Raw genomic sequence first — 66,628 nt, 5'->3', positions numbered from 1 at the left:
ATATATGTTAATTAAAATATAATAAATCAATAAAATATTCAGAAATCAAAGCCAAATTCAATAAAAAAAAATCTGACACAAATAATTTATTTTTTAATGCATTTGTGTTCAAAAATATTGCCCCAAAAAATAAATAAAAAACTATTGATTCTACACATTTGGAAAAACCTTGCTTTCAAAAATATATTTCTCAGCTACATTTAAAAGTTTGTTTTAATACCTAGAAAGATATATATTTAGATTAAATTATAATTGTTTAAACTCTACCTCAGTATTTGGACACTTTGTACCCATACTTGAGTACATTCTTTCAAATTTAGGGAAATAAATTAAAAAAATAAACCAATTATTTAAAAAAAATGCTGCTTTTCATAATATTTGAATATGTTTTTATGAGTAATCAATAGTAGAACATCGAGATTTGTAGTTTATTAGAGTACATTTCACCCTCCTACGAATACAAATGCAGAAAAAGCGAGCACTCCTTAAGATCTTACGTCACAGGTGGCACACCTAACCGCACAGTCACAGGTGGACTTTATTATGGGTCTAAACAGGTGTGGGCGGGGCTTCGCTTCCGTCGCCGTATTTCCGCAGGTGCCGTGAGGAGCGAGACGCCACAAAAACAAAACACCGACAGAAGCTTTTAAACGGAGAAAAGGAGAAAAGAAAAGATGCGGTTCGTGTTCTCGGGGTGGTTATTCGTAGTTGCGGGTTTGGTTTCTACCGTCGCTTCCTCGGTAAGTCAAAGTCCGGCTGTTGTTGCGTCTTAAACGTCATTCGGACTCACTTCCTGTTATCTCACTCAGGAACTTTGATTTTTTTTTTTATGTTTACCTTTAAGGTGTTTAAAACCCTTTAAAAGTACGATTTTTGTTGAAATATAAATATTTTATGGTTATAAATTCGCTTTTGTAATAGTATGTTCCTCATTATTATTCATTTTTATGTCACTTTTTACATTTCAACTAGTAAATATAATTTAAACCACGAGCATTGATTAAATTGGGGATTTAAATACATTTTTTTAAATATATTTTTACTTTTAAATCACTTTGACAATAATGTGGCAACTTTTGTTGCTTTAAAGTTTAAGGTATTGGAGTTTTATAGTTTTAAAAAGTATTTTATGACTTTAAAAGACTGACGTTGAGAACTTACTACTGTTGTCTTTCGGGGAAACCAGCAGCACAACATTTGTCAGTCAAAGAGGAAGTGTGTGGCTTTGTTTTGTGGCAGGACTTTGTATCTTCTCTTTATGGCTCTGTGACTGTAAGCTGCACATCTTCATTTATTTTTATTTTTTTCTGCAGTCTCCTGGCTTTAAGGAGGATTCGGAAGGATCTGGACTTGATTTGGAGAGTTCCGGGTCAGGAGATTGGTCAGATCTGGGTAATTCAAAGCATGGTGCCGATCATTCTGTTGTAGGATCGTCGTCGTGTTCTCACGGGTCATTGGTTCTCCTCCAGTTTCTCCTGTTGACGGTGAAAACGTCGATGAGGAGCCAGAAGGAGATGAAGGAAGAACGGTACTGATGGATTCTGAGGAGGTGAAGCAGCCAAAGGATAATCTGAAGGTATCGGGATCGGTTGTAATTCAGAATCAGATTTTTATTAAGATGTCAACTTATTTATTGTGTTTTTACATTTTTATATTTGTTTTGAAAGGCGCTTTCAAATAAAAAGCATTATTATTAATTGATTTATCAAACCAGATCGATCTTTCTGAGGCAAATTGTTCATCAAATCGACCTTTACAGCTATTATATTGTTTCAAAACCAAATAAATTGAGTTGATATTGATAAATACCATTTGGATAGAGACACCGTAGGTTTATTTCACTATTATGTAAAAAATGTGTCACACATTTTTGCAAAATTCAAAGTATTTTGCAAAGATGTGACCATGCAATGTGAAAAAAACATTGTTTTTACTCATATTTAATGTACACTTGCAAGAAATTTGTAAAACTTCACCTGCACCGTTCATCATGGAGTCAAACTGGTTAAATTTTGGCCAAAAGATCCATTTTATTATTATTATTTTTTTTTAATAAATGTCAATTAATCCAATAATTCAAACTGACCCAATACTAACAATGAATCTGAATTATTTTGTACCGTAAAGCCATTTTTAGAGGTCAGCAAGCTAAATATTTGTGCTTATTTACCAACTTTCCTTTAAAATTTGCATAATTTTTATGCAAATTGTTATTTCGCAGGCTTCTTCTACCAGAATTTCCACATCCGGATTTGTCTTTTTGGATAACGGGAAGCGTTTTCTGGAAAAAGAAGAAGTCCTGGCCGGTACTAAATAATATTATTTTTTTTAAATGTGCATTTTTTTTTTATTTTTTTTTTCACAATCCACATAAAATGTTTGCTTTTTGTCTCAACAGGCTTGATTGCAGGAGTTTTAATGGGAGCGGCGATTGGAGCTGCGATATCAGCAATATTGATCTATAAGTGGAAGACGAGGGAGGATGAAGGGGGGCTTCTGAGCAAACGAGAATTCACATAAAAAGATATTTATTATTTTTTGCCATCAAAAGCTGCTTAACTTTGTTTGTTTTTGGGGAGCTGCTGTACATTTTTCCCATTTTTCTAGAGCCAAAATGTAATCAAACATTTTGGACAATTTTCCTCACGTTAATAACTTACAGTACTTAGTTTTACACATTTTAATGTATGTATAATTAAAAAAAAAGTTTTTTTTTTCTTTTAAAATGAGACTTTGTTCATCAACATGTGATGTTTGAGGGTTGGTGGATAAAAAGAGATTTTCATTATATTTTTCTATTTATTTATTTGATGGCTTCTGCTACTTTTTTTCTTGAGCATTTTATGTAGCATTGAAAATAAGTGATTAAAAACTACAACTATGCCCTTAAATTTATGTACTTTTCAAAGCTTGCCTTTTCTTTTTTTCTTTTCTTCCTGCAATCAAATTGAAATATGAAGTGGATTTGTTCATATTTGTGTCTAATTCATGTAAATGTTGAGTTGTTTTGAAGGAAAATTTGCAAAAATTGAAATCTACGACTTTTATTTTGGTAAATATACACCACATTAAGCTTCTACTAAACCACAAATTAAATATTTTTATATTGTCTGTAAATAAAGTACCTCATGAATACAACGTTTAGCATTGTAATTCTTTTTATAGGCAAATATGCCAATATTTACAATACAGCTTTAACCTTTCTCTTGGGTTTTTTTGTGCACAGTTGTCAAACTTGATGGTCGGTGTCCTGCATGAACGATTGAATAATCTTTATTTATAAAAACACTTTACTGCCCTAATGGTCTTGTAAAGTGATATACATTAAGATGAAAAAAGGACAAAATTTTAAGATATCAGCATCAAATAACAAAAAAAAAACATAAAATGGCAAACAAAATTAAATGAGCAATAGAAAATAAGATGTCACCTGCCAGTGCAGCTTATTGTTACCAAAGCACGTCTGATCCAGGTAATCAGCAGCAGGTAGGAGAGTGTTGGCCCTCGTTTTGATCCTAATTAGCTGGAAATTACTACAAAAACAGTTATTTACCACAAGTATCTTATTTTTTTTATATTGCTTTCTTGCTCATAAAAATATTGCTACATGTGAGTTTTTGGTCCTCTTTTTGTCACTAAAGTGGGGGTGTGCAAGAAAAATGCAAATGCTTTAAAAAATTATTTGGGACAGGATGTGTTTTATTTTGAAAGGAGCTTGTATTGCTGTCAGAAGTAAAAAAAATAAAATAAAATTGTTATACCTATAGAAAAAATATACTATCAATTACTGTAAATATTTTTAAGAAACACTTCAAAAATAAAAATAAAAGCTTAACACCTTCGAATTAAAAAAAGTGTATTTTTTTTAAATGTTGAAGTGTTTTTTTGCAGTTCTTGTTGGGTTTTAGGTCCGTAAAAAAATGGTTCCAAATGGCTCTTTTAGGGTCAAAGGTTGCGCACATCCGCACTAACGTAAATAAAAAATAAAGTTAATAAAATTAACTTCAATAAAGTATAAATACATTTTTAAAAAGTTGCTTACTTTTACTGAGAAACATTTGAAATTTTAACCTTATTTTGTTTGATTATTGGCCGCCTCCCTGACAAGTTCTCATTGCAGGGCCGTAGTTGTGTTTGTCACAACAAACCGCATGATTCCGTTTGTCATTTTGACGACATTTGCTCCATCAACTCATCCATTCCAGTAACCTCCTCATCAGTCATACATGAGTCTGAGTGTCCGTATGTCATCTTCCTCAGAAACTTGCTCCGTTTCCTTCTCCATTTTGACCAAAAATAGGATCCTTAACTTAACTGACTGAACATCTGCTTTTCAGTTTTTGATGCTGTGAATTTATTCACATGCCACGATGTTAATATTTGGTGCAGTAGCCTTTGTTTGCGATTACTCAGGTCAAACGTTTCCTTTAGTTTGCACAAACTCCAGGCGGGATTTTGGCCCACTCCTCCACACGGATCTTCTCTAGATCAGTTACTAGATGGCTGTCGCTAAAAAAACATGGAACACTGAGCTCCCTCCAAATATTTTCTATTGGGTTAAAGTTAGGCCACTCCAGAACCTTGATATGCTTCTTTTGGAGCCAGTCCTTGGTTCTCACGGCTGTGTGGTAGTGCTGCCACAAACGATTATTTTAATCGTCAATTAATCGCTGATTATTTTTCCGATTAGTCGACTAATCGGGTCATTCGCAAACTGGATGTAAAGCACACATCTTAACCATCATTAGCTTTAAACTAACTAAAAACTAGATATATAGCATTACCTGCGATAATTCTAGTGTGAATGCTGAAAGCTGAAGATGCTTAAATTGATAGCTAAAAACGCTGAAGCTGAAAGCCGGCTAAAATATTTGTTAAATGCCAAATTAGCCAAAAAAATTAAAAAGCCTGTTAGCCAAAACAGCTAGAATGCAGCATAAATTTGAGCTGAAATTAGGGTTTGTTTTAGCTGAAAAAACCTAAATTAGTTAAAATAGCTAGCATGCAGCTGAAATATTAGCTAAACTCCAAATTAGCCTTAAAAAAACTGGAAAAAATACTATATTAGCTAAAATAGCTTGCATGCAGCTGAAATAGAATAGAATGGCTGTTATATTGTCATTGTAAATTGTACAATGAAATTAAAATATTAGCTAAATATTAGCTAAACTCCAAATTAGCAAAAAGAAACTGAAAAAATCCCAAATTTGCCAACATAGCTAGCATGTAGCTGAAATATTAGCTAAATTCCAAATTACCTAAATTACCTAAAACCAAACAAATTCCAAATTAGCCTAAAAACTGAAAAAATCATGAATTAGCCAAAATAGCTAGCATGTACCTGAAATATTAGCTAAACTCCAAATTAGCCTAAAAAAAACTTAATAGTTGCCAAAATGGTCCAAAAAGCTAGCAGAATACCCTTATAACTTTCCATTTTACTACATTCTGACTTCATATAATATCAAGTAACAAATAATCGACTGTTAAATTAGTTGTCTACTATTGTAATGGCCGATTAGTCATTGATTATTTGACTAATTGTGGCAGCCCTACTGTGTGTCCCTAACCACTCATCCTCTCCTTTTCTGACCACATGACTTGTTTAGGGAAAAAAATTATACGATCTAAGCACAAGATACAGTATTATTTATGACCCAATCATCCATTCAGATGAAATGTATTTATTTAACCGAATTATAATATTGGAAAACATTATATATATATATTATATATTATTATTATTATTATTAATAATAATAATAATAATAATAATAATAATAATAATAATAATAATAATAATAATAATAATAATAATAATAATAATAATAATAACGGTTATTATTAATATTATTATTATATTATAAAATACTTTCTTCCTATTGGCTGAGACTCCTGTCACTCACGCGTGTGACTCCGCCCTCCCTTGGCGTTTGTTGTCATCCGCGGTGTGCGCAGGTCTTCGGGGCAGTGGGTGGGCGTTCCTCGTCGTTCTCTCCCTAACTGTTGACGCTGAGGACATTTTCGATCCCCCGGACTCGATCCGTGTTCCAGATGTTTCTTCCCACGCTCGTGGAGGACATGCATCATTTTAAACCAAGTCGAGATAGACTGTACACCACCCGGTGTTGCGGATGCTGCCATGTCCGAACGGGGACCATCATCCTGGGAACGTGGTACATGGTACGTAAAATGGTTCGCCAAAAAAGCGGTCATGCTACGTTAGCATATGCTGTCAAATCTTAGTACGGCGACAAATTACATAATACATTACGCGCGTTTATAAACAAGCAGTTTTGTGGTTTAAAATATTGTTTTTACGATTTAAAAATATTAAAATTATATATAGGTCGCATTTTTACCGCGGAAGGACACAGATATTCGCCAAAGTTATGCTAACGGAAAAGCTGTGGTTAGCGCTAGCTTGTTCGCTTGTGTTTTTTTCCGATGTCTCAGTCGTTTCTATTGGTTTAGGTAAAATACAAGGCCAAAGTGACTCAATAGAAACCCATATTTATATGTTACTTAATGTGCTTTTGATGTCTGGAATCGTGAACTTTGTTGACAGGCACCATTTGAACAGAAAATAGCTGCAGAATCTAGTGAAAGATCTCGCAGTGTCGTGACTTTCTTTCACTAGCATAATACGTGCGCTGGTTGAATAGTCCAGAACTAAACTGATATCAATCTCAGTCACATTTTGAATCGTAATGCTTTGAAAGCACCTAAAATGTTATTATATTTACGTAACACAAAGGGATTTTTAAAGCGAACTTTTATTAACATTTTCGTCACGGTGATATTTGGTTAATGAAATCAAACTAAATTCGCTCTTTTTATACAAACAGTATAAAAATAAAAATGATTGTTCTACTTATTTTTTCTCTTTTCTTTTTATTTTGGTGACTTATTTGTCTTTTAGCATCTATTTATTTTCTCATTTTAACTGTAGAAGAAGTGCATTATGGGTATTTTTGAGGAAATGTGCTTATCTGTCTCTTACTTAAAGTTTTCTGGCCTCATTTTGCGCCTGTCTGTGTGGATAGAAGCAAAAAGTGTTTAAATAACTAGTAAAAATAACATTTATTTTAATTTAAATTTCCCAAACACCATCAAATTCTTACATATTGTTTCCTTGTGCTATTACTTTGAGTGTTTAAAGTAGTTTTTATGCCATTTTCTGTACTCATGCAAACTGATTAAAAGTAGGAATTGTGGTAGAAACATAAAGTTAAATATATCTAATTTGAACCGAGTTGAAGCTGCATAGGACACCCAGAGAGTTTGGTATGTTTGTTTTTGTGTTCAGGATTATAAAATATAATTACCTTTAATCTTACACTTGAGTTTACTGCTTTAGAGATTAGTGAAGAGGAAACAAACAGGGAAAAAAAACCCAAGCTCAGATTGAACCAGTTTTTACGATCTTGATAAATGTGCCACACAAAGTTTTGATTTTTTTCAAGGAACAAATTGTTTTTTTTGTGTTGTTTATTCTTTGTTTTGTTTTTCTTCTTGTATTTATTCCCAAAGCAGAACCCTCTGTACCCACTGTCTCTATTTTTGAAAGATTTTAATACTAAAATAACATTTTATTAATTTTTTTTCCTGGATTCAGGTGGTTAACTTGCTGATGGGTATCCTGCTGACTGTCGCTGTGACCCACCCCGAGAACGTGCCCACCATTGACCTTCAGTATGAGGTCATTGACCACTACTTTGCCTCTGACAGGATGTCCGGTACGAAAAATTATTTGTTTTAACTTTCATTTAAATGTAATGAAACAAATACATGTTTCTGTCAAAAGTTGTTTCCCCACTGAAACAGATAAATGTACTTGTGATGGTTTTATCACAGCTGATATTTCTTGTATTCTGCCTTCTGATGATTAGCAAGAGTTTTTACACAACATCCAGAAGTCGTGTTTTCTAACCGGTGCTGCCACAAATGATTATTTTCATAGTCGAATAATCACAGAATATTTTTTACGATTAGTCGACTAATCAGGTCATGCGCAAACTGGATGTAAAGCACAAATTTTAACCAAACTAACTAAAAACTAGATATATAGCATTGCATGCGATAATGCTAGTGTGAATGCTGTAAGCTGAATTTGGCCACTGAAGATGCTAGTGCTAAAATATTAGTTAAATGTCAAATTATCCTAAAAAGCTTAAAAAAAACAAGTTAGCCAAAACAGCTGAAACATTAGCTAAACTTTAAAATCGCCCCAAAAACTAAAAAAGCCTAAATGAGCCAAAATAGCTAGCATGCAGCTGGAATATTAGCTTAATTATATTAGCCTAAAAAACAGAAAAATAGCTTAAGGTAGCCGAAACGGCTAACATGCAGCTGAAACACGAGCTAAACTTCAAAATAACCCAAATACTGAAAAAGTCTAAGTCAGCCAAAATAACTAACATGCAGCTGAAATATTAACTAGTCTCCAAATAAGCCTTAAAAACTGAAAAAATCTAAAATTAGCCAAAACAGCTAGCATGCAGCTGAAACAGCTAAACTTCAAAATAGCCAAAAAAAAATGAAAAAGTCATAAATTAGCCAAAATAGCTAACATGTAGCTGAAACATTAGCTAAACTTCAAAATAGCCCAAAACCGAAAAAGCCTAAGTTAGCCAAAATAGGTGACATGGAGCTGAAACATTAGCTTAACTCCAAAATAACCCAAAAAACTGAAAAAAGTCATAAATTAGCCAAAATCGCTAACATGTAGCTGAAACATTAGCTAAACTTCAAAATAGCCCAAAACTGAAAAAGCCTAAGCTAGCCAAAATAGGTGACATGGAGCTGAAACATTAGCTTAACTCCAAAATAGCCAAAAAAAACCTGAAAAAGCCTAAGTTAGCCAAAATAGCTAACATGTAGCTGAAACATTAGCTTAACTCCAAATTAGCCTGAAAAACCTTAATAAATGCCACAATAGTCCAAAAAGCTAGCATAATGCCATTATAACTTTCAACTTTACTACACTCTGACTCTATATAAAATAAAGTAACGACTAATCGACTGTTAAATTAGTCTTTGAATATTTTAATAGTCGATCAGTCGACCAATCGTGGCAGCCCTACTTATAACTTCTTAGGATTAAATATTTTCTTGTCCCTGACCTGCAGTACAGCTACATTCGTCTTCATGTAGTTTATTTTTTCTCTCTTGTTTCACAGAAAATTGTCTAAAAAACTAATTTGGCAAAAGTATTTGAATTCGAAAATCAACAAATACCTTGACTTTAGAAATAAAGTCAGTTTTCAGACAAGTTCATGCTGCCGCTCAGATCGTTCAGCTTGAATTCCCAAACGACAAAGGAATCTGTCTGATCTGCACCACTGCGGCAGCCGATGCAACAGGCAGAACCATCGAGGGAGCGAGTGATGGAGAGAAAAGAGGATATGAAAGGCAGACCATTTAATTATCACAGACTGACTCTCACTTTATCTTTACTGAGCGACTGAAAGGGGGCGGCTTAATGCTCCCCAGAGCTGGCCATTAAATCAGAGGCAGTTTGATGGAGCGAGCGCCTGGAGGCTGTCCGTCTCACAGCGGATTCAAACCACAGCTGCTTCCAGGCTGAACTGAAAAGAGGCCGCATGTATTTATTCAGCGCCTTTCCTTTGTTTATACAGAAAATGCCTGTGTTGGCTTCGCCATTTCTCTGCTGATGCTCACCATCAGTGCCATGATGGTGTATGGAGCTATCACTGTGAGTACGGTAGAAACATTCCACTTTTCACTGAAAACAAACAGATTTGTAGCAATAAGTAAAACTCTACGTTTTAAATAAAGTATTAATGATGTAGCTTGTTGTCATGTCATCTTTGCCTCCCAGACGTGCAGCGACACTCACAGGTTTGAACGCCTTTTGTGGCGACCTTTCATTGTAGAAAAATCCTCCTTTTCTAGTGTAGTGAAGAAGCAGGTTTAAGCATTTCAGTGTAGATTCCTGTCAAAGCTGGAGAGCAAAATAAAAACTGTTTTGCTGTTTCAACCATGTCTATTAATATTTGGTAGTATCTCCTTGTTTCTGTAAACAAATGTAATTTCTGGACGAAAACTGTACACATTTTTGTTGGAGACGTGGTTGAAACATGCAAATATAGTGCTTCCTGTTGGAGTAAACGTCTATATGTGTAACATTTGTTTATGTTTGTCGTCTCCAGCACCGCGATGGCTGGCTCATCCCGTTCTTCTGCTACCAGCTGTTTGACTTTGCTCTGAGCTGCCTGGTGGCCATCAGCTCTCTTACCTACCTGCCCCGGATCAGGGACTACCTGGACCAGCTGGTCAGTCGATGCTGAGCTCCATTTGAGTTTCTTTTTTGGGTGGATGGGAGGAGTCTAATCTGTAGTTCTTCCCTCCACAGCCGGATTTCCCCTACAAAGACAACCTGCTGTCCATGAACTCCAGCTGCCTGCTGCTGTTCGTGCTGGTGTTCTTTGCTTTCCTCATTATCCTCAAGGTGAGGTCATCGCTGTGTGGTTCATAGTCAATGTTGTAGCTGTGGAGAAAGTGAATAACATCCATAGAAGTGCATATTAATTGAGTTTAGTGCTGCCACAAATGATTATTCTAATAGTCGACTAATCACTGCTTATTTTTTTTGATTAGTCGACTAATCTGGTCATGCACAAAGTGGATAAAAAGTACAAATCTTAACCATTATTAGCTTTAAACTAACTAAAAACTAGATATATAGCATTATCTGGGATAATGCTAGTGTGAATGCTGTAAGCTGAATGAAATTGATAGCTAAAAATGCTGAAGCTGACAGCTAAAAACGCTGAAGTTGATGGCTAAAAACGCTGAAATTGATAGCTAAAATGCTGAAATTGATAGTTAAAAATGCTGAAGCTGACAGCTAAAAACGCTGAAGTTGATGGCTAAAAATGCTGAAACTGACAGCTAAAAGCGCTGAAGCTGACAGCTAAAAACGCTGAAATTGATAGCTAAAAACGCTTAAGTTGATAGCTAATGACGCTAAAATTGATAACTAAAAACGCTGATGTTGATGGCTAAAAACGCTAAAATTGATAGCTGAAAACGCTGAAGCTGACAGCTAAAAATGCTGAAATTGATAGCTAATAACGCTTAAATTGATATCTAAAATCGCTGAAATTGATAGCTAAAATGCTGAAATTGATGGCTAATAACGCTTAAATTGATAGCTAAAACGCTGAAATTGATAGCTAAAAACGCTGAAATTGCTAGGTAAAAACGCTGAAATTGATAGCTAAAACGCTGAAATTGATAGCTAAAAACGCTGAAATTGATAGCTAAAAACGCTGAAATTGATAGCTAAAATGCTGAAATTGATGGTTAATAACGCTAAAATTGATAGCTAAAAACGCTGAAATTGATAGCTAAAAACGCTGAAGTTTATAGCTGAAAACGCTGAAGCTGACAGCTGAAAACGCTGAAGCTGATAGCTAAAAATGCTGAAATTGAAAGCTAATAACGCTTAAATTGATAGCTAAAATGCTGAAATTGATAGTTAAAAATGCTGAAGCTGACAGCTAAAAACGCTGAAGTTGATAGCTAAAAATGCTGAAACTGACAGCTAAAAGCGCTGAAGCTGACAGCTAAAAACGCTGAAATTGATAGCTAAAAACGCTTAAGTTGATAGCTAATGACACTGAAATTGATAACTAAAAACGCTGATGTTGATGGCTATAAACGCTGAAATTGATAGCTGAAAACGCTGAAGCTGACAGCTAAAAATGCTGAAATTGATAGCTAATAACGCTTAAATTGATATCTAAAATCGCTGAAATTGATAGCTAAAATGCTGAAATTGATGGCTAATAACGCTTAAATTGATAGCTAATAATGCTAAAATTGATAGCTAAAAACGCTGAAATTGATAGGTAAAATGCTGAAATTGATAGGTAAAAACGCTGAAATTGATAGCTAAAAACGCTGAAGTTGATAGCTGAAAACGCTGAAGCTGACAGCTGAAAACGCTGAAGCTGATAGCTAAAAATGCTGAAATTGATATCTAAAATGCTGAAATTGAAAGCTAATAACGCTTAAATTGATATCTAAAATGCTGAAATTGATAGGTAAAAACGCTGAAATAGATAGGTAAAAACGCTGAAATTGATAGCTAAAATGCTGAAATTGATAGCTAAAAACGCTGAAATTGATAACTAAAAATGCTGATGTTGATAGCTAATAACTCTGAAACTAATAGCTGAAAACACTGAAGCTTATAGCCAGCCAAAATATTAGTTAAATGCCAAGCTAGCCTAAAAAAGTCTAAATTAGCCAAAACATCGAGGGTGTAGCTAAAATATTAGCTAAACTTCAAAACAGCCTAAAAAACTATTAAAAAAAAGCCTAAATTAGCCAAACAGCTAGCATGTAGCTGAAATATTAACTATTCTCCTAAATAGCCTGGAAAACCACAATAAATGCCAAAATTAGTCCAAGAAGTTAACATAATGCCATCATAACTTTTAACTTCACTACACTCTGACTCCATATAATAAAACGTAACGACTAATTGACTATTAAACTAGTCGTCGACTATTTTAATAGTCGATTAGTCGACTAATCGACTATTTTAATAGTCGATTAGTCGACTAATCGTGGCAGCCCTAATTGAGTTATTACCATGTATGTTCTCTACCTTCCAGGCTTATTTGATCAACTGTGTGTGGAACTGCTACAAGTACATCAACAACAGGAACATGCCCGAGATCGCCGTTTACCCGGCCTTCGAGACTCCTCCTCAGGTAATCTGCGACCTTTTTGAACTTGTTGAGGATTCCTACATTTACGTTTTAATATCACAATATTTAAAGGGTAACCAAACAGGGAAGTTGGACTCCGCCCACAGCCGAAATTTAAAAAATCATAGGGGCGGGGCGTGTGGAATGAACCGTTATCAATTCTGGAGCTGCAGATCATGACGTCAAACTTCTTAAACTTTCATGATTCGACAACAAAATTATACTGTAATACCTCGTTTCAACCTGTAGGGGGCAGCACACAGACAGATTTTGACTATATTTTCAAGAATTAAAATTAAAAAATAAAGCCCCATTTAAAGAGGTAAAAAAAATATAGAAAATATAGAAAAAATATAGAAAAAATAGAAAAAATATAGAAAATATGCTGGTTTACATAATGAACGTCTGATGCTCTGCAGGTTTTTTTATTTGAACTAAAAATCATAATTAAAAGTCCTCTAGGTATGATTTTAAATATCTACCAATAGGTGATCGAGTTGGTTTATAACTCGCTAATAATCTTACAACTAAACTCTTCGTTCCTGTTAGAATCCAGTGACTGAACCAGTCTGCTAAATTAGATTACAGTGTGACTTATTCTTTTGAAAAAATTAGTAAAAATTTCTCTCTTTTTTTTGTGCAATTTTTTCATAATTTCAGAACACTTTTTTAAATTGACTAGAAAGTTTTAACCACGCTAAAATAATTTTTTTAGAATAAAAAACTTTGTTTTGCTCTTAATTTAATTATTTAAATGATATATAATAATAATAATAAAAAATAAATAAATAAAAACAAAGTAAATATATATATATATATATATATTTTTAAATATTTATTTTAAATTATTGTTACATTTTATTTATTTATTTTTAGTTAAAGATATTTTTCTCCCTTTCTTTCTAGTACATCCTCCCCACCTACGAGATGGCGATGAAGATGCCGGAGAAGGACCCACCTCCTCCCTACATGCCCGCCTAAGACGCCGCCCCCGCTCCCGAACCCACATGGACACACAGCCATCATATGCATTCCTAGATTCCTTCACGATCCCGTTCTGAACACCGTTCCGCTCTCATCCCACCTCCGGCCCGCCGTGTCCGTGTGAAGCCTTCGAAAACGTTTCCGCTGTTGTTTTTCTTTTTCTTAAAGTCAGTTTTGAAGAATCCTGGAGATGTGAGGATTGAGAAATGTGCGATTTAAAAACGAGTGAATGCTGCGGTCTGAAAAGTGAAAGAGGGACCCCCCTAACCCCCTCCCCTCATATGCTCCAGCCTTTTTTAAGTCTTAGTAAAAAGGGATATGTGAAAATGAAATAGTTTGAAATGCTTTCATCAATCCAGCACCATCTATCAATAGATTCAAGTGTTAAAAACTTTTGACAATCCATTTGTTAGATCTTCTAGTTGTTAATATTTTCCCTAAAAAAAAATAAGAGCTTTGCTGTTCCACTTGAGAATTGAGTTTGTTGCACTTTTTGTTGGTTATTTATTTGATTTGTTGTGGTTTGATTCTTTGCCAGCCCCTCTGCTGCTCCGTCGTTCGAGCAGACGTAGCGATTGGTTTTCCCGAGAGAGCAGAGGGCGCCGCCCGTGGAGCGCCGCCTCTCTTGTTTTTCCTACTTTAACCTGTAAAACTAACAGCCGCTTTGTTCGCATTACTTGTTGCATGCTTATTGTCTCGGCTGGCTCGGCATTATGCGTCACAGTCACGAAGGCTTTAGTTGAAGGGTTTTTTTTTTCTTTTTTTAAAAAATCCCAGAATCTGGAGAACCGCTGCTGGAATTAAGAGTGAGAACTCGATGAAGGAGAAGCAGATGAACGCTCAGCCCAGATTCTGGGGGGTTTAGATGCTGATAGAGTTCCAGCAGAAAGAGTCAGCCAGCTGCATGCAAACATTACAACCACCCCTTTGCTCTCATGACTTTACTGATAATATTACTTTGTCCCAGTGGAATTAAATTTGACTTCAATAAATGTCTCTGATCAACTTTTGGTTCGTCTTTTCTTGAATTTTATGAAGGATAACAATATTAAATCAATTATAAAGCATTTTTAAATGGAGTTAAAGCATCAGAATGAAAGGAAAAATATTTTTTGACAACTTTAAACGATTCACTAACGGCATAAAATGATAGAAAAGTTCTTGTTTTAAGTCCTAAGTTGTCCCAGTTTTCTGCATGCTTAGGTTAAACCAGCAGGGGGCGCCAAATCACAAAGGAGAACTTCAGAGTACAAACTTCAATTTAGCTTTCAGAGAAAAAATACTGATTAAAAAAGGGAAATAAAACATTTTAATATAATAATCAAACTCTTTAATAGATGTTGATTAAGGTAAGACATTTTTTATTTTATTTTAGTAAATTATCATAAATTGAAATAAATCTTGCAGGAAATTATCCTTTTAATACCATTTGCATGGCTTCAAATGACAAAAAAAGGACACAAAAAGGTATGTCACTATATATATAGATATATATATCTATATATATAAAGGTACTTTTAATATGGAGTGCTTTTCTTTTTTTTCATTTCAATTTTAATAATACAATATATTTTTTATTTAAAACTTAGTATTTTTTTAAGTTCTCCAGTACAGATTTTGAAGAAAAATTGACATATTTAGTTTCTTTATAAATTAACTAATTGAGAAGTCCTGACACAAAACAAGTAAAAGTGAGTAAAAGTACAAATTATTGTAATAAAATAGAAAAAAAAATATTTATAATTACAAAAAGTCAAAATATTCGTTGAAATTTCGTTCTTTTTTCCATGTTAGTTGATACGTCCTGCAGGTCATGCTCCACCTTTGGGTGTTCCCTGGAATCTCCTCCCACCTGGAGACACTTGGACCCCTCAGAGGTGAGCAGGACCCTCCAGACCAGCAGACTGGAGGCATAGAGATCGGATCACCAGGAACCTGCTTATGCTGCTATGACGACGATGATGATGATGATGAAGCATTGCACCTGGAGCCTCCTGTACTGCACGGCCCTGCTTTTGTCTGACGTTGTGCAGGCCACATATCACCTCAGGCCTGGAGACTCTCAGCTTATAGCTGCCCAAAGTTACGCTCAGGCCAGAAATAACGGTCGACCACCATTCAGGACCCTGAATCCATCAAGTAAGTATCCTAAAAATTTTCTTTAATGTATAATTGCTTCTTGAGGAGGAAATAAAATGTAAAGTCGGCAGGAAATTTTTGCATTTTAACTTTATATGTAGGGAAAATTCATAAATTGTCATAACAGGTCAAATGTTAAAATTATTATTTATTATTATTTAAAATATTCAACTAAAAATGCTTTAATTTAGCAAAATTTAAATATATATATATATTAAATAAATATCCTGCACCAAATTAATTTTTTGTATCTAGTAAAACACAATCCAAGAATATGTGACTTGGGGAAAAAACAAAAAAATCAAGTGAAATGTGATTATTTTAAAAACAAAAATTGGCCATTTTAACATTAATATTGTTTTTTTTAAAGTGCTTCATGGTTTAATTTTTGCTTTTTCTGGATTTTTATGCTGTACTTAAGATAAATAAAAGTAATTTAATGTTAAGTTGCACAATATATAAGGGTAAAGAGCTTAAAAATAAGAAAAAATGATTAAAAAACAGCATAGATGACATCTAAAACTCTAATTTCAGACTTTACAATTTATTTCCAGCTAATCTGACATCACATACACAGCTGACCATGACCTCCTGCTTTCACTAATCACTTGCTCCTGCCATCATTTCACCAGTACTTACAGCACATTGTCATCTTAAACATCTTTACCTACTAATGTTTTCTATCACTTCTCCTTTCTGGTGGGTCTGTAGATCACAGAAGTGATTACACGTTTAGAGGAGGGTATCACTCCCGCTTCCAGCCACCGAGGATCCCTCCGCCGCTAGTGTATCGACCCCTTCCTCTGTCTCCGCCCGCGACTTACCAAAGACCCCTGGTTCCTGTTCCACCCTTTCAGCACAGGTTCAAAGGGCCGGTGGCACCAAACATGCACCACACACACAAAGGTCCGGTCCTTCACCCCCTTCATACAATCAAAGGCCCCTTCTATTACAAACTGAAAGCTCCGTGCCCAACTCCGTCCATCTCAGTGCCAAAACCAGTGGTACTAGTCCGTCCCACCATCTTACCCGCCACACCAGAGCCAACAATCGCACCAGTGACCTCCATTGTGACCACTGTCCCACCGCTGGAGACCCTCAATCCCTGGACTCTACCGGTCAGTACCCAAAGCGGCTTCACCACCACCGTCACTCCTGTGGAGACAGGTAGAATATTACCGGTCAGGCTTGCTTTCCATGCCAGCCACTGCTCCTGAATGCTTTCCACGTCCAATCTTTGTGTTTTTTTCTGTAGCCAGTCACAGGAAAAGATGGAAAGGAACCGCTAACATATAGAACTAAAACACTGCAAAAACAGGCCCCAAAGAAATCATTCTCAAAGTCTGAACATTTTTCTTTTAAATTGACAAACAAATGGGGTAAGAAAGCAAAAAATTATATTTTAAGAATACAAATTTTCATCACTAAGACATGTTTTTCTAAACTCTTACTGGAAAAATATTTTTTTCTTGAAACAAGGGTCTTAGGATACCGTTTTTGCAGTGAAAGCAGAAAGATCCCGAGTTCAAATTAGAAAGTTTGACATTCGTGCATATGAGTGGACAGGCAGGGGTCCTACTTGTCCATGTCTGGCTTCATCCGTTCCACAAAGGAAAGTGAGATGAACAGTCTAATCTCTGGAATGACTCACGGTATGTTTTAGAAAACATACACCATCATTTCAGCACAATCAAAACCTGCAGAGATGCATGACAGTTGCATTTATTTCACCTTTTTTGCATCTCAAAATGTTGTGTTTTGGACGACTAACCACATCTGTCTCACTGTGAAGCAGCAAACTGTGATGTTTTTGTGTGTGATGCATTAAACGGACTTGTTCCTGCCGTGGTTTGAGCAGAGGAAGACGGTCAGTGCCGGAGCCGCCCCCTGGACCTGGTCTTCATCATTGACAGCTCTCGCAGCGTCCGTCCGGCCGAGTTCGAGAAGGTCAGAATATTCCTGGCCAACATGGTGGACACTCTGGACGTGGGACCAGATGCCACCAGAGTGGCAATCGTCAACTACGCCAGCACAGTCAAGATCGAGTTCTTCCTCAAAAACTATTTCAACAAACTGGAGCTGAAGAAGGCCATCGCTCGCATTCAGCCCTTGGCAACAGGAACCATGACCGGCCTGGCCATCAAGACGGCGATGAACGAAGCCTTCACGGAGCAGTCTGGAGCCCGCCCTCGCTCCAGGAACATCTCCAAGGTGGCAATCATCGTGACGGACGGGAGACCCCAGGATCAGGTGGAGGAGGTCTCCGCTGAAGCCCGGGCCTCAGGCGTTGAGATTTACGCCGTTGGGGTGGACCGTGCGGACATGCGCTCCCTACAGCTGATGGCCAGCATCCCTCTGGAAGACCACGTCTTCTACGTGGAGACTTACGGCGTCATTGAGAAGCTCACCTCCAAGTTCAGGGAGACGCTGTGTGGTAGGACATAAAAGGGCACCGGAGACCTTTTCCTCCATTAACCCTGGTTCTAGTTCATCACTCGGGGCATCCACAGTCTACAAACGGGGGTTCTGGAGAATGTGGAATATTTGTAAACTTTAAGAAAGAAAGAAAAAAAAGAGCAGATGTTCTCAACCCCCACATGGGCTGCAGATGTCAAAGCTAGAACTTGTTTTTGTAGTCAAGCAAAGTTTTGGGTCCAGTCAGTCCTAAACTTGAAGCTTCTCAGAAACTATCAAAAAGGAGGGAAAACGGGATTTGTTGTTATTTGTTTTGACATCAAAGCATCAATGTTCCTTTTTAAAAAAGTACAGTAAAACCTCAATTCCTTTACAACTGTTAATCAGATGAATTTGTTCCAATAACTAAATATTTTTAAAGAATTACCATCTGATATGGAAGAAAATTCACGTAGGATCCCCCATAATCACTATACTGTGCATTCGCCACTCGGAATTTCCCAGAAGTCTTTGCGAAAAACTAGCGTCCACCGATGCACTAGATTAGCGGATATATACCACAATGCATTGCGGTCAAACAATTTCGAACAAAAAAAGTGTTTAAATGCAATATTTGAATAAACCATCCACATTTTCACCATCAGAACACAGTGAATTCATGAATAAACGTCGATAAATGTTCGTTTTTATTCGATTTTCACTCCGTGAAATCGATGACGTCATATCCGGTGTTTAGAAAAATTGAAGAAAAGTAGTGAGCATCATGTCCGAATTACCTTTAAAATCAAGCACACTATGTAGTTCCGCACTATATAGTTTTTTAGTAGTTAGGGGGGAAATTCCTTAGTGATCCTGAGGTTATACTGTGCAGTTGATGTTTTGCCTTTCAGCATTCTTTGTCTCGTCACTTCAGTCATGAATTGTCTCTGTCTCTTGTGGGTTCTGTGATTTTACCGGTGTTTTCCAACACACAACAGTTGTGATGAAGGTGTGTGAATGAATAGTATCCCTAAGAGATGATAACAGAAGTCACAAATTGGTCATAGCTATTAAGCAAAATAGAAGAAGTAACATCATCTATTACAAACCGCCCAAGGTACCGAAAGCCCAGTGAGTGTCAGTGCATACAACTGTGCTGTCGTCTTTAATCTCGGCTTATTCTAGGTGTGGACTCGTGTGCCATGGGACACGACTGCCAGCACACGTGTGTCAGCACCAACACCTCCTATCACTGCAAGTGCTGGAATGGTTATGTCTTGAATCCGGACAAGAAAACATGTTCCCTGCAAAGTAAGAACATAAAGTCTGGATTCCTGCCACTTTTTTGCTACTTTATTGTGTGTAATATGAAAAAGTGCAGCAAACTCTTCACTTCATAACATCACACTTAGGTTGTGGAGTTGATGTTTTACGTTTCAGCATTGCAGTTCTTTGTCTCGTCATCTCATCTGTCCTGTTAATGTTGTGCGCCTGGATTTTGTAATTGTACCCGTGTTGTCTAATGCACAGCAGTTGTTTTAGGGCCACAATGGGGCACAAATACCAAGACAGTAAAGTCACAATGTGGACATACAGTGGAGGAAATAAGTATCTAAACCCTCTTGCTCGAAAGACTTAATGCATTGTAGCCAAACCCTTATTATCAAGTACAAAGGTCAGACGTTTCTTGTAGCTGTTGAGCAAGTTAGATGGAATTTTGGTCCCCGCTTCTTTGCAAATGACATGAATCATTAAGATTTGATGGTTAGTGGTTTGCAACTCTGACCTTAACGACTGTCTAGACCAGAGGTAGGCAACCCTGGTCCTCGAGAACCACCTTCCTGTCTGTTTTCCAGCATACCCTTCTCTGGCATGTTCTTATTGGCTAGACACATCTGAACCAGGTAATAGTATGTTGGAAAACATGCAGGAAGGTAGAACTCGAGGACCAGGGTTGCCTACCCCTGGTTAGACCATTCCATGAACCTTGATATGCTTCTTCTTCAGCCATTCCTTGGCTGCCTTGACTGTATGTTTTCAGTCATTGTCTTGTAGGATAACCCATGCACAACCCATTTAAGTCTCCTAGTCTTGGGAGAAAGGTTCTCACTCATGATTTGACTATACATAACTCGGTCCATCCTCTCATTGACACGCTCAAGTAGCTCTGTGTAGAAAACACCCCCAAACATAATGTTTTCAACACTGTAGATGGTGTTCTTGGGGTCATAGACAGCATTTCTATTTCTCCAAGCATGACAGGTTGAGCTAATACCAAAGAGCTCCATTATGGTCTTATCTGACCATAGCATCTTCTCCCAATCAGTCTTTAAATCATGAAGGTGTTCATTGACAAACTTCAGGCGGACTTGCACAAGTTGCTTCTTAAACAGGGATACTCTGCAAGCACTGTAAGGTGTTAAACCATTGCAGCCTAAAGTATTACCAATAGTTTTACTGTTCTCATGGTCATGGAAACCCCACCAGAGAGATCTTGTTTAGAGCCCCAGAACTATAGGTGGATTGGTGATCATGTCCTTGTATTTCTTGCGTTTTGGCACCCTTGCACCAAGAGTTGCCATCTTAACTCCCAGCTTCTTGCTGATGGTTTTGTTGTCCACTTCGGTCTTGTGCAAACTTCTCCTTTTGATCCAACGAAAGCTCTTTAGTCTTTTCCTTGTTAGAAAGTTTTGAGTCCGACTGATTCTGTGGACAGGTGTTTTTTTCTACAGGTGATTAGCTCAAGCAGGTTTCTTAGATTGACGGATTGATTAAAAGAGTCTAATTTAGGGGTGTCCTCGATGGTCAGCCTCGATGGTCCGCCTCCTGCTGCTTTACCAGAAATTCTGCCTTATCTGCTGCTGATTACCTGGATTACATGTGTTTGCCTAATAAGAAGCTTCAATGGAGGGTTTGTTGGAAAACGCAGGACACCAGTCCTCGAGGACTGACTTTGGACACCGCCGGACTAACCTGGACTAATCTTAGTGTTCAAATGAACCTACCTATAAGATGGAAGACTGTCAATTACTTTTAAAGTAGGGAAAACTACTTAACAAACAAGGGATCAGATACTTATTTCCTTCACCACAACTACATCCAGCAATAGATGCTGGGAAAAAGAAGATAGAGGATGTAACCTTACCGATCGCAAGCTGCCCACAGTACTCATACCTCAGTAAGTGCCAGTGCATTAAACTGTACTGCCATCTTTAATCCCGGATTATTCTAGGTGTGGACCCGTGTGCCATGGGACACGACTGCCAACACACATGTGTCAGCACCAACACCTCCTATCACTGCAAGTGCTGGAATGGTTATGTCTTGAATCCGGACAAGAAAACATGTTCCCTGCAAAGTAAGAACATACAGTCTGGATTCCTGCCACTTTTTTGCTATAGTTTTATCGCGTCTAATATAAAAAAGGGCAGAACATTGGAAGTTCTTGACTTCATAACATCACACCCAACTGGTGGAGTTGATGTTTTACGTTTCAGCATTGCAGTTTGTTGTCTCAACACCTCAGTCATGAAAGGTCTTTGTCCTGTTACTGTTGTGTGTCTGTGATTTTACCTGTGTTGTCCAACACACAGCAGTTGTAGTGAACGTGTTTGAATGGATAGTTTCTCCCTGCCTTTGATACCCAAACACCAGTGAGTGTCAGTGAACTAAACCGAGCTGCCTTCTTTAATCCCGGCTTATTTTAGGTGTGGACCTGTGTGCCATGGGACACGACTGCCAACACACGTGCGTCAGCACCAACACCTCATATCACTGCAAGTGCTGGAATGGTTATGTCTTGAATCCGGACAAGAAAACATGTTCCCTGCAAAGTAAGAACATACAGTCTGGATTCTTGCCACTTTTTTCTGTGATTTTATGTGTGTTGAAAAAAAAGTGGAGGAAACTTTAAATTCTTGACTTCATAACATCACACCCAGCTGGTGGAGTTGATGTTTTGCTTTTCAGCATTGCAGTTCTTTGTCTTGTGTCTGTGTGTCTGTGTTCTGAGATTTTACTGTTGTTGTCCAACACATGAGTTGTGGTGAAAGTGCGTGAATGAACAACTTCCCTCTGTGAACACAGAAGAGACAGAAAAGTCACAAATTGGACATAGCCACATCTAGCAATGGATGTTGAGAAAAACACCTGCAAGTCTCTGTGCATTTCTGTGAATTGAAGTTATACAGTTGTGCTTATACGTTTACATACCCTGGAAGAAATTGTGTATTTTTTCGGGGATTTTTTTTTTTTTTAATAGAAAAAATTTCCCTACTCATAGTTAGTGGAGGGGTGAAGAAAATATGCATATAAAAGTGCCAGTTTGTTTTATCATTCATATTCTATGAAAAAAAGCTTAGAATTCAGAATTCCATCTTGGGTATGTAGACTGATAAGCTCAACAGAAACGTTACCTAGTTCAGGGGTCGGCAACCTTTAACAGTAAAAGAGCCGTTTGGGCTCGTTTTCTACTGATCAAAACCTAGAAGGAGCTGCATAGTCACTCTAGACTTTAGGAAATTTGGATTTGCATTCATGACCTTCTTTTTTTTTAAAATTAAAAATATGAATCAAATTTCTTTTTTTTGGCACGAATAGAAGCAAATATATTAAAAGAACCTTGCATCTCTCAAAATGTGATTTTTAAAAAAAAAAGTACCGGAAGTCTTAGACTGCTGGGTTTTTTTATTTTAGTTTGGGGTTGGACCTTGGTAGTCTTAGTTTGCGGGCTTTATTTATTTGTTTTCTTTAGGTAGTTTTGGTTAGGCAGCCATTAGCATGAAGGTGCTGACTTAGGCGGTTGACATGGCTGGGTCAGCAGTTTTTCACTGCTGGGTTTTGATATTTTAGTTTGGGGTTGGAAATTGGTAGTCTTAGTTTGTTGGCTTTGTTTATTTATTTATTTATTTTTTTGTAGTTTTGGTTAGGCAGCCATTATTAGGGAGCTTCTGACTATGAAGGTTGACATGGCTGGGTCAGCAGTCTCCATGACTTATTTTATGTTTGGCCAAGGAGCCACCATGGAGAGATAAAAGAGCCACATGTGGATCTGGACCCGCAGGTTGCAGACCCTTGACCTAGTACAAGCCGTTCATGGTACCCAATCCCAGTGAGGGCCAGTACATAAAACTGCGCTGCCATCTTTAATCCTGGTTTATTCTAGATGTGGACCCGTGTGCCATGGGACACGACTGCCAACACACGTGTGTCAACACCAACGCCTCCTATCTCTGCAAGTGCTGGAATGGTTATATCTTGAATCCGGACAAGAAAACATGTTCCTTGAAACGTAAGAACATACAGTCTGGATTCTTGCCACTTTTTGTTGTGATTTGTGTTTGTCAAAAAAAGAAAAAGTGGAGAAAAATATAAGTTCTTGACGTCATAACATCACATCCAGCTGGTGGAGAGGATGTTTTGCTTTTCAGCATTGCAGTTCTTTGTCTTGTTATCTCGAAAGGTCTTTGTCCTGTTACTGTCGTGTGTCAGTGTTCTGGTGAAAGAGTGAGAATGGACAGTTTCCATCTGAGAATGAAAAAAAATGATGGAAAGGTCATAAATTTGTCATAGCCATGTCCAGTAGCGGATCGTGGGAAATGCAAACTTCATCACAAGCCGCCCTCAGTACCTGTGAGTATAACTCTTCTCGTGCTGCCATCCCTAATCCCGGATTATTCTAGGTGTGGACCCGTGTGCCATGGGACACGACTGCCAACACACGTGCGTCAGCACCAACGCCTCCTATTACTGCAAGTGCTGGAATGGTTATGTCTTGAATCCGGACAAGAAAACATGTTCCTTGAAACGTAAGAACATACTGTCTGGATTTCTTTGATTTATGTTTTTAAAAAATGAAGAAACTTTTTGACTTGTCAACCCGCTGGTGCTAAGCTTCTGTCTTTATGGATACCTGTAGCATTTGTTGGACAATAACCGGGTAATATTATGTACTTATTAACCTCTTTGAAGATGTGTTTCCTGTCTTTGATGTCTGGGGAAGGTATTCTGTGTGCTCTCCACACACGCTGATGTGAAATTTCCTTTCTGTTGCTGAAGAGGCGAAGATGGAGGTGGTGGAGGATCCCTGCAAATGTGAGGCCAGGGTGGCCTTTCAGAAGCAGACTCAGGCGGCCATCCAGCAGCTCACGGCCAAGAATATCCTTTCAGATGTCAGATGAAGTTGATCAAAAAAAGCGTCAACTTTTTTTTCTTCTTTGACTGATTGAACTAGCTGACGTGTCCGGAAGAATAGAGCGTCTGGAGAACTCGCTGGCCTGAGTTTGACGCTTCACACGGCAGTGAGTGCTAACAGCTTTTTCTTTATCTGCCCCCAAGGAAAACATTCTCACCATCTGTGCACAGTCTCATCCACTGTTTATTTTTCTTCTGCAGGCGTCCATAGACTGCTTCCTGTCTGTGCCCCCCCATGACCACCAGCATCTCACTGTACAGTTTGGAGCAGCAGCTGATTACCCCAGCAAATTCCTCCTCAAAAAATTATATTAATTAGAATAGGATGTATTAAACCTCATGAAATGTATAACTGTGACTAACACTTATTTACTTTGTGAATCTAATTTGATATAAATGAAAATAACATTATTTTTGCATCGTTTTTGTACAAAAATGGTTATAAACTGTATATAGGACATTATGTTATTACATGTCCACTGAAAAAAGTGCCTTTAAGTGAAGTATTTTTGCTTATATAAGTAACATATTATATGCAATATTCTAATGCTTGATAAAAATTAGAAATAATTACAATCTGTATCCTTGAAATCTGACACTCCGCAAACTTTAAAAAATAAAGTGTATTATCTTGACATTTGGTGTATATTTTAATAAACTTGGTAAAAATATTATCTTAGTTTGATCAACAAATGTATGTAAATTAAACCTTTTAAATTGTTAAAAGAAGATTGAAATGATTGAGTAATGTCGTTTTTTTCCTAAATAAATAAAACAATTGATCAATGGTAGACATTTATTGTGAAAGGACAGATTGACCTTCTGCTACTGCAGCAGAGCTGAAGAAGTGTCATTCATTTATGACATCTGGGGCCATCTTCTGTATAAATCCAAGTGGTACATTTACAATATTTATGATTTAATAAGTATTTTTTGCATTCAGCTGCATAGCGGTGTAGTGGTCAGCAGTCTTGTCTCACAGTGAGAAAGCCTTTCTACTTCCTTTGCCTAATTTCATGCATGTTTGGGTTTTATTAAGGCCAGGGGTGTCAAACTCAATCACACAAGGGGCCAAAATCCAAAACACACCTTAGGATACAGGCCGAACAAGATAAACATTTATTGACTTTAGTGTAATTTATTGACACTGAAGCTATTTTTTTTTACTTTAAAACCATCACTTTTTAACGTAATTATGAACTAGATCAGAGGTCTGCAACATGTGGCTCCAGAGCCACATGTGCCTCTTTTATCTCTCCATGGTGGCTCTCTGGCTGAAGAAAAATTAAATAGTAATTTTCAAAATTTGGAGATGAGCTATTGTTTTAGCAACATGCTAACGTTTTTGGCAATTTGTCATTAACTGGGTTTTTAGGCTAATTTAAAGATTAGCTTCTATTTAAGCAGCAGGCTAACAATTTTGACTAATTAAGTTTACTGAGGAATTTTATGCTAATTTGGGGTTTAGCTAACAATTTAGCAGAATGCTGATGTTTTCAGCTAATTTCTTATCTACTGGAGTTTTTAAGCTAATTCAGAGTTTAGCTTTTATTTTAGTAACATGCTAACATTTTGGCTGATTTAATTTACTGATTAATTTTATGCTAATTTAGAGTTCAGCTAGTAATTAAGCAACAAGCTAGCTTTTCTGCTAATTTGGCCTCAACTAAAGCTAAAAACGTTAAAAAAAAATCCCATTTTGAGAAATGCTAGTTTCTTTTTAAATTTTTGCTTTTGCTCATTCTAAAAAATAAGACTTAGTTATTTTTTATAAAAAAATAATAAGGTCGTGAATGCAAATCCAAATTTCTTAAAGGCTAAAGTAAAACTATGCGCCTCCTTCTAGGTTTTAATTGGTATAAAACGAGCCCAAATGGCTCTTTTACTGTTAAAGGTTGCCGACCCGAACTAGATAGCATTACCTGTGATAATGCTAGCTTGAATGCTGTAAGCTGAATTTGTCCGCTAAAGATAATAGTGCTGATAGCTGAAGATTCTGAAATTGATAGAAAAAGACGCTGAAACTGATGGCTGAAATCACTGAAGCCAATGGGCAGCTAAAATATTAGCTAAATACCAAATTAAAAAGTTAGGTTAGCCAAAACAGCTAGCATGTTGCTGAAAAAATAGCTAAACGTCACAATATCCTAAAAAAATGAAGAAAACCTAAATTAGCCAAAACAGCTAGTGTGTAAATATTAGCCTAACTCCAAAACAGCCTAAAAGCTTTTTAAAAGATTAAATTAGCCAAAATAGATAACATGTAGCGGAAATATTAGCTAAACCCCAAAACAGCCTAAAAAAATATTAGTAAATGCCAAAATAGTCCAAAAAGCTAGCAGAATGCCAATTTTTAAAAGTTAAATAAAAAGGAAGGAATACTATTTCACAATAAATCAACTTAAACCTTAAATAACTTTAAATATTTTACTCTCCATAAAATATATTTTGTCAAAATTATAGAAAGTTAGAAATGAGCGCAAGATAACATCGGGAGATTTATAACAATAAAATAAAATGATCTGGAGGGCCGGATCCAGCCCCCGGGCCTTGACTTTGACATGTGATTTAGGCCTTCTGGCTTCCTCCCACAGTCCGACATTTTTCATGTGTTCTTCCTGACCTTTCATTAAATTGTCCATTTGTGGTGAATCCGACTGGTTGTCTGTCAGTGTGATATACGAGCAGAAAGTCCAGGGTGTACGCCACCTTCACCTGACAGTAACTGGGTTAGGCTCCAGCAACCCTGTGACCCCGACAAATAATGATAAGCAAATGTTGAAAATAGATGATTGCATGTAATTTACTCAGGTGAGAGAAGGCAAAATAGCAGAAATACACCACTCACAATAAGTTAGGGATATTGTGTGTGTTTGTTTCACTTAACGGATTTTTATTATAGGGAGATAATTTTATTGGGGGTACAAACATAATAATCTCACTATATACAGTGTGCCTTACTTAAGGGGGAAAAAACCAAAGAATTCTAAAAGAAAAACCTTTCTGATGTGGCATCAATTTCAACATTCTGTGGGTATATAAAGCGGATTTAGTCAGTAAGTCATTCCAAGTTCATCATTGCAACAGTCATGAAAACACCACGTTGCTTAACAGATGAGAAACCCCTCCTGTCCATGCAGCACATTCTCACTCCCAAGTCGTCACGCATTGACGTTTGGTTAAGGACTTCTCCGCGTCACTTTTTGATGTTTTGGATGTCTCCAACTCGTCGTTTTTGACGTACTGACTGATCCCATTGAATCACAGGTCCTGAACCACCAGGCCACGAACCAGAATCGGATGCGTACCCAGACCCAGTACAAGTACCCTTACCCAACACCGGACCAGATGCAGTTCTGGACGCAAACCAGTGATGGGTTAAGGTTAAGGTCCCGGTTACTGAGTTAGGGTACCGGTACTGGATGGATCCTTCACCGCATCCGGTATCGAGTCCCCGGGGTTGCAGATCTTCGATTTTACAAACAGCCAGTACGTAAAAAAAACACAAGTTAAGGACACCCAAAACGTCAAAAAGTGACGCAGAAGGGGTCCTTAACCAAACATCAACGTGTGACGACTTGGGAGTAAGAATGTGTTGGTCCATAGCTGCCATTAGGTTGGTAGTAGGAAGTCAGATGTTGCAGGTGAACTTGGTGAGTCTCATTAGCAGACTTTCATCAAGTCATAGAACTACTCAACTGGTAGAGTTTGTGACAGACCCAGAAGTGGAGCCCCACTAGTGACAGACCACAACCTGTGGACCTGGACCTGGTTTAGCAAAAGCCGTACAGCTGCAGACCCGTTTACCAGATGTGAGGCGTATTAGAGTTTCCAGACAAACCGTTCACAACCAACTCTACCGCTTTGACTTGAACACCAGACGACCACTGCAGGTGACTCCACCACCAATGATAACAGTGACCTGGAGTGTGCTCAGAAATTATAGTCGTGAATGTTACTGGATAAGGCGATACAATGAGGTCAACATGGTCCACAGGGTTGGTTTTGGTGGAGTGGACCCTGTTATTGCTTGTTCTTACCTCAGAAACGTCATAGAACCATCAAAATCCTCCAAATCCACCAGCACACCCCCAACATTCCATTCATGGATGATGACGCTCCACCACATGGCGCCAGAATAGTTAAAGCTTCAGGAAGTGGGAGCGCCTCACGGTAAGACCAGCTCTGTTCTCTGACCTGAACCCCCATAGAGCACGTCTGGGACCAAGTGAAGCAGAGACTGGAAGACCCGAATGACCCGACGGCACATGTGGAAGAGTGGAACGCCTCAGAACAACATGATGAGTCTAGTGAGGAGCAGGAGAAATTAATGGTGGAAACATCTGATATTTAATATATTCAATGTTTGGTGTTTTAGGTTATTCATTTTTGAGGTAATAAATATAAAACTATCAGTCATATTATTCATAAAAATAAAGATAGCTTTTATATATTAAGTTAAAATTCAGAGAACAAAAATTAGAAGGGCTCATTTAAATACAATACCCATAATGCTTTTTGAATTATAGAAGGTCTAAAGAAATTGTTCCTAGCTACATTTTATGTGCTATTTGTGTGAAATAATTTCACAGATACACATATTTAGTATTTAACAAAAATATTTTATATATTGTTGTGAGATTTTTAAGACTTCTTTCTTTAGATAAGCAACCTTGAATGTTCCTGGGGGTATAAAAGAGGCTTTCTGTCTGTCTTCAGAGTAATATTTCACATTTCCACATCATATGTGTAGCTGTGTCAAAACAGAAACATAGATGTGATAGTAAAGCTCTGACATTTTTATTAAGTATGTGCCATAGTTGAAACAGTTCTGATATCTGAGGTCAGGAGGAGATCATATCTTATTAGGATTACTTTGAAATAAATGAGTTGGAATTATTTTAGTGTTTAATCATTTTTATCAACTCATTTCTGCTTTTAGGAATACATTAAAACAATAAATATCTATAAAAAAGACAAAAAAGTTACGAAAATAACAAGAAAAGTTTTTTAAATTAAAATTTTCACCTAAATTTTGACAATTTGTTTATATTTTTTGCACTCATTGCACCATTTATAAGCTACCGTTATCCTTAAACGCCGTAAAATGCAGAAAACAACAGACGGGGTCATCACGGCGCCCCTGGAATGTCCCGGAGTGTTTGTTGAAACAGCCTCGACAACAGAGCGTCTCTGTCTGCGGCGTCTGTGAGTCCAGACGTTTACCTCTGGTCTCCCTTTTTTTTTATTCCCTCCTTTTTCCTTTAAACAGACAGCTGCTTTATGTTTGTTTGCTGATTCACTTCATGGTTACCACACTCACACACACACCTGCAGGGTTTCAGAGGTTGAAGACGAATGGATGTCACACGCCTCTGAGAAGTGGAAAAGATGCATCAAATGTGGTACAATCCTTCCTTGTTCAGAAGATTTAACTGAATTTCCGCTTGATATTGAAATGTCTGCTCTGACTGAAGCATCTTTGAAAACCTAAAATCAGAAAAAATATATTTTACACGATTAATTCAAGAGTTTATCGATAAAAACTGAGAATTAGAGACATTTAGGGTTCAGAATGAAGTAAATTTGTGCAACATCTACAGCTCCCTATACAAATATTACTTTAATTTATGAATCAAACTAGAAAAAATTCAATCTTTAGGTTATTCTCATCAGGAAAAACAACTTGTGCCTTCAGATCTTTGACCTGTGATGAAATATGAACTGTGATTTAGGTACAGTGCTGTGAGTCAGTAAAGATTATCCCCGAGTGGCAACGTGATGGATGAGTGTCTGTCAGGACTCTTTGGACTTGGACACTTTGTGTCAATTCTGTCAGCAAACAGCCACATTTAAGCTGTGAGGCAGCTGAACATAACGACCTGAACAACCCGCGCTTCAGGCCAAAGAATAAACCTGTCCGAAATAGACTCAGATATTAAAAGAAAAAGGTTTAAAGAGTTACATTTATTTAAATTGTTGACTTTTTCCCTATTTCTAAATAACAAAACTAAGTATTTGGGAATATTTAGTTAAAAAAAAAGTCTATTAGCAATATTTTTTAATGCATTTTTACCTTTAAACTCTTTTTGATTTATGTAATTTTGTGTTTTTCTCTGTGAAAACAGCTGCTTTCATTTTATGAACCTAAACTAGGAGTTTACAGCCTTTCCTGGTCAGTCGTCCCAATCTCTGTTTGACCTTTGTCAACTCAACCCTTGAAGGGAAACACACATTTGCAGTTTTAGCCTTTTTTCTGAGAGTTTTTATTGCATATTCAGGAGACCTGTTGACCTTGCAGTTTATTGTTGAGATGTTGATGCAGCGAGACCGTTTTTTTTCTTACTTCTTTTTATACTATTTACAATAAAAAAAAAGTATGTAAGTTTGACCATTTCAAATCCTTATTTAGGTCTATGCTTAGTTTAACAAACTTGATTAAAATGTTCTATTACTTTTCAAATCATCACGCTTTAGTTTAATGGAAATCTGCAGAAAGTCTGCCCCCTGCTGTTGAAACAAGGCTTTTCATATAAATACAATTTTAAGAGTATAATTTCTTGGAAATTGCTTCATTTTACGAATTAGTGTATTTTATTTAGTTTATTTAGTTTGTATTATTTTATTTTATCTTATTATTTTTATTCTTTATACAATTTAGAGATACAAATAAGCATACATTGCTTATAATACTCATTGTTTCAAGTTAAATAATATCACTTTCATATTTTTTAAGTATTTTATCTTAAGCCGAGCTACAATCATTTTAATTACAAAACAGTTGTTATTTTTGAATGAATTTTAATTCATTTTTTAAAATTATTTTGGAAGTTCAGACAGCAGTTAAGATATTAATAATTTAAAGTTTTAAATAAAGATAGTTCTTTAATTAAACTTTATTTGTTCATTTCGATTTGAATTTATTTCTTTTTTTATTTAATTCTATTTTATTAATTTTGATTTTTTTTTTGTTTAAGACAAAAAGAAAGACATTTACGATTTCACTTTAGTTTTTTTTATCCAGTTCATAAAAAAAGCAAGGCTTTATGATCTCCACGCCTACTTCAAACATTCTGAGACGTGATTGGGCAATCATCCAGTTACGTCACATCCGCCGTTAGCTAGTCTCTTGTTTATCTTTTTAGCTAATGGATGAAGACAGCCTTCAACTTCTCGAAAATGCCCACACAGAATTTAACACCCGCAATTTTAAATCGGCGGAGGATCTTTATTCTAAGTTTATATCCTCTTGTTCCCGGTCCAGGTACTATTTCACAATTTTGTAGTGTTTTAAACCAGCTAACCTTTGAACTGAACTAGTGTTTTTGTGTAACTCTGTCAAATTCGGCGATTTGATTTTTTTTGCACACTTTTTTTGTCCACACTTTATATTTCCTTTATATTAATTTTTGTCATTAATATTTCATTGTATTTATTATTTTTTATAACAGCAAATGTGAAGCTGGCAAGTTGGCCGCCGCTTACAACAACCGTGGGCAGATAAAGTACTTCCGGGTGGACTTTTATGAAGCAATAGAGGATTACTCTTCTGCAATACAAGCTGACAGTCAGTTTGAAATTCCTTTCTACAACAGAGGTCTCATACATTATAGATTAGGTAAGTAAAATGCATCCAGTACCTTAATTAAACACAACATTCGAACATTTGCCAAATCTACTTCCGCTTTATACTTTTAAAAATAAAAGTCTTTCCTACAAAAAGACGTTGCTTCTTATTTTCAGGTCAGCTTGATGTGTATTTTTAGAGGCTACTAGGTGGCGCTGTTTCTTTGGAAATTCCTCTTTTAAAGTTTTCTTTCTGTGCACTAGCATTTTTTTTTTTTATTTTTTTTTTACAAAGCATAACTCTTAACTTTATCCTGTCTTTTTTTCAGGGTTTTTTGATGATGCCAAGAGGGATTTCCAGCAAGCCCTAAAGCTCAATCCACATTTTGAAGATGCCAAAGTGAGCCTGCAGCAGACACTTCTTGACCAGCAGCAGAAGATTAATAGGGGATACTAATTTTTTCCTAAAAATAAATATATATTTTAATATATTTGGGTTTTGCTTTTCCAGATTCTGAATATTTCATATAAATGGAACCATAATGAACAATAATAAATCAGAGATCCCTATTTTTTTATGTGTTTTGTTTATGTCATCTCTGTACATAACATACATTTTATTTTGTAATGGTTTTACTATAAAAAAACAACTACTTACAATCTAAGACTGTGTTTATGTGTGATGTATCACTGAAAAGAGGTTTTTAAAATCCAGCTTCTTCATTAACATTGTGTTATACCCATCTGAACATAAACTTTTTTCAGGACATGTAGCTTTTCTACCATGTTTTTGTCAAATTTTTATGAATTATCATGATTTTATGCAGGAAAAATCTATTTCTTAAAACATTTTATGGACTTATATGATTTATTCAAAGGCAAATATTGATTTTTTTTATTTACATGCTGAAATATGTAGTTTTTTTTATTGTACATTACTGTGGTTAATTATACTCTTGTTAAATGGATTTGTTTAATGTGAACTTTTACTTAGTTTGGGATATTGTGTTTTTTTTTTATAGAGGATGCTCAAAAAAAGACAGTACAATAGATTTGCTCTTTGTGACAAGCCACACACATTATTTTTAAGACATTGTGACAGTCCTGAATATCATTTTGGTTTTTTTTAGTTGTTCAATTTTATAGTTTTTACTGATGGCAGAATATTTTGAGGTGACACGCTTGATGTGAAAAATGTGTCCGCTGACAGTTCAAAATTACTTTTTAATGATTGTACCTTCATTTAATTTAATCAAGCATCTGCCCTCATATTTCTTGAGTATAACTCAAGTTCTCAATCAGTTTTGAAACTTCAATTGCAGAATACTTAATTTTTTTTTTAGCTGACAGTTCTTTAGATTTGTAGCATTCCACTTGAGAGCCGTATGATCTCCATTCATTTGCATTTAGAATAAAATAATAACATTTTGTTTTATTTAGATTAGAAAACAGTTTTCTGCTGCTTTAACTCACCCAGGAATTCTAGTTCTAGCATCACATTAGCAGGTAAAGTGTTGCTCCAGCAGCAGTTGAGAAAAGCTTCTTGGGTGTTCTGGAATACAATCAGGAAAGTAAAACAAGTGATTAAGCAATAAATAATAATTTCACTAAAAGACATGGCTTATTTTAACACATAAATATAAAAAATCTTGTTTTGTGTCAGAATACTAGTTAGGTAAAGCCTCTATATATGGTTGGTCACACAAAACCAAGCTGCAAAATTTTCTAAAAATCACTAAAAGTTCTTTTTTTTTAATTTTCCTTTCTATTTTAGCTTGAAATATTTTGGTAAAACATGTAAAATAAAGATAAAAATATAACATATCAAATTGAAAACCACTTCATATGTGAAATACAATGTCTGCCTTCTGACAGAACCCAACTAACAAGTATACCTCCTGTAGTTTATTAAAAAATCTAAATTTCAAAGGGTGTAAACCAATAAAAAAAAAAGCTCATGAATCAAAAAACTTTATTTATAGAGTACTTTCAACATTTTATTAATGTAAAAACCAAAAGCAAAATAAAAGTCTTCATAAGAAAAAAGATAAATAGCTATTAAAAACCCTTAACTGACAAATATAATTACCAAAAGTGAATTAAAAAGTCTAATAAATGCAATCAAAGAGAAAATACTGTATATAAAAATAAATATATTCCTAATTTTTTGCTAAAACTTGGGTCAAAAAGGAAGATTTTGAGTCTAAGGAACAAACTTGGTAATATTGATTAGTTGTTAAACAGCAAACATTTCACAGAATTGTGTTTTAAATGTATTTAAAAAGGTTGATAAACAATCATCCAAAATAAACTCTGGGGTTATTTGATAAAAAAAACGGAATGCCTTGTCTGCTCAAAAAAAAAAAAAAAAAAAAAAAAATCACTAGAAGGTGAGTCTGGTGTGATGGCTGATTCCCATCAGCTGTGTCCCAGAGGTCTGCAGACATATAAAAGAGCAGGTGGTGGTTCAGGAAGACATTCAGCTCCTTCCCTTCAGAGCTGCTTCAGTTGCTTGGCCTTGCTAGGAAAGTCAAAGCCAAGTTCTGGTGGTTGGGTTCTTTCCATTCCCTTTTTCAATGCCTTCACACTGCAACATGCGGAAGCCTGAGAAAATGTAAGTTTGTTTCTAATTTAGATTTTTACAGAAATCTTTTGAATGTCTTGTATTAATGGTTTCTTCCCCTTTTCCAGGTTATTGTTATGGAACTTGATGGCTGCAGTTCTTGTCTTGGGTCAAGCATGGCCAAATGTGAAGCATGGTCTGCAGTCAAGTATGTACATTATACTCTTTCTAGTTGCTACACAATTGACCTTCCTTGACCAGGATTTCTTTCTTTCAGCCAATGGAGTAAGATCAGACTGTGCAGGTAACCTGATGAGGCTTTCATTGGATGAGGCTCTTGCAGTTGGGAATCAACTTCAAGTGGAAGCAATCAGTGAGTGGACGCTTTAATCAACTTGATTTGTAGTTGTAAGTGACCACTAACAAGCTTCTCTCTACAGATGGAACACAACGTATTTTGGTGACACCCAGTCTGGCTGCCCAGTGTGGATACAGCATGGAGTCTGACCCATGGGGAAACACCAGAATCTACATGTCTCTGTTGGGTTGCTTTATGGCTAACAAAGTAGGTTAATCCCATATTCACTTGGTTCCAAATTGGTTTTGTCCAACTGTATACACTTGTATAAACTCTACCTTTTCTGCAGGATGATTCTACCTTCAGCACCAGCTTGAAACTCCACATGTACAAGCACAGTCCCTCTGATGTGGTCAGCCATGATGTGACTCAGACCTGCAGCTATTCTCGCTGGGCCTTCAGAGATGTCCTCTGTGACAGGAACTACATGGAAGTATGTCAAAGCGCTCAAAATTTAAACAAATTAAATGTGAAAACTAATGCCTTTTTTTTTTTTCTTAGGTGTCTACCAACATTGCTGGTGAACAACAAACAAAAGGACATGTTCAGAACAAAGACGACTCTAAAATGAACAAGCTTCCTGGTGTAAGTACTAGACAGGGACTTCTAAAGCTGAGTAGGAGACTAGTATTTCTAAAGTATACTCCACAGGACTCAGAGGAAGCCCCTGGAATCTGGAAGATGACCTTTTACACTCCTGAACCTGTTGCAATGGTCCTGAAAGAAGCAGAACAAGCTGGCTATGGTGCAAAGATGACACAAACTCGCCTGGCTATCAGAAGCCCTTATCATACTTCAGAGACTTATTCGGAAGATGTAAGTATTGCTTCGTCACAATGACAAGTGGAGATTTGATGGGTTTTGTAACACCTATTGTGAAACAGGTTGCTGGGGTTCCCATGGAAGTCCTCAAAGTGAGCGTCTACCACAAGACTCAACAGGGACTGAATGTTGTCAACTTGGTGGCTGCTTGTCCCACAGGTAACCTCATCTGAGTATAATCTTGTACATAATTTTTGAGTGCTAATGCTCGAGTCATTGACAGGTGGTGTCCTCTTCACTGACGAGTTCATCTCTTGGCACATCCCTCGCCGAGTGACTCCTCTAACTGAGGGCAAGGCCAAGATCACAGAACTGTACATGGGAATCAATGGGCAGAGGCTGGACAAGGCTCAAATGGCTACTAGAGGCTACTCCCTCTCAACCACAGAGTTCCACATTGTTGTTGACATCCCAGTGGGCTCACCTGATGGCTACTACAAGGTTGGGCTAGTGGCTGTAGCTTAACTTGATAAGAAGCCTGAATGTTACTTAAAATGCTTCTGCTTGCAGAGCCATGCTCCAGATTTCCAGTACCACATCACGTACACAATTGAGCCCATGCTTGAAGTCACGTGGAGGCCAGAGAACACCAACGAAGAAACCAAATACAAAATCCTGTTTCCCATCACAACCCCACCAATGCGTCATCCAATCAACACCATTGACTGTAAGCTACCATCAGTGTAACTTCTCAAGGTTATAGGTCTTTGTTAACCCAACTCTCCTCTTGCAGACACAATCCCAGAAGAGAGGGTGTTCAACGTCCATGTTGGGGCTTTTCTTCATGATGTCATCCTGAAGAACATCACATTTCCCACTGGAGTCCTTTCTGTTGAAGAGTGCAATGCCAGAGGGTTTGCAGTCCAGGAACATCGCCTCGCCAATGGCACCAAAATGTTCTCAGTTAGCGTGGCTTTTGACACTGAAGCCGTCCTGAAGCATGTATGTTTTCATTTGGAATGTGAGCCTTCAAGAGAATTGTTTTGGTACTAACAGTTTCTCAATTTGAAGAATCCTGAGCCCTTGGTTACAACCTACTTCCTCCCTCTGGTCTTTGGCTTTGCTGTCCTGCCTGAGGATCTCCCTTTTGCCCACAATGTAGAGCTGCAGGCATCTCTGCAGGATGTTGGTAGGTATCCTTATTTTGGTATCTGCAAGGATGGCACAAGACATTAATTCCAATTTCTCTCCTAGTTCTTCCAACACTCACTGGAACCTGTGACCAGGAGCACTTCTTTGTGTCAGTCAAGTATGGCAGTCAAGGACACCACTTCAAGACAATGGTCGGCCACCAAGACTTGACACCTGAACTGGGCAAAACTCTAGCCTACCATGATAACGGCACACACTTTAGCATTGTGGTGCCTTATGCTGCTTCTGTCACTGCATTTGAGGTAATGTAAAATGTCTTGTTTGCAAGGATGCTTCTCTTCAAAACACTAAAACAAGCCTTTTTGCAGTTCATCACCACAAACTCTGTGAGAACCAGGCTGAACATGCTGCTGTGGGACTCTGTCAATCAGTGGGTTCTTGGAGACCTTTACTTGTCCTGCTACTTCCCTCTGGCAACAGCAAGTATGTATGAAGTTATTGCCCAGTATTAAACTCAGCAGACCTAACTAAACTTAAATTTCTTAGGGTGCTACTCTAATGGAACAATCAGTACCATTGCTGTGAAAGTGGAGTCTGTGCCAAACCTTAGCCCAAGCAGGCTGACCTTGAAGGACCAGTCCTGCACACCAGCCTTCAGTGACGACCGCTTTGCTCACTTTGTCTTCAATGCTGACTCATGTGGAACCACTAGACTGGTAAGTATAGACTTGAGGGGAAACTTGTCTGCTTATATTCCTGAACTCAAACTGGTCTTTGTCTCTAGTTCTTTGACAACTACATGATGTACGAAAATGAAATTAGGCTGAACCACAACAGGAAAGGAGTTGCCTACACATCACCAGTTGATCCTGATTACAAGTAAGCCGAAAGCAAATGACTAAAGTTCTTTTAGCAACTTTGTCTGACTGCTAACTCTGTCCTATTAGGCAAACTATCTCCTGCTACTACATTGTCAATGACACCGAGACCATCTCCTTCGCTACTCAACCAAGACTCTACGAACCCAAAGCAGAGGTTGGATCAGGACATCTGATGGTTCAAATGAGACTTGCCCAGGGTAACTTGCATTCACATGGATTATAAAGTATGTGGTTTCCAGTTACTAACATTCTCTTGTATTCCCCCTAGACGCATCTTATCAAATTTTCTACCAAGTTGAAGACTATCCAGTCCAGAAGTTCCTGAGGGAGCCCCTCTACTTTGAAGTAGAGCTGATGCAGTCCAGTGACCCTAAACTGGAAGTCGTACTGGAAAACTGCTGGGCTACAAGCAAAGAAGAGAGGAACTCTCTCCCAAGCTGGGACATCATTATCAATGGGTAATGTTGAATTTGGAAAAGCCCTTATGTCCACTCTTACACATGAACTAAAATGAAAAATATTTGTCTCAGCTGTGAAAATCCAGATGACAGTTATGCCGCAGTCTTCCACCCTGTGATGATGGACACCAGAGTCTCAATCCCATCTCATGTCAAGCGCTTCTCCATCATGATGTTCTCCTTCATTCAGGATGACCAGGTTCTGAAAGATGAGGTAAGTACAGAAAGCCCCTTGAACACTTTACCTCCAATCAGTCTCAATGGTAACTCTATTTTCCTGCAGATCCATGTCCACTGCAATGTAGTAATCTGTGACACCAACACACCTGCAGAAGGCATCTGCAAAGGCCAGTGTGTTCACAAACCTAGCGTGAAGGCACACCAAAACCCAAAAAGGGGTGAGTAAGAAATATAATCTGGAAAGTGGGGTCCAGCTGTGCAATTAAAACCACTCCTTTGTTCCAGGACAAAGACCACCAAGCTCAACCAACCAAAAGCAGATCTCCTCTGGGCGTATTCTGTTGAATAACTGAATGTCCAAATAAAGATTTCTTAAATGACTCTCTTTGTACATTGCTTCATTTTTAAAATGTGGGATTTGACTAAATTTGTAAACTTTGAACATTCTTAAACAAGTTTAAACGCTTAAAAACTACATTTAAAGTATAACATGTAATGTTACTGTGGTTGAAATGGCTAAATGTTGAAGCTGATGGCCAAGAAAGCTGGCATGTAGCTGAAAAAGTTGCTAAACTTAAAGCCTTAACTAAGAAATTAGCAAAAAGTTCAAGCATTGGCTGAACTCAAAAAGCCTAAAATCTTAAATGCCAAAATAGTAAAAAGCTAGCACTGCCAGTTTTAAAACTAACTTTTTAGCATAATTATGAATAAGGCAGGAATATTCTAGATTAAACAAACTTTGACCTTGACTTTGAATATTTTACTCAAGTATTTTGGCAAAATTATACAAGTTAGAAATAAGCATAAGAGCATCGAGCCATTAACAAAACTGATCTGGAGGGCCTCGACTTTGACACGTGCTTTAGAATAAAATATTTTCAATGGAAAAATTATAATCTTGAAAGACTTAATTCTTTTGTAGCATCAATTTCCAGAGTCTCTCTCATACTCTGTCCACTGCAGCCACGCTCAATCAGGCCACCTCCCGCCGTATGCGCGTTTGCCTGTGTTTAATACTTCACCATTCCTTTACAGACCTCAGTACTTCAGTGAGTACTATTCCTGAAAATATAAAGCATTTTTACATATGAAATATGCCAATTAAATAAAAAAATCACTTTTCATAGTATTTCAGATGTACTTTTCTCAAAAAGTATACAGTAAAAATGCTTCAAACTCCTGGTAGTACTCCATAAAGTACTAAGGATGTCTGTAAAGGAATGGTGAAGTACTAAATAGAAACACAGGAATTACTCACACCCAAAGTCAGCCAAATTGTTAAAAATTTCATAGTATTTCAGATGTACATTTCTCAAAAAGTATACAGTAAAAATTTCGTATGTACTTTTCTTAAAAATTGTACAGTAAAAATGCTTCATACTCTCAGTAGTAGTACTCCATGAAGTACTAAGGAGGTCTGTTAAGGAATGGTGAAGTACTAAATTAAAACTGAGGAATTAGTCTCACCCAAAATCAGCCAATTGGATAAAAAATGAAACTTTTCATAGTATTTCAGATGTACTTTTCTCAAAAAGTGTACAGTAAAAATGATTCATATTATCAGGAGTAGTACTAGTTGAAGTACTAAGGAAGTCTGTAAAGGAATGGTGAAGTACTGAACTGGTGTTTAGTCCCACCCAAAGTCAGTCAAATGATGTAAAGATTAGACCTTTTATGGTATTTCTGATGTTATTTTCAAAAAAAAACTATACAGTAAAAATGTTTTATATTTCCAGGAGAAAATATCTATTGAGGACTAAGTAGGGCTGTGACGGATTTATAATGTAATACATTGATGATTGGGATTAATTCACAGGCAAAATTAACCAATTTTATTTCACTAATACATGATATTTTGAGATTGATTTAAAAAATATAATGCAGTTTTTTTCTAATAAATATCATATGCATAAAAAGTAATGTGATTGCATTTATGAGGAGTAAATATATCATGTTTTCTAAGGAGTCTCCAGGATTTTAAAGTGAGCACGGACATGCTACCATAAGTTTTGTATGAAACTCGCAGAGTAAATCCAATGAGGGCTGATTTGACCACGGAAAAACCAACAGCGGCTCACTTGACCGCAGTCAGCAACTTTATATTTCAAGCTCACCATTCCGGATAAATACTCCACTAGATGTCTGCATGTCACGAACAGATCATAAAATGTCATTGCCATAAAACGCAGCAGAATACAGCACGTTAACATAGACATTTCAGTTAAGCTAGCGATTTGATCACAGATCAGGTTTTTTAGGAGGAAGATCTGTTCACAACAACATACGATTAGTTTTGGATTTAGTCCAATATAGTCAGGAGTTATCAATTAACGGATTTATCCTTTTTCTCGATTTTTATAAGGCTTTTGACTCGGTTGAGCACCCATTTATTATGAGTACTTTAAAATACTTTGGATTTGGCCCTAAACTCATTAACTTAATAAGTATGTTATATAAAGACATCAACAGTAGTGTGGTGTTAGAACACGGTACCTGCCCCAGATTTATTGTGAATAGAGGCATCAGACAGGGCTGCAACAGCTCTCCCTTACTGTTCATTCTGGTTGCTGAGCTGTTAGCAATCATGATCAAAAACAACAATATAGAAGGCATAAATATTTTAGAAAGACAATTAGTAATAAGCCAATTCGCTGATGATACTACTCTGTTCTTAAAAAATGAAAACCAACTGCCAAAAGTTTTAGATTTAATTGATAAATTCTCCAAAGCATCCGGTTTAAAATTAAATATTGATAAATGTGAATTATTTTCTCTCCATGATCAAACAGCCCAACATATTTGTAATATTACGGTTAAGACACAAATCAAATATTTAGGTATCGTCATTTCCAAAGACAAAGATGTTATAGTGAGAGAAAATGTGGGTAAAAACATAGATAAATGTAAAACAATTTTGAACTCCTGGCTACAGAGGATTGTAACTGTATTTGGAAGAGTTCTTTTGTCTAAGTCAGAAGCCTTATCCAGACTCATATATCCAGCCCTTTCACTTGAGATTTCTGACAAAATGACCAAATATATTAACGCTATTAATTTCAATTTCATCTGGAAAAATAAATGTCACTATATTAGAAAAGTAGATGTCGTCAAAAACATTGAGGAGAGAGGATTAAACGCTATAGACTTTACAGTTATGAACGTGGCCCTGAAATTAAGACGGTTGAATTTGTTTATTTTAAACCAAAATTCTCTCTGGTTTATTGTTCCCAAGGCTGTTTTTAAAAAAATAGGTGGAGTTGATTTTGTTTTACGCTGTAATTATGATATTAACAAACTGCCTGTGAAACTATCAGATTATCACAAACAAGTTTTCCTTTATTGGTCTCTAATTTTCAAACACAATTTCTCCCCACACAATTCACCTATTTGGAATAATCAATATATTTTGTTTGGTCGAAAATCTCTCTTTTTAGAAAAATGGTTGGAAAAGGGAATTTGGGCTGTTGCTCAAAATATAATTTGACCTGCTCATCAAAAGAATATGATAAAGTAATTAAATCCATTCCAATTCCTACTAAAAATCTTGCTCAGCAAATATTACTACAGCAACACTCTTCAGAGATGAGGCAACTCTGTGTGGAAGGTTTTTTGCTGAGTGATAAAAAAATAACAAACAAAATTTTTACAAACATTTTAAATAATTTATATTTCCCTTCCCCAGTAAAAAGAAAATATATTTTGCAGAACTATGATACCACAGAGGCTAAGAAGATACGAACAATATATTTATCATATCCTGTCCCTCACAAAGCTAAAGAAGTGACCTTTAAGATACTAAATGATATCTACCCTTCCAATCATTTATTGCACTCCCGCTTTAAATGGGACACCGATCTTTGTGTGTTTTGTGGAATAGATCTAGAAACACTGGAACATCTTTTCTTTGAATGTATACATGTAAAAACGTTTTGGTCTTCTTTTCACAACTGGCTGGTAACAAAAAACATCATCATAAACCCTTTACTTTGGAATAATATTAAAATACAATTACAGTTAACTGATACAAATTTGGACTTTCTGATTAACATTTTGATTATTATGGCAAAACAATTTATACATAATTGTACATTCCTAAAGGTGAAACCTCACATTAATGGATTTGTAAACTGTCTCAAAGTCTTTTCCAAGTCATTATATTACATGAAACAAAAAAATGCCCCAAAATTGTCAAATTTATTTGAACTGTTCTTGATATAAACCCCTCTGCTCTGTTTTTTTTTTTCTGTATTCACTTGTTTCTGCTTTATGTCTATTTCCTTTGTCTCATCCATACTGATGTCATTGACAATGCCATGATTGTTTGTGAATTATTTGCAATAAAAAAAAAAAATTGATCACAGATTCAGACTTCCGGGATCAGCAACTCTTTTAGAAACGCTTTAAATTAACATGAAGTGTCTCTGTTGGTTTTTCGTAACACAAACAACAACCTCTAAAGGCATTTCAACAGAAAAAGACAGTTTTTGTTCGTTTTTAATGTGAAGTTCTTCGTGCTGCTGGCAGCCAGACGGCTGAAGAGCAGCTAGCTAGCTGCTAACTGTGCTAAGCTAAAAGCTAGCCCCGTGATTTAACTCCTTAAGACCCGAGCTGTTCTTTGATATGCCTGTTGGATTTCAGAGAAATAAAAGTTAAAAAAAAAAATAACTACAGTGGTAATAAAACCGAAAATGTGATTCCTAAAGAGCCTTATAAAAGAATCACATAATCCTAAAATAAATAAATAAATAAAAACTAATAATATCAGCTATGAACAAATTCAAACTAAAATCGTTTTTAAGAATTCTAAATGAGGACAGGAATCCCATTTGGTTAAAAATGTTTAATAGCTCTAAAGATATTAAAGCTAAAGTCACAAACGTGACTAATTATTACTTTGATAACAAGAAAATAGTTGTTTTTTCCGAGTTTGCTCTATTTTTACTTGTTTATTAAAGCTACTTCACAGAAGTGTTCTATTTATTTTTTAACAATAATAGAAGGTTAATTAAATATAAATAAAGGACAGCACAAATCTATTTATTCAATTTATTCATGTTTTAAATGTCTTATAAAAGTGTCGGATCGGGACTCGGTATCGGCAGATACACAAAATCCAATGACTCGGAATCGGATCGGGACCAAAAAAACCTGATCGGGACATCCCTGATACAGATATAAATAAACAAAGCAGATCAAATATTTTTATAGCTGAAGGGATGTGATTTGCCTGATCTGATTCTAACAGCATTCATATTATTGTGCTCATCCCCCCACATGATGGACTGTGCTAACAGTGAGTAAAGAGAAACTCATTCCAAGGACTGTCAAAGTCTCATGCTACAAACCAAGGTGGGTAAAACTTGTTGTCCACATTTGACCCATCCTCTGGGGGAGCAGTAAGCTGGAGAGACAGCTACAAAGACATTTTTAACATTTCAACCATTTTGACTCTGAAATACTTGGTATGGAACAGTGCTGGTGAAGTTTTCCAGATTCCTTGTAATTCTTGCAAGATAATGAAGTGTTAATGGAATACGTATACAAACAAGAATAAATAGAAAATCTATTTACTGTTGTATTTCCACATCAAAATATTACAAACAGAACATCATTCTACCACACCATATAATCACGTTTTTGCTAAATTCAAAGTGTTTCTACACATTATACTGGAAGGACGGCTGGATCCATTTTTGCTGCCATTATATACCTGTTAGCTGTGAATATTAATTACGTCATAAACCTACCGTACCTCAATCTGAATTATACCTTCAAATGTCTATTTTATATCATTTTGAAATTAATTTATTGGTAATGGTTGAGCTGCCCAGAGGTGCAGTGGTTTGGATCACAGCTAGAAGGCCCTGGTTCAAGTCCTGAAACAACCAACTGTGGAGTTTGCATGTTCTCATGCATGTGTGGGTTGTCTCCAGCTCCCTTCCCCTATCCAAAAACATGACTGATGGGTTAATTGGTCACTGTAAATTCTCACTAGGTGTGCGATTGAGGCCCTGCAACCTGTCCAGGTATATCCTGCCTTCGCCCATAAGCCAGGTTAGGGACTGGCGTCTTCATGACCCTGAAAGGGACAAGATGACATTTGATATGGTTCATGNNNNTCATGACTTGTAGGAATGGAAATTGGGGGAGAAAAAAAAAAAAATAAAATTTACTAGTCTTAGTTTTATACTAGTGCTTTTGTCCCCTATCAAGGACATATCATGGATTTAAATGATTAAGATTAATTCTAAAATCTTGTTTTACTTTAATTGCATGCCTAGGCAATACTCAAATCTTAGTTTTTTGGACTTTGTACAATTAGTATATTACATTCCAAGTTTAAATATCCAAACCTTTACTTTCCACCTTGCTAACAGCTGCAGTGACATTTTTTACTCCAAGTCAAAAGAAATTTAAATTTCAGCAAGTCAACACAATGCAAGTGCTCATTTAAAATAAATCTTTATTTCATTTATTGCAAAAATCCAATGGGTCCAAGAGACACGTGTTCAAAATCAGCAACATCCTCAATGTCACGTTTTTGACCTGCAGACAAAACAAATCTGTTAGTGTTGGTCTTTGACAATATCAGGCAATTGTTCAGTTCTTCAAACCTCTCATTCCAGTTTCAGAGTTTGTGCACTGCCGGCTGCAAACGCCACCAAGTGGGTTTTTGGCATCACAGATCACAACGTCACAATGAATGAAGAGCTGCAATATAATAAATGGTTATTAAAGCTGGCAATGTTAGACATAAATCCAGTTGTATTGTGGTTACCTGGCCAACCAAGTCATCTTTCTCATCAGCAAAGGCAAACATCTGCACCTCGAAGCGCTTGAAGTGAGGGGGATAGCGAACCCTTCCATCAGCCCAGACTGGGTGGAAGATGACCTGGTAAGGGTCTACTGGGTTTGGACAGCTTAGAAGGGAAAAGTTCTTAGTAAGAAGTCTAGTCCAAGACTCTTTGAGACAACACTGGAATGTGTCTAGTTACCCATTAATGATCAGGTTCCATCTAGGCAGGGAAGTCTTGTCATCCTCTTGGGTTGCCCAGCAGTTCTCAAGCTCCAGAGAGACTTGTGGGTTTGTTGACCTTGTTAGCTCCACCTCAAAGTACAGTGGTTGCTGAAGATACTTTGCAATGGGAAAGTCTTCAAGCCTCTGGAAGTTGCTGTAGGAATCATCTAAACAATTGGATGATTAGATTTAGTGTTTCAACCACAATCAAGTTACATTTTTTTTCCCCCCAAATCAGGAATTGGATTACCTAAAGCAAGTCTCATCACAACATTGAGCTGGCCCTCTGAGTTCTCTGCGTACGGCTCACTCCTGCGAGGTCTTGTGTGAAAAGCTACAGCATGGCTGGTGTTGATGTCGTAGAGGCAGGTAACCTTCAGACTGGAGTACAGATTTTAAAGTTAAAGATCTGGTTTCAATTTAAACCCAATTTAAGCATTTACTCACTCATAATGAGCCTCCTCCGACTTTGTGGAAGGTTTCATTTCATGGTCATCTGGCAGGGCGATTTCATTTTCATAAAGCATGCCGTCAGGTAAAAACTGAGGAAGCAAGAGTCAGAAGTCAACAGAAAGTTCTAATTCTGGTCCAATTAAAAACAGTCTGCATTACCTTCCTGGTTGTTCCGCAAGAGTTCACGGTGAACACAAAGTAGGCGTAGCGCTTGTCACTGTACACTGGGCCACAGCTGGAGTCTCTGAGGGTCAACTCACTAGGGTCCAAGGAAGGGACAGACTCCAGTTTCACAGCAAGAGCAGTCATGGTTCCATTTGGGAAACATTCTGAAAAGATATCCAGGTTGTCATTTGAGTGCTTAGCAAAGTAGGTAAAAGTGGTGGAAATACAAACCTGTAAGTGTTGATGGGAAGTTACAAGCCATGGAGAAGTCCTTCAGGTGTTCATTTGTTTGGGGATTAACCAGAATCACATTGAGTCTGCTCCTAATGGATGATGACTCAATGGCCTGTGTAGTGGAGTAGTTAGTCAGTTCAGGAAAATTTCAAAAGTTGCATGATAAGACTGAATTAATTCCAACCTCAACTGCAGCATCAATGGACAAAAACGGCACAACAAAACTGAAGTGAGTTCCATTTTCCATGTAGTTGTAGTGTTGAGCCAAACTAGGAGTCATCAAGCGTTGTCCCACTGTGGTCTGAAAGTTGAAGCCCTTTGTTCCGTATTTCACCAGGATGAAAAAGTTGCGTTGATCGCAGCCACCAGTCACTGAGGGTGGGACTGCAAATTGGAAAGCATTAAATCCTTGTTTGTCCAAGTTCTCTAAACTTTAGTACTCACTCATGTCCTCCAAGACTGCTTCCAGGTAGGCAGCATGAGAAAAGGGAGCAAGTGTGTCCAACACAAGCAAGCCAAAGGTTAAGTGGAGCGAGTGGACCATCACACCCTCTCCTGCCTGTTGAGGAAAGACATTAGATCCAACAGAAGCAAGTTTATCCCATTTATGATGTTCAGGTTTACCAATTTTGTCACTGCAGGGTCAGTGAAGGGCACTTGCAGACTGAAGACCCTCATGGTGTCATTGTGGGACAAGTGCTCCATGATGTTAAAGCCTCTGGCCATGCAGTCAGTAACTGACAGGACCTCCGAGCCAAGGGTGATGTTCATCAGCACTACATCCAGAGCAAAGTGTCCCAGGGCCATCTTGAACATCCTCTCAGCTGGAACTGTATCTGATTTAAAAGACGAAGATGTTACGTTTAAGCAAAACGTTCAAGAATATGCAAGTATGACTTACTGTCAACGAGCTGAGGAGGATGAGGAAGCACGTTGGTTGCAATGGTGAAAAACACTTTGTATTTTGTGAGCTCCTGAGCTGAGTCTTCAGACCACAGCAGCTCGAGCATGGGCTCGATCATGTAGGAGACGTAGTACAGGTTATTCTGAACATGGCTCTGCAAAATAAAGAGCAACCAGTTAGAGTTGGAGGTTGATAGTCACAAGTTAGCCAGACGAGTCTTACCTTAAAGTAACCGCCAGCAGCTCCAATGGGAATTTCAGTGACAATGTAGTGGTCAGTGAGAGCCAGTGAGTATTTATTGGCCTGCATTTCACTAGCATCCATCCTTTGACCATTAATTCCAAAGTGAACCTCCAAGAGTGTGAACTGTTGGGAGGAGACCATTGGGTCGATGTGGCGGGGCAGGTACCAAGTAATCGTTCTTTGAGTGAAGAACACACTTCCTGCAGGAAAGTTTCAGATTAGTATGTCTGGCAGTTTAGATACTTCAAGCTAGATTAGAGGTTGCATTACCCTCTTGAAGTGGACAAGCAGCTGCTGCATCAATCTGTGTCGCCAACCATGTCTTTTCAAAGATGGCTGAAGTTTTGAAAACTCTCATTGGAACTCCTGCAACCTGTAGAGGCAAAAACTTACTTTCCACCAAGTTACTTTTGAGTTATTAAGACAGTATGTACCTACATTATGAGTGAATGTTTCTGGTGCTGTTGAAGGGACTCTCTGGACCAGTCTTGTTGGAGAATTCCCAATCCAGTATCCCTTCTTATGGGCATCGTTGACCGTCATGACCTTCTCGCCGTCGGGTGTAAAGAAGACTACAGTTGTGATCCTGAATCCTGCATCCATGGGTACTTTCTGCAAAAGAGAGTACAAGCTGTAGCTTAATCTGAAATTGTGGCTCCGGTTTTCAAGAGCAGTCATCCTGAACCTCCGCAGAGCGACGAGTGTTTGGAGACTTTATGCCCGTCAGTGGCATGGCATGTTTGGGATGGTGGTAGTCCTCTGGCACTGCCCTTTTCAGAGAAACCTAGAAAAGCAGCAACATTAGTACAATTTTATTTCCTTTACACCACCAGCTAACCACAATGGTCACTTACTTCCATATAATTGGTGTCACAAATGACTTCCCTTGAAGCCCAGGTGGAGTATTGGCAAGTTTCAACCACTTGGTAAATCTCATCTTTAGCAAGAAAGGGTCCAAACACACGGAGATGCAAGGTGGTCGTGAACATTTCGTCTGCCTGAAAGCAAGAGTGATAAGCTTCAAAGAGTTACCAATATCCAATCTGGAAACTGCTTGTATATAGTCACCAGATTCTGAGCAAAACAATTCTGAAGGGAGGCAAAGATCATAGCGTTTCCCAGCTGGTCCCTCTTCATGCTGAATCCACATTGAGATGCTAAACTTGATGTGAGGACGACAGCAGTGTTATCTGAAGAAGGAGATTGGAAATATTAGAAACTTGGAGGTGTAAACAGATAAAGTTTGTGCAAATATTTACTCATGACAGCAGCAACTTCCAGGTTCTTTCCTCCAAGAGGGCCAACATCAATACGCATCACATTCCCCAGACATTTTTTGCCAATATCTGGACATAAAAAGTAAAGTATTAGATAAAATCTAATAAAACAGTCAACCTTCTAGTAAATAAGGGCTCACTTAAAGAAGGACTCTGAGCCTCTACATCCACCATCCCTATTAAGATGAGTAACCATCTGCAAAATAAAGCAGCATTAAAGCCTGAGGTGGACACATTTAAGGAGGAAAAAAAAGTTAAGTTGACTGCACACCCTAATCCAAATAGATGATCCATGGTACAGTTGGTGACAGCCTGGCAACCTCAGAGTTCCTGTTCTTGCTGCTCCTTTTGCTGAATCTGGTGGAAGTGATTGGAACAGGACCACTCTGGCTGTACTGTGAGAGGCCCAGTCCCAATAAATACTGCCAACACCAGATGTATCGCATCACAGCCTGATGAGGCTAATTGTGTGGAAGGCCTGACAAAAAAATGCTGCATTCACTGACAACATGTAAAAAGTAACACTGTGTGAAAACACCACTCTCCAGTGAAGACAGTTAAAGTTTAACAGACCACTCTAACACAAAAAAGTTTAACCCTTTCACGCCTGAAATTTATTTCCAATTAAGCAAAAATATCATTTTTTAAATAAAGTTTAACAATTCAAAACCAACATGGTGGCCTTTGCACAAACAGAACCAGCTTTTTCTACTCAATCTCAAGCAAAAGAAGCAATAAATGTTTGTTCACAAGTTTCTGAATTTAAACTTTTAATTTGTTTTTGAGGCAAATGTCATAACAGAACAAGAAATTGGCACAAAAACACAAATTCATGTCGGCTAATTTGTTAATTTGATGAGGAAAAAGCGGACGGCCTATTTTTATATTCAAATTTTCCTTTGACTTGTTAACTCTCAAAATAGAAGGAATGTTTTAAGAACATTTTTCATCTATAAAGTCTGAAAGGTGACAAATAAAGACACTTATCAAGTTACATCTTAAGTATTATTACTTTGGCTTAAGCTGTACTCCCAAAAGTAAATTTAATAATCTAATTTATTAGGCTGATTTGCTCTCATTACTTTGTTGTTTTTTTTGTCATCATTAATTGATTAGAAAAGTAAAAATTTGTCAAAAAGGAAATTTTGTAAAGATAAACCTAATGCTTGTCTTTTTTTTAATCAAATTAAATACAACTTTATTAAAAATAACTTTTCATACATTTAAAACACAAAGTGTTTTTTCATGCATAGTAAAAACTTTATGCAACTTAAAAATCAAAAGCAAAAGTTAAAACAAAAAAAATGTACAATACACACAATGCTCAGAACCCTCCATCCCTATAAATTCAAAAAAAAAAATAAGATGCAGGGTAAAAATCTAAGAAAATATAACATTTTACATGTCCAACTCCTTTTCAAAACTGATCTGAATTAAAAAAAATTAAAATAAACCGAACAAGTTGGATTGTAAAACATTGTGTCCCTAAAAAGACAGAAAAAAGAAAATTTATCTTCAGTTTATTTGAGTTTATTTCTTTTTTGACCCTTTCTGTTTAAATGCAATTAAAGGCAAAATCCAATCGCAGAGGGAACTAAAATATAAAATAATTCAAATTTAACATTATTAGAACATTCTACCACCCTTTATGGTCATATGTCTGAACAAAATCTAGTGTACAGACATACATATGTACATAAATTGATTAATTTTTAGGACATTTTTAGGTTAATTTAGCAATTATAGGAGTTAGTTATAAAAGTCACATTTCCAAAATCTCAAATTATGTTTGAAACAAAAGAAAATATTTTCTTTTCTTTTAAAAGGTTGTTTTAAAGTGTGTAACAAATAAAGCAACACAATATTTCGATTTGTTAAGAATTGCTGAATAAGAAACGATGTATTTTATAAAAAAGGTAATCAAAAAGCTGCATTAAAGTGCTGGTTTAAGACATTCCAACTCATTATCGTTTTGGTGTAACAAAAAAGTGTTTTTTTTTTTCTTTCCTGTCGATGAATCTTGCAGATTCCAGATGTCAGATCTTATTTGCTGCAGACGTTTCACTCAAAAGCAGATTTACTGCTAAAGCAACAGAGCAAATCTGGGTTGATGAACTTGAGTCCCTCCTTGCAGACATTTGCAGGCTTCCTCTCCTCTAGCTCCTCCTCCTCCTCCTCCTCCTCCTCCTCCCTGCTCCCACGGAGCTGCTGTCCCGCCTCCGCCTCCTCTTGTCCCGTCCCCGGAGCTGCGGCACCTCCTCACAACCTCCAGAGACCTGCTGGTCGCAGCTGTCCGGGGCAGCATGGCAGAGACGGGAACTTATTTGAATGGATAGGACGGCTCCAAGTGCGGGTAAACTTTACATTCTGCTGGAAAACATGAGCTTTTTAAATAGAAATGTGTTTGTGCTGGAAGTTATTTGAACTTGTTGCCTTTTATTGTCTGTAATTTGATTCCTGCTGTGATGGAAGTGACAGTAACTCAGCCTGTTAAGCCGTTTCCTCAGAGGTTTATTGAGTCCTTCAGAGGAAAAACGTTGAAATATAAATCAATCTTTTTCTGCATCAGTAGAACCATGGGCTACGGGGAAGTCCTCCACCAGCGTGGGAACGAGAAGGACCAGGTCCATCTCAACGTGGGAGGGGTTCGCCATAGAGTGGACGCGCACACGCTGCTCCGCTTCCCTCGCACGCGCCTGGCCCGACTGCTGCACTGCCAGAGCGAGGACGCCATCCTGGAGCTGTGCGACGACTACAACCCGGCGGAGATGGAGTACTACTTCGACAGGAACCCCCGGGTGTTCCGCTGCGTGCTCAACTTCTACCACACGGGACGCATCCACATGATGGAGGAGTTCTGCGTCTTCTCCTTCAGTCAGGAAATCGAGTACTGGGGCATCCAGGAGCTGCACCTCAGCAACTGCTGCAGCAACTGGTACCACGAGAGGAAGGACTTCATCGAGGACAGGGACTGGGACATCCGGAGCGACGACCAGCAGCCCAGCTTTGACTCCTCCTTCGAGGAGCTCTCGGCTCTCGATAAAGATCTGGCGAAGTTTAAAGGCGCCTGGTGCGGGGAGGTGAGGAGCTACGTTTGGCTCCGGCTGGAGGATCCGGCTCACTCCACGGCGGCTAAGGTCATCGCTGTGGCCTCCCTCAGCGTGGTCCTGACCTCCATCATCGCCATGTGCGTCCACAGCATGCCAGAGTTCCAGCGGGTGGACGACAACGACAAACCCATCGAGGACCCCGTCCTCGCCGTCCTGGAGGAGATCTGCATCGCTTGCTTCTCGGCCGAGTTCATCATCCGCCTGATCGTGGCCCCCTCCCGCAAGAAGTTCCTGGGAAACCCCTTGAACATCATCAACGTCGCTTCCATTTTGCCGTTTTATGCCACTCTCGCCCTGGAGACGGCCGATGAGGAAACCGCCGAGGAGAGCGAGGACCTGGAGAACGTGGGGAGGGTGGTGCAGGTCCTGCGGCTCATGCGGGTCCTCCGAATCCTCAAACTGGCCCGCCATTCCATCGGGCTGCGAGCTCTGGGCGCCACAGTGCGCCACAGCTACCACGAAGTGGGTCTGCTCATCCTCTTCCTCTCCGTGGGCATCTCCGTCTTCTCTGCGCTCATCTACTTTGCAGAGAAAGAGGAGAAGAACACAGATTTGGGAACCATCCCCGCCGGTTGGTGGTGGGCCTTGATCACCATGACAACCGTGGGCTACGGCGATACATGTCCGGTGACCGTCGCGGGGAAGCTAGTGGCCACCTTGAGCATCATCTGCGGCTTGCTGGTGGTGGCTCTGCCCATCACCGTCATCTTTAACAAGTTTTCAAAGTACTATCAAAGAAACAAAGCCATGGAGGGGAAGGGGATCACCAAACCTGAGAGACAAGATCCAGAACTGCCTTACATTAACATCCGAGACTTGTTCATCAGAGGCAGCGTGTACCCTTTTCTAGGAAGCCTCGCCTTCAGGAACAGTGTTAGCAGTGCAGGGGATAATACCGATGCCTCCAGCCTGCAGGACATGGAAGTGTATGATCATGATAATGGCGCCGCAAAATGAGTTTTCCACCATTTCGCAGGATATCTCCTCGCGACGGAAAAACACTCCGTGCCTCAGAGGCCTGAGTGCTTTATCACTGGTCCTGTCTTCCTGTTCAGACAGAAAATATCTACCCTTTTTTTTTATATATTCAGTCCGTTCAGTCGCCAAAAATCCCAGAAACCTAAAGGGAATTCCTGAACTTCGCTGTGAAAGCCCATTTTCTTCCAGAGAAAACTGCAACGATGCATGCGGGAAGCCATAATGTTAATGTTTCTCAAACTGATGTTCTGTATTGATTTGTGCTAAAAGTTCAAGCTGAGATGCAAGCGGCCGGAATGACAAAAACGCTGTTTCACACTTGAGAAGTCACAGGCTTGCATGGCCAGATATAAATACGTTTTGAAGGCGAGTAATGAAATAAGGTCACAAATATAAAGATTGCAGGATGTTTGTTAAATTGGTCATTTTGCTCAGCATGCACACTAAAAAGAACCAAAACAAACAGAAAAATGTTCTTTAACATTCTGTTCCTGCGAGTATTGATCTGTTCCTTTTTGGTGTTTGCACTTTGATGAGCTGCTGCTAGACGTTTCAAATGTGCTCAGAAAGCATTAAAGAATTAGCCTTTTAAATGTTATTTTGAATGATTTGATTGTTGCTTTTGTTTTTAAATTAAAGCTATCCTTTTGAAAATAGATTTTAAATAAAAACCCAATTTTAGCTGGGTTTGTCATTAGCTTTTGCAAACGAGTTTCGATTTTTGTTCAGATGACCGTCACTCGGATTAGCATATTGCTTAATCTACATTTTGTTTCTTTTAGTTGTTTTTTTTTTTTTACTCTAAGGGGAGACAGAATTGACTTTGAAACGTATTGATTATCACTAAATTAGCTTTTCAAAGAGATGCAAATTTTGAGCTTTTCGGTTCCCATCGGAAAAAAAGTCAACTTTAGGCCACAACAATCACGTTAAAGACCCATTTTGATCATTTTTTGATCTATTTTAAGTTGTCTTTTAATTATGATGTCTGTTTTGCCAAAATCCAAAAACTTGTCCTTTTTAGGTCAATATTTCAACAGAGCGGCAGAAGTTTATTAGAAATTTTGCTGAGAGCTCTCTGTTTACACGCTCTCCTGCTCAAACGTGCCATGTTTTTAGACTATAAGTCGCTCCCGACTACAGAAAAATGTATGATAGACAAAAACATCAAATATGAGTATAAGTGACACTTTTGGGAGAAATATACTAAACAAAATACTGAACCAAGAACAGACATTTCATCTAGAAAAGCAAGTTATTAAATAGATTAAATATATAAATGATTCATTAAACATGAGATAAACTAAATTAGTGTCTATAAGTCAATTAAACTCTTCATATTGCTTCAAATCACAAAATTTATTGAATTATTCTTCATTTTTGTTGCTTTTGAACAACTTTGGTGATGGTGGCGCTTCTTCTTCTGAGTTGAATCTGTAGCAAATACTAATGCATTCATCTACAGTGCCCTCTAGTGGTAGCAAGTGGGAAAAAAACGAGCCATTTTTTATAATGGCATACAAGATTGTGACTCATGCTCGGAAAAATATGATAGTCGTTTGTACGTGGATACATCAGAATGGGGCGGAGCTTGTTTCCTAGGTCACAAATTTGTCGTCTGTTCCTAAATCACAACAATTTAAATTAAAAAAAATGCTCAGAAATTGAATTTTTATCTTAATTTTCTGTATATGCAAAAAACACATTTTTCAATGGTTAGGGAATTTAATTATAATAATCACGAATAAATTAATATAATTCCAATATAAAAATGGCAATAAATATTTTAACGCAGGAGAATCTGATAAATTTGTTTCATTTTCAGGGAAAAGTTTTGCATTTACTGTCACTTTCCTTGAAGTTTTGACTTTAACTTTATTTAAAATAATATATGTTCCCTTTTTATGATCATAAAAGTTGGATTTATTGTTGTTTTTTCAATGAAAGTCATAAAATCTGTTTTTTTTTTTGTGTTCATTTATTGTCCGTAAATGTTTTAGTCCGACTGACCTCAAGTGAACTGCAGCAAAACCTAACATCAAGTGGACTGTAAAACTTGTGGGGCCTGGTCCTAGCAGTGCAAATATGAAGAAAAAAGGCAATTACCTGTAAAGGTCACAATGTGTCAGCAGAAATGCCACTGCTGCTTGAATGAATACCTGTGTTTCCAGCTCCGCCTTCAGGCTTTTCTTTACTCTGAATTAAACTCAGTCATTACGCTAAAGCTGACGCTGCTCGCCACAATATCTCTGCCGGGGACAAGGAAGTCTTAATGCAAACCGACTGGATGCGGCGGAGCATTAAACAGCTGGGATAAAAGGTGTCACTGCACAATCGAATTTCGATCAGAAACCCCAGAGTCTCTTTCATGAGTGGAAACTGAAAAAACAAATCAATACAATTTTATTAAGATGTTTTTTCCCTCTAACTCCCTGTCTTGGATTTATGTTTGTAATCGCCGGAAAGCATTTTAATGCTCATTTGATGCCACTTGAGTGCAGGCCAAAGACGGCGATGTTTTTCATCTTGCGGCGCTCTCTGCTGCAGTCTGGACATCAATGCTGGACAGAAGTCACTGCAGGGATGAGCAGAGGCAGCTCCCTGAATACTGTGTTCAGGACACTTCTTTTTTTAAGTTCAATATAGCAGATTTCATTTAGAAAAACTGTCACGTCAGAATCGAGTGTTACTGATGTAGAAATGAGAGCTGCCATGATCAGTCGACTAATTGACTATTAAAATAGTCGACACCTAATTTAATAGTCAATTAGTCGTTACTTTATATAATATGGAGTCAGAGTGTAGTAAAGTTGAAAGGTATAATGGAATTATGCTTGCTTATTTGAACTATTTTGGCATTTACTATGTTTTTTGTGGCTATTTTGAAGTTAAGCTAATATTTCAGCTGCATGCTAGCTACTTTAGCTAATTCCTGCTGTTTTTAGGCTATTTAGCTAATATTTCAGCTGCATTCTAGCTATTTTAGCTAATTCCTAATGTTTTTAGGCTACTTAGCTAATATTTCAGCTGCATGCTAGCTATTTTAGCTAATTCCTGCTGTTTTTAGGCTACTTAGCTAATATCTCAGCTGCATGCTAGCTATTTTAGCTAATTCCTGCTGTTTTTAGGCTACTTAGCTAATATTTCAGCTGCATTCTAGCTAATTTAGCTAATTCCTACTTGTTTAGGCTATTTAGCTAATATTTCAGCTGCATGCTAGCTATTTTAGCGAATTCCTGCTTTTTTAGGCTATTTAGCTAATATTTCAGGTGCATTATTTTAGCTAATTTTGGCTTTTTTCAGTTTTTGAGACTAATTTGATATTTAGCTAATATTTTAGATGGCTATTAGCTTCAGCTTTTTCAGCTATCAATTTTAGCGTGTTCACAAATTAGCACCAGCATCGTCAGCAGTCAAATTCAGCTTACAGCATTCAAACTAGTATTAACGCAGGTAATGCTATATATCCAGTGTTTTAGTTGGTTTAAAGCTAATAATGGTTCAATGGTTGTAATTTACATCCAGTTTGCACTTGACCCGATTAGTAGACTAATCGGGAAAAAATAATCGGTGATTTGTCGACTATAAAAATAATCGTTTGTGGCAGCACTAATCCAAATTAAGGCTTTCATAAATGATTGCAAGTGTCTGTCACTTCCATTTCTGTGAAGATGCTTTACAGAGGATGTGGCGGTCCTCAAAGAGACAAATAACCAGGATGTTCTCTGTAAGGATCAATCCCATCATCAAGTTGTTTTTTGTGGAAAAATATGAATATTCCCACTCATATTCAACGAGTATCTTGAATTTGGGATGTTCATTCCGCTTATTTATTAAAGAAGATTTAATTATTTTATTTAGAGCATATTATTACTGTATTTTCTGGAGTATAAGTCGCACGGAGTATAAATTAAGAAGAAGAAAACCATATATAAGTTGCACTTTTAGGAGAAAATTGTGACGTTTCAGAACAAATCCACCAAGTCCAACACAGTTTAAAAAAATAAAATAAATACAATAATAATAATAATTTGATCTGTACAAGAAAATTATCAAAGTTTAAGAGAAAAATAATCAGATACACAACACTTCTTCTGCCGCTTTCAGTAGCAAATACTTCGAGTGCGGCTCCCTCTAGTGGTTGTTAGAGGAAACAACTGTTAAAAGTAAACTGGGGTTTACTGGGAATATAGTAAATATAAACATTTTGATGTCTAAAAAAAGTATAAGAGTATAAGTCGCACCCCTGGTTAAACTATGAAAAAAATTGCGACTTATACTCGGTAAATACGGTATTAAGAAATAAAAATCCATCCAGCCAGCCATTCAAAATGTACTTATTTCAATCTTACAATAAAAATCAACACATTTTTCAATTGCAAATTAGTCTTAGTTTAAGAAAATATGTTTAAGTGACAAGAATAGTTTTTCTAAAATAAAAGTTCTTGTTCTCGTATACACGGGTTCATCCCACAGTCCAAAAACACACTTTCATTGGTTAATTGGCGACTCTAAATTTTCCCTATAGAGATTCAATCTGCACATATTTCTAAAATTTGATAATTGATCTGCAATGTCTGGAATAGTGTTATGTCTACTAACATAATGATGGGATTTATTGTTACTTAGGGATTTTTAATGACCTGAATCTGTGTTGGTAAAGGATAAATATTTTATTAGAAGTTAGAATTCAGAATTGATAATTCACATAGAAAAAATGGTAATTCAAAGAAATAATATAATCTAATCTAAACCACTGAATCATTTAAAGTTGTGGTTTACACCATATTTTCACATTAAGATTAGGAGAACATGCAGAAAAGTGCATAGTTTTACATTTTGAAACGTGGTTTATTTCATTTATGTATTTATTTTAGACCAAATATAATGTTTTGCTAAACTACCAGCAGGTTTTCAGCTGTGAAATCTGTCCTGTCTCCTCTTGGCAGATGCTGGAGTTCAGAGTGTCCTGCATTAAAGCAGCATTTGGTCCAAAAAGTCGCTGCACGCTGCATTTCCTGGTGTCATTGAAAGTCTCTATACGAGGTGGTTTGGCTGATGGAGATCTGCTGTTGACTCAGGAACTTTTCTGCAGGGTTTGGCCTGAATCCAATCACTCATTCTTTACTGCTGCATGAAAGGAAAACAGCACAATCTAGTGCCGATTTATCATAAATAACAGTATTTAGAAGACCTTTGCACCAGTGCCATTGACAGCAGGAAGCTGTAGAACAATTAGCCACCTGATTTTTATGTACCGGAGGCGGTGAAAACAAATTTGCAGTCGACTTTTCCTCCCTTTTCACTGAGATTTTCACTTTGGGAAACTGTAAAGGGAGTGGTTCTGCTTCAAACAAAAATAAAGTTCAAATAACCGCAGAACTTACATAACTTTTGAGGTCCAGGTTTGTATTTATGATGGAAGTTTCCTGGAATCAGGCTACGAAGAATGGAATACAGACTCACCTTCGTGGGTAAGAAGTTATTATAAGCAAATAATCCACCAGCACCTCAAAGGACTTTTATTTATTTATTTATTTATTTTGTGCAAGCTTGCAGATTGTAAAATATATTTTTTTCTTTTGTACTGATTGAGATTCTGATTAAACTGATTTTACTTTCCATATTTTTCCCCCAAAAATCTATATTTTACGCAGTTTAAATATGTTTAATTACCCCAAAATTGGATACTTTTCATGTTATTGTGGTGAAATGTATTGATTGTTCCCTAATTTTTTGTAAACTTTTCAAACTATTTCCTTCTGTGTTATGTAACATCTACTTTAGTCTGCAGGATTCTGGCAAGAGCTGTGACAAAAAAAAGTTTTGATTTTGAATTGCAAATGTGAAACAACCACAGCCCAGCAGCCGTCTAGCTCTAACCTTTCTCTTTGGGTTTCCATTTTTATTCGTCAGGTTGTCAGCATCCACGCTTGCTCCACTCACAAATGAAAAGACAAAAGAATTATTTTTACCCTGAAATTCAAATGAACTAAATAAATTAGATTTAGAAGTTTGTGTTGATGTATACAAAAGGACATTGCTGTAGGCTAAAACGTTGACAAAATGAAAATACATTTATGATTTTATCAGTGTGGTGAGACCGTTTTTATTTTTGAGATATGTCTTATTTTTCTGTAAAACTGTTGTCAAAAATGCTGGATTTATGCAGCAGAAAAGTCTTCTAAAAAGTCAGCATTAATGTCCTTTTTGTTTGTAGGATATGAAAATAAATAGTTTGGCTTTATTAAAACTTTATGATGCTGGGAAACATTTCTAGAGGGCATTTTCTCCAAACATGTAAAAAAACGTCTGCATACACTTCAATTGTGACAGCAGCAACTTTATCTAAAGGTCGTGTTACAATAATATGTTGTTGCTTTAAACCAAGCTGGGTTCCCAAACTATGGCCCGTGGGCCAGATCCGGCCCTCCTTCAAATGTGGCCCCCCAAACTGTTTTGGCTAAATGAGACACTTTTCCAGTTTTTTAGGCTAATTTGACATTTAGCTAATATTTCAGCTACATGCTAGCTGCTTTGACTAATTTAGTTTTTTTTTCCGTTTTTTGGACTAATTTGGAGTTTAGTTAACATTTTAGCTTTATGCTAGCTATTTTGGCTAATTCAGAATTCTCTATTTTTTAGGTTAATTTTTAATTTGGCTAATATTTCAGCTACATGCTAGGTGTTTTGGCTAATTTAGGCTTTTTATTTTTTTTTAGGCTCATTTTTATTTAACTAATGTTTCAGCTACATGCTATCTGTTTTGGCTAATTTAAGCTTTTTCTCAGTTTTCTAGGCTAGTTTGGAGTTTAGCTAATATTTAAGCTACATGCTAAGTGTTTTGACTAATTAAAGCTGTTTTACGTTTTGAAGGCTAATTTGGAGTTCAGCTGATATTTCGCTTTATGCTAGCTACTTTGGGTAAATTAGACATTTTTCACATATTATAGGCTAATTTGGCATTTAGCTAATAGTTCAGCTACATGCTAGTTGTTTTTGCTAATTTAGGCTTTTTCTCAGTTTTCTAGGCTAATTTTTCATTTAGCTAATATTTCAGCTACATGCCTGCTGTTTTGGCTAACTTGGCTTTTTTGTTTTTTTAGGCTAATTTTTCATTTAGCAAATATTTCAGCCACATGCTAGCCAATTTAGGCTTTTTTTAGTTTTTAATGCTAATTTGGCATTTCACTTATATTTTAGCTAGCTATCAGCGTTTTCAGCTATCAGCTTCAGGGTTTTCAGGTATCAACTTAAAGCATCTTCAGCTATTCATCTATCTTTAGCATTTTTGTTAAGTTTTGTTTAGTTTTGTTAATCAACTTCAGCATTTTCAGCTAATAGCACTAGCATTTTCAGTGGCCACTTTCAGCTTACAGCATTCACACTAGCATTGTCACAGGTAATGCTATATATCTAGTGTTTTTTATCTTTAATTTTTTTCTGTGAAGATTATGGAAATGAATTATTTAAAATGTGCACATGTGTGGCTTTCTGGAAAACTGTAAATGTTTACATATAGGCTGTGATTGTTGCACTTTTTCTGTTAGCCTGCAAACCGACCTCGGCCCCACATCAAGAGAGAAAACAGTTATATGACCCTCACAAAAAAAGGTTTGGGGACGCCTGCTTTAAACCATATAATAACTGTAAGACTTTGAAAAAAATTGAGAGTAATCTTTTTTTCTTGCAAGAAGATGCATTAGTGATTATTTCTGCAGCATCTTTGCAAAAATCTGAATTTTTAAAAATTTCTTCCTCTTGACAGCTGAATTATTAACATAAATATGTATCTTTAGTTCAAAATCTATATTTCTTGCAGAGATTATGAGCCACACAGTCCCTTTATTCTTAAATCTTAATAAAAACAACAGGTGCACAGAAAAAAAACATCACATCACAACCGTTCATAAACCGAATTTACATTTTATTGATGCTTTTCAGAGTGACTGGTGGTGGGCCTGCCTAAAAATGAAGTGTGGCCTGAAAAATGTCAACAGCGCGGCTGCAGCACTTAGCCCGGATGATAAACTCGTGCAGTCGGGATCCATGGAGAGTTGAAATGAAGAGAGCAAGAATTTAATGGAGGCTGTAAAGGAGTAGATGGGTTGGAGTCCTGCTAATGAATCAAAGAGGAGGAGGAGGAGGAGGGACATGAATCTGAGCGGTAAAAGGGGTGGCTCGCACAAGATCTCAGATCTCACCATCAGCTGAAAAAATACGTAATTTTGGGTCAATTTTACTAAGAGATTGTAAAAAGTCTCCACTTGAAAGATAATTTTTCCTGTTTTATTAAAAATATACATATTTATTGATGTTTTTCTCCATAACATGTATGTTAGAAAACTGTCATAATCTTTTTAAAATATTTAGTACAAGTTTTTCTACATTCTTGGGTTGCAGGAATCTTAGTTTTCATCGTTCTGCAGAAAAACTGCAAGTTTGTAAAATTTATGACCTCTGGTGTAAACAATCCCATCTTCACTGAGCTTGAGGCAGCAAAAAAGCTGCAGCTTTCCAACTTTTTTCCCTTTTTAGTCTTAAAAGTAAACTCAACTCAAGTAAAGTTGGACACAATGAGACCGAAAATCAGGGAAATTTGAGAAGAAATGGGACAAACATGAGAAGAAAAGCCCCAACAAAGTTTATTTAGTTCTGAGAACTCTTTGTTATCCATGTCAGGATCAGCTGATCCACCTCCAATCCTCAGCTAGCTAGTATCAAAACAAGAATTCAAACAGAACCAAAAACAAAAAAAAATTGAAAAAAAGTAATTTTTTTATCTAAACTTCAACTTAAAACTCACATCGTACAAACTTTTCCATGTGGTTCCCCTGATAAAGAGGCAAGGATTTAAAATTATCAGTAATTTATTCCATCTGCTAAAGAAAAACTAGCGTAGGCTATTCTTCTTTGCATTGATTTTTTTATTTTTTTATTCTAATTCCAGTTAGAGCGCCCCTAGTGGTGGGGAAAAAATCCACAGAATAGCCGCACCTTTTTTACAAGCTCAAAAGTTCAAAATCTAGGAAAAAAGTAGCCAGAAAATACGGTATGGCAATTTTTGGCCACAAAATCAGAACAAAAATTGCTTAGTTTGGCGCCAAATCTGGGAAGTTGGTGTTGACTGGAATATTCCATTGGTGCAAAGAGACGGGGGAGGACAAAAAACTTTCATATGATTGGTCATTTCACTCATTTGTTGTTTTTTTAAAGTTAAATAACAATAATAAATAAAAATGTATTTTAGACACTTCTAATAAGTGTCCAGGTTGTCTAAATATTTAGGGGGCTTAGGCAATCGCCCTACTTGGCTCAATGGTAAGTCCTCCCCTGTACTGCAGACCAAGTAGTGTAAGTATACTAACTGAATACTTCCTCAGACTAAATTGGAGCATTTTAAGTGTATGAACAGTATATAAAAGCCTCACTTTTAGTTTAGATGTTGCTCAAATTGAAACGCTCCGGCTCATTGAAAGGGCCTACAAAAGCAGTGACTGCCTCACAAACTTGATTATTATTTCAGATTAATGGCCCAAAACCGTTCTTTGCTGGTTTAGTCTCTCATTCTGTCGGTGATAAATGATCTCTCCTGTCGTGTGCGATCTGGCAGCTGCAGACGTGGAAGCTGCCTGTGCTGTTTAGTTGCTTTGAAAGGGAGAAAACTGCCTCCTAAATCATTGCACCTGATCATCAAATTTATGCTCAGAATCGCCCATAAATCAAACCGCGTGGATAAAAAACAATTCCCGAAAAGCAAGAGTATAAAATCTACATAAAGGGTGTTGTGTTGTAGCCACTTAAAAGTGTGATTTTATGACTTTAGTCATAAAATGGATCTATAAAACTCAGGAAGATGGAGCACAATCAATCCTCCATGATTTTTTAATGCGAACTACTTGTGATATTTGCATAAATAACAATGAAGACTACTTAGCTTTTCAGGGCGTTAATAGGTGTCTGTAAATAGAAATCCAGAAGAAAATGGCTAACAAATTGACGATAATCATCTGATATTCGGCTCATCCTACGAGTTTGTACTGCAGCTTCATCTCTGTGTGCAATTAAACAGATGCAGTGTAGACGTTTATATTAAATGACTTACATAAACATCGCTGAGGCTTGCAGGAGGTTTTATAGAACAAAAAATGAGCATTTCCTCTATTTCTGAAGGCAGGAAGTGAGGATTTAGTCGCTGAGAGAGAAATGTTGTGATATAAAAAAACAAATCGTGCAATAATAAAAGGAGACTGACTGAAGCTGACAGCTTTTGCTGCATCCCTGCTGCAGGGACGAGGTAGCTCGCGTTCCCATTAGTTACTGTGAGATGTCGATTGACGTCAAAACCAAAATCGACTCAAATCTGAAGACATTATTCAGATCTCCTGCAGGGCTCAGCAGGATTGTGCTCCGGTGACTGCTTTGATTAGAGGATGACCTTGAAGATAACTGATGGATGGATTGTATTTATCCACCTAGTGCCCAGCTTTGTTGTATTTTCATGTGTTTGTGCACTTAAAGTATGATTTTACTTCAAATGGAACAGCCATCCTGGGCTCCAGTTCTGGTCTGACGAGCCGTAAAATTATTTGGAGGCATCGTGCGAGAGTGATTAATCAGAGATTCCGTCTGCCTTTTTTCTTTGCCTAAATCCAACTCACATCTTCTTGATTAATTGAATCGATTTTGCTCCGCTTTAAATAGATTTTTGGCAAACTCGCCTTCTATCCGAAAGCTTTCCAACTGTTTCATGCATTTTATGAGCGGTAATGCACAATTTTCAAAACAACGTCGCAAAGCAGCAGCAGCAGCAGCAGCGATGGGATGTTTCCAACGTTCAGCAAATCTGCTGTAGCTGAGGAGAGTGGCTGTTTGTTTACGTCCAAGAGCGAAGATGGACTTTATTGAAGTTGTCAGCTCAATTTATAACAGAGCCCAAAGAGCTAAAGAAGGATATTTTGCTGTACAGCTGCTCTGAGTTTACTTGATATGGAAAGTGCTCACAGAAAGAGGGATGGCCTTGTTGAGAAAGCAAACATAGAGTGCAGGAGGTAGCTGCCATCTTTGAGATCATTAAGATGTCCAGTTTAGTCTGTTTTTAGGTCAGACAAAATGCTTTTTGTGTTAAAAATAAGTAATTATTTTTAGGAAACGGGATGCTCATGCTCAATTTTCCCTTACGACAAGAAGGTTCTGGTTCAAATCCTGGCTGGACCTTTCTTGTGTGGAGTTTGCATGTTCTTCTACCTCCTAGAATCCAAAAAAACATGCTCTATAGGTTAATTGTTGACTCAAAAGTCTGCTTGGATTGTGATTATGAGCCAACAAAAGCTTGGATAGGCTCCAGCATCCTAGTGAATTATCAAATTTGGAGGATTTCACCAAACAAAAGAAAGATCCAGAGAGAAATGCTTCCTAATGGCGACAAACACAAATGAAGATGTAACTATGTTCCGTTGGTTTAGACCCTGTCCCACTTCAAAGAAAATATTTCCTTCCTGCGGTACAGACGATATTAGCAGCGGACTGGAAGTGCAACGGGCGATCTACAGCTGTGGAAAATTAGCGGAAAAAAATGGTTGAAAATTTGGCCGCGCAACAGCAGTTTCAGTGCGAGATTGGCCGTGGAGCGAACGCCGGCTCACGCGCTTGGACGCTGAAATTCTGCGCTCATGCACGGCTGTAGCACGGCCATTTCCTTGGCCACTCTGCGCTTGGATTGCCGCTTACAGCGTCTGAGGAATGTTCTAGTAGAGGAATGGATAAAGTTGGAGCATCTAAGCGCGTGTGGCAGACTTTCCAACTTTTTTACCCGTGATTTGGCCGTCAAATCCTGTGGGACCTTTTGACTTGAAGGTGATTTAACTGCCACAATAAGAGTATCAGAATTTGTTCTTAATTTGTTTGTTTTAATTCTTATTTTGCATTTTTCTGCATTTTATTTTGTAAACTACCGAGGGGCGGAGCTTTTGAAAAGACCCTGTTGCTCAGAAAACTTTGTTGTAACGCCACTTTCTGAGTTCTATAAGACAAAAGAGATTAACCAAAGAAGATGGAAAATTAAGACATATATGACAAAAGGACTGAGAAGAAAATACGTTTTAACAGTTATGAAGCTGTATGGAGAAGTTTTTCTTGTTTTCTTTTTTGGTGAATGCGGCCAGCGAGGTACGTGTGTTTATTTCTGTTCATGTAATTTCTTATAGCGAAATTTGTATCTAAGTTATTTATTTGTGTGTTAGTTTGACAGTGACTTTGAGGACAAAGAAGAAAAATAAAGTCATTAGTGCAACAAACTGCGGTCCTGATACTTCACCGGAGAGAGCGATAGTGAGTAAACCTTAAAACAAAAGGAGATCTCCTGCAGAAGCCGAGGAACGAGGATGGAGCACTAATGTCCACCTTGTGGAGGTTGGATTTAGGGTTTCCTCATCAAAAAGAGGAGTATGAAAGGGAGTATCCTAAAGCAGGTAAGCAAAAAAGGGAATTCTTGTGTAAAAATTAAAAGAAAATATACCGTACGGGGGGATGTCAGCTGAATTCAGGGCCAAGGAAAGTGACTTGACACATCCAAAGGATTTGTTTTAAACGTGTCCCTAAAATTACTGGTCGATCTCTTTTCAGTTCTGCAGAAGCTTGTCTCTAATTTTTGGTACGGTGGAGGGAGTGTGCCCTTGGCCCCTCCTGGGCCAAGGGCACACTCCCTCCACCGTACCAAAAACAATCCACTGAACGTGTGATAGGCAGAGCCTGTTGTCATGGAAACCCATATTCTCCATGACCCGTTCCCCAGATTCTTTTCTTGCTCCCCCGACCAGATTTATGCGGCTGATATCTAAGTCAAGACTGAAAGAACGACCACCCAGATACAAGCGGCTCAATTGACGAGGTTCTCCCATGAGACACTGGGGGAGTATACTTCACAGGGGTCAAACTTCAGCCCTCGAGGGCTACGTGTCTTCCAACTAACCTGGCATTGTGGCTTTCCACTGTCAATACATCTGATCCGGATGGTCGGCGGCAGTAGGGACGAGTTTTTGTCGGAATCTGACACCTCTGGTCTATGGCTGCGATTGCTCGCCCTGTGACCCATTGGATGAATGGGGCGGTTTAGAGGAAGCTTGTCCCGCATTTGGCTCAAAACTGTACGACTTGTTCGTCATTTTTGTCACACCTTTAATATTATGTTGGGGTTGCAAAGGGCTGTAAGCTAGAGGAGAGAGTGGAACTAATCTAGTTTTCTTTGTGCTAATTGATGTTTTGACTAAATCATCAAAACTTACTTGTTTTCTATTCTATCTCCTTATCTCTTCTGTTCTGATATTGCCAGTAACCAGTTGGAGAATCGTTCGATTAACTTCTCTCTTAAGACATTTTCATTCTTTATCTCTCATTTTTCCATATCTCTTTTTTCATTTCAAACAGCAAACTTATCATACGGCTCTCAGTACACGCCTGCTCACTAATGGAGCTCTGGCTGCAGTCCCAGATCGATCCAGAGGCCACGATGCCGAAAAGGTCTAATTTCAACAAATCAGAAGTGGACTCCATCACGTCAGGAAGCAGGGGGGGAGAAACTCAATCATGGTCGCCTTTGGCAGGTGGAGGTGTGACGGGCGAGCCGGACACGCAACTGAACTGAGAAAACTCCGTCGCAGAGATAAATCTGAGCTTCAGTCCTACTACATCAACCGGCTTGACAGAACCGGAGTCCATGTTGATGACTTTGTGATGGATGACTGAGTCAATATCTGTCAGAAGTCTTGATGGAAGAGCGTCAAGAAGGACGCCAAAGCAACCACTTCTGGGGGTTAAGGCTGACATTTTTCAAGTTTGAGTAAACAAACTGATTAATTTTGACACTAAGACCA

General features: G+C 37.5%; 6 protein-coding genes across 10 annotated transcripts; 5 read left to right on the top strand and 1 right to left on the bottom strand.

Moving 5' to 3' along the window:
• Window positions 1-5,943: 5,943 nt before the first annotated feature.
• On the top strand, window positions 5,944-14,736 carry laptm4a (lysosomal protein transmembrane 4 alpha). The gene is made up of 7 exons (XM_024291679.2): window positions 5,944-6,183; window positions 7,619-7,739; window positions 9,642-9,718; window positions 10,176-10,298; window positions 10,379-10,474; window positions 12,651-12,749; window positions 13,653-14,736. Exons 1-7 carry the CDS (start codon window positions 6,055-6,057, stop codon window positions 13,725-13,727), a joined length of 720 nt encoding a protein of 239 aa, XP_024147447.1. The 5' UTR covers window positions 5,944-6,054; the 3' UTR covers window positions 13,728-14,736.
• Window positions 14,737-15,314: 578 nt separating this feature from the next.
• Window positions 15,315-25,055, top strand: matn3a (matrilin 3a). 4 transcript variants are annotated; one of them, XM_024291686.2, is made up of 10 exons: window positions 15,317-15,869; window positions 17,728-18,303; window positions 19,449-19,574; window positions 21,496-21,621; window positions 21,971-22,096; window positions 23,428-23,553; window positions 23,945-24,070; window positions 24,321-24,419; window positions 24,493-24,562; window positions 24,657-25,055. In XM_024291686.2, exons 1-9 carry the CDS (start codon window positions 15,680-15,682, stop codon window positions 24,540-24,542), a joined length of 1,545 nt encoding a protein of 514 aa, XP_024147454.1. In that variant the 5' UTR covers window positions 15,317-15,679; the 3' UTR covers window positions 24,543-24,562; window positions 24,657-25,055. The 4 variants fall into 4 exon arrangements, with proteins under 4 accessions (XP_036066346.1, XP_036066345.1, XP_024147454.1 ...); XM_036210453.1 differs by lacking the exon at window positions 23,945-24,070 and having other exon boundaries at window positions 15,315-15,869; XM_036210452.1 differs by lacking the exon at window positions 23,428-23,553 and having other exon boundaries at window positions 15,316-15,869.
• A 6,479-nt stretch (window positions 25,056-31,534) lies between these two features.
• ttc32 (tetratricopeptide repeat domain 32) lies at window positions 31,535-32,591 on the top strand. The gene is made up of 3 exons (XM_024291691.2): window positions 31,535-31,719; window positions 31,907-32,073; window positions 32,351-32,591. Exons 1-3 carry the CDS (start codon window positions 31,604-31,606, stop codon window positions 32,476-32,478), a joined length of 411 nt encoding a protein of 136 aa, XP_024147459.1. The 5' UTR covers window positions 31,535-31,603; the 3' UTR covers window positions 32,479-32,591.
• Window positions 32,592-34,476: 1,885 nt separating this feature from the next.
• Window positions 34,477-38,756, top strand: zpax1 (zona pellucida protein AX 1). The gene is made up of 21 exons (XM_024291693.2): window positions 34,477-34,635; window positions 34,713-34,792; window positions 34,862-34,957; window positions 35,025-35,149; window positions 35,232-35,375; window positions 35,444-35,527; window positions 35,594-35,758; window positions 35,827-35,923; window positions 35,988-36,205; window positions 36,275-36,431; window positions 36,498-36,706; window positions 36,776-36,893; window positions 36,959-37,158; window positions 37,225-37,339; window positions 37,403-37,572; window positions 37,641-37,735; window positions 37,804-37,934; window positions 38,006-38,195; window positions 38,268-38,409; window positions 38,479-38,593; window positions 38,661-38,756. The coding sequence occupies exons 1-21, from the start codon at window positions 34,598-34,600 to the stop codon at window positions 38,726-38,728; spliced, it is 2,757 nt and encodes a 918-aa protein (XP_024147461.1). The 5' UTR covers window positions 34,477-34,597; the 3' UTR covers window positions 38,729-38,756.
• Window positions 38,757-44,820: 6,064 nt separating this feature from the next.
• On the bottom strand, window positions 44,821-49,100 carry LOC112158501. The gene is made up of 21 exons (XM_024291928.2): window positions 48,941-49,100; window positions 48,810-48,865; window positions 48,652-48,738; window positions 48,461-48,582; window positions 48,247-48,390; window positions 48,078-48,176; window positions 47,831-48,004; window positions 47,663-47,765; window positions 47,372-47,592; window positions 47,147-47,303; window positions 46,870-47,081; window positions 46,690-46,804; window positions 46,430-46,629; window positions 46,243-46,357; window positions 46,006-46,175; window positions 45,841-45,935; window positions 45,644-45,774; window positions 45,371-45,560; window positions 45,154-45,295; window positions 44,990-45,086; window positions 44,821-44,921 (listed from the first exon to the last, which is right to left on the bottom strand). Exons 1-21 carry the CDS (start codon window positions 48,961-48,963, stop codon window positions 44,848-44,850), a joined length of 2,727 nt encoding a protein of 908 aa, XP_024147696.1. The 5' UTR covers window positions 48,964-49,100; the 3' UTR covers window positions 44,821-44,847.
• A 1,818-nt stretch (window positions 49,101-50,918) lies between these two features.
• Window positions 50,919-54,925, top strand: kcns3b (potassium voltage-gated channel, delayed-rectifier, subfamily S, member 3b). Of its 2 annotated transcripts, none has more exons than XM_024290501.2 (2): window positions 50,919-51,022; window positions 51,239-54,925. In XM_024290501.2, the coding sequence occupies exon 2, from the start codon at window positions 51,246-51,248 to the stop codon at window positions 52,734-52,736; it is 1,491 nt and encodes a 496-aa protein (XP_024146269.1). In that variant the 5' UTR covers window positions 50,919-51,022; window positions 51,239-51,245; the 3' UTR covers window positions 52,737-54,925. The 2 variants fall into 2 exon arrangements, with proteins under 2 accessions (XP_024146269.1, XP_024146270.1); XM_024290502.2 differs by having other exon boundaries at window positions 50,952-51,022; window positions 51,242-54,925.
• Window positions 54,926-66,628: the final 11,703 nt, after the last annotated feature.

This window comes from Oryzias melastigma, linkage group LG24 (assembly GCF_002922805.2).
Source record: "Oryzias melastigma strain HK-1 linkage group LG24, ASM292280v2, whole genome shotgun sequence".
Lineage (NCBI taxonomy): Eukaryota > Metazoa > Chordata > Actinopteri > Beloniformes > Adrianichthyidae > Oryzias > Oryzias melastigma.
The sequence above is the reverse complement of the archived record's forward strand: the minus strand, read 5'-3'. Positions and strand labels throughout refer to the sequence as shown.

Excerpts from the sequence above, each read along its gene's own strand:
- laptm4a (XM_024291679.2), top strand. The coding sequence starts at position 6,055 with ATGTTTCTTCCCACGCTCGTGGAGGACATGCATCATTTTAAACCAAGT. Across the intron at positions 6,184-7,618 it reads TCCTGGGAACGTGGTACATG|GTGGTTAACTTGCTGATGGG; the intron begins GTACGTAAAATG and ends TCCTGGATTCAG. Across the intron at positions 9,719-10,175 it reads TGGTGTATGGAGCTATCACT|CACCGCGATGGCTGGCTCAT; the intron begins GTGAGTACGGTA and ends TGTCGTCTCCAG.
- matn3a (XM_024291686.2), top strand. The coding sequence starts at position 15,680 with ATGACGACGATGATGATGATGATGAAGCATTGCACCTGGAGCCTCCTG. Across the intron at positions 15,870-17,727 it reads CAGGACCCTGAATCCATCAA|AGGAAGACGGTCAGTGCCGG; the intron begins GTAAGTATCCTA and ends TGGTTTGAGCAG. Across the intron at positions 21,622-21,970 it reads GAAAACATGTTCCCTGCAAA|GTGTGGACCTGTGTGCCATG; the intron begins GTAAGAACATAC and ends GGCTTATTTTAG.
- ttc32 (XM_024291691.2), top strand. The coding sequence starts at position 31,604 with ATGGATGAAGACAGCCTTCAACTTCTCGAAAATGCCCACACAGAATTT. Across the intron at positions 31,720-31,906 it reads TCCTCTTGTTCCCGGTCCAG|CAAATGTGAAGCTGGCAAGT; the intron begins GTACTATTTCAC and ends TTTTTATAACAG. Across the intron at positions 32,074-32,350 it reads TCTCATACATTATAGATTAG|GGTTTTTTGATGATGCCAAG; the intron begins GTAAGTAAAATG and ends TCTTTTTTTCAG.
- zpax1 (XM_024291693.2), top strand. The coding sequence starts at position 34,598 with ATGCCTTCACACTGCAACATGCGGAAGCCTGAGAAAAT. Across the intron at positions 34,636-34,712 it reads ATGCGGAAGCCTGAGAAAAT|GTTATTGTTATGGAACTTGA; the intron begins GTAAGTTTGTTT and ends CCCCTTTTCCAG. Across the intron at positions 37,736-37,803 it reads CCAGTTGATCCTGATTACAA|GCAAACTATCTCCTGCTACT; the intron begins GTAAGCCGAAAG and ends CTGTCCTATTAG.
- LOC112158501 (XM_024291928.2), bottom strand. The coding sequence starts at position 48,963 with ATGGATCATCTATTTGGATTAGG. Across the intron at positions 48,391-48,460 it reads ATTGTTTTGCTCAGAATCTG|GCAGACGAAATGTTCACGAC; the intron begins GTGACTATATAC and ends TCTTGCTTTCAG. Across the intron at positions 45,087-45,153 it reads AAGATGACTTGGTTGGCCAG|CTCTTCATTCATTGTGACGT; the intron begins GTAACCACAATA and ends ATTATATTGCAG.
- kcns3b (XM_024290501.2), top strand. The coding sequence starts at position 51,246 with ATGGGCTACGGGGAAGTCCTCCACCAGCGTGGGAACGAGAAGGACCAG.